Consider the following 71,678-nt stretch of genomic DNA (forward strand, 5'->3'; position numbering starts at 1 on the left):
ATATTTCACAGTTGGCAATATCCTCTCTCTGAATGGAAAAAAGTGTTTCTACTGTGATCAACAAAATTGCAAAAAAACACATCACTGCTACAAAAATGAGGACTTCTGCTTCTCAGCAACAGGTAACAGGTTTCTTTATCCTTTGTTCATAAGAATATTCAGAGATTCCTCTGTTAAAAAGTGCAGTGTACTAAAAATCTTTTAATTTCCTCAGTGAATTCAGAAGGGGCACAGGCAACTGCAAAGGGCTGCATCTCCAAGTTTTTTTGCCAAAAACCAAAAACTGTATTTGAGAAAGGATTCATTCGAGAACTTAACTGCTGCCAGGGTGACTTCTGCAACAGCACCAGCAGTACAAGTGCAAGTTTTCTGCTCTTGGTGGCATTGCTAATCTCTGCTAATCTGTTGTCTTAATATTTTTTCTCATGTTCAAACTGCTTCCAGCCGTTTCTCCAGAACCCAAAGATGATTTAAAGTTTAGTGCGAAAAATGACTAAATATATTTAATATTTGTGTCCTTCGTCAAAATGTTCCAAATCCATCAATCCATCCATCCATTCGCTTCCGCTTATCCTTTTCAGGGTCGCGGGGGGTGCTGGAGCCTATCCCAGCTGTCATAGGGCGAGAGGCGGGGTACGCCCTGGACAGGTCGCCAGTCTGTCGCAGGGCCAACACACAGGGACAGACAACCATTCGTGCTCACATTCACACCTAGTGACAATTTGGATTATCCAATTAACCTATCCCCACAAGCTGCATGTCTTTGGACGGTGGGAGGAAGCCGGAGTACCCGGAGGGAACCCACGCAAACACGGGGAGAACATGCAAACTCCACACAGAAAGACCCTGGCCTGATGTTGGAATTGAACTCAGGACCTTCTTGCTGTGAGGCAACAGTGCTAACCACCGTGCCGCCCCCACCGTGCTGCCCTGTTCCAAATCTGTTTTGTTTTTTTTAATATTGCCTGTAAATGTTCTCTTGTAACAAATTGCCTTTTATGATTGCCAATGTAAAACACTGATGCAATTAATAAATTACTTTAAAGTTATATTTCATTTATGTATAACTATAAAATAAAATGCGGCTGATTTATACACATCCCTTCAATAAGATCTTGATATGAAGACAAATCTTAAATACGGCTTAAAGTCTACAGTGCTATTGCAGCTGCTCCATAACCAACACCTGCGGCAGGCTAAACATGGGGTACTAAAGATGTACACCAAGAAAAATCGAATGAACTAAACTGCTGAATATTCAATTTATTCAGGTATAACACTGTCCTAACAACAAATCATTACATGGGATCCATAAAGCTAAAAAAAAAAGCTCTGCGACTCTTATTGCTGTATTTCATGTATTGTAAAGACAGTTTGGAATAGTGCTAGGAAAATAAATTAATCACTATTAAAAATCACCAATTGCATTATTCTAAAGTACCAGATTTTGTGCATTTCACATTTAAGACTTAATAATCTTGCAAATAAAGCAATTTGTGGAAAATCAATTTTCAAAAGTGTCTATATATAGCAACAAAAAGATATTAAATAAATTGTCTGAAAAATAAGTGAACAAAGGTATGATTCAGTTAGCTTTTTTTTCCCACCTTCCACCTTCACTGTTGCTGTATTTCTTTTGACGTTTTTCATTTAAACTGTGGAAGTTTCTTTTTGGGAACTGAGTTCTTCTCCTAGGATCGAGGATAAGTGCTCTAGGTTTGCAAGGTGTATTGAGGACATTGACACTGCTTGTTGTTCAGTTTACTTCTTTGGTCCAGTTAGAGCTGGCAGGCATCCTTTTGAGCTCCAATTGGACCAAACTGTACCACTGCTACCTGAAAGTCTGATGGGGCCACTGATTGTCTACTGGGGATGGCAAAGACTCATTTAGCTGTCTTGGCACATCTTATGCCAACCAGCCTCCTTTAGAAAAGTTACTATTTATAACACTAACTATGTTTAATTAAATGTAATCTTTATTGCTACATGAAGACAGTGTGCTTCAGGAGGAGAGAGGTTAGATGAACATCCATGAATTTGTGTTGTCAGTGTATATGTGTGTTAGAGGGAGAAAGAGTAATGAAGAGGAAAGTACAGAAAGAGCTTTTAAAACATGTGTAAGACGGAGTAGCAATAGTAATAGCGCAAACACAATAATAAGAGAAAAATATCAACATGCAAGCACTCCACTGTAGGCAATTCATAATTCATACTTTTTTATATTATTACTCCAGGTCTCATTACACTAATTAGAACTTAGGTTTTACTAAAGCACGTGTCACACATCGACTGCAGGTCTGAACTCTTCTAGACATTTCTCAGTGAGGCTGTGTGCAAGAACTGTTTCACTGCCTCTGACCATAAGCATGCCTTTAATCTGCCGCCTCCCTTGTACAAAGTCTGGGAAAAAGTCTTCCAATAGCAAGAACATATCTAAATCTTATAATTGACATCTTAGTAAATTGGTCCTATGTGTGTATTTGAGAGTGAGTAAATAAACATTAATAGGTGCCAAACTCACAATCCTCTCCATATATGCAGAGGCAATTTTACTTTCATTTCCAAAATGTTCTTCAGGAAGATGTTTAGTTCTGGAATAGCCCTGCTCAGGAAGTAAATACTGACAACTATGAACCAAGTCTTTAGGCTGCCCCCTAGTGAACTGCTCTAAAAAATGCAAACAGTCGCTCCAGTTATCAGTTTTAGCTTCCACTCCATTTTCAAAGGCATTCATAAATGATCTGTACTGTAAAGGGTCTCCATCAAACATAGGGATGTTTCTGGCTGGGAGGACAGAAGATAAGTTTTGTTTTACAAGCAAAGTAGTGATGTCATTTTGTTTTTGCATAATATTGACAATCTCCTTCGTTCAATTCTCAGTCAAAGTAGGAGACTGAGGCTGTGTTTGCTGCGTCACTTGAGCTGAATCATCCACCTGATGTTGGTTTTGACTTTGTCTAGGTATGATTACTTGTGATTCAGAATGCAGAATTTGTACCAGAGTAATCTCTTTCTGCCAGAACAAATGTATCAGCACAAGGCGTGGCATATAAACATAAAGTGAGTGAAAAAAGGTCAACGAAAAAGAAGTCCTATTGGCCTATTGCAGCTTAATTAGGGAAGGATTCAGGGTCACCTAATCCCACCCTAACAATATGCTTTATTAAAATGGAAACTTTTAAGACTAATCTTAAAAGAAGGGAGAAGGTGTCTCCTGAATCCAGACTGGGAGCTGATTCCACAAAAGAGGGGCCTAAAAGCTAAGACTCTGGCTCTCACAAGTATGCCCGCAGTCTAAAAGCAAAGTGCTCTATTGGGGTTATACGGTACTATGAGGTTTTTCAGATAAGATGGGGCCTAATTCTTCAAGACCGTGTATGGCATACAAAGGAGTTTAAGTTTAATTCTGGAATTAACAGGGAGGCTTTTGAGGGAGCCTGTTTGCAATGAATTACAGTACTTCAGTCTAACAGTAAAATATGCATGAACTAGTTTTTCATTATCTGAGACAGAGTGTTTCTAATTTAAGAGATATTAGATAAATACAATAAAGCTGTCCTACAAATTTTTTAAAATTTCTACATTGAAGGAAATATCTGCTTCAAAAACAACTCCAAGGTTCCTCACAGTGTTACTGAACGTCAACGTAATGCCATCCAGATTAAGCATCTGATTAGATACAATATTTCTATGATTTTTAGGGCCGTGTTCAATAGCCTCAGTTTTATCTGAATTTCAATGCAGGTGGTTAGAGGCCATATAGGTCTTTAGGACATTTCTGCAGTTTTACTTAAGAAAAAGAAGGAGAAACAACTTTAACAGTAAAAAATTGTACAATCTAAATCCAACAGCACCTGGGCTTCCTCTCATGTTGCCATGCCATGTGATCCTCTTCTTTTCTATTAAGAGTACAATCAACAGGATATTTCCAATTAAAGATTTATATCAGGTTTAGAAATTAAGGCTTACTTTGTTTTCTTTAACGGGAATATTGTCTCCAAATGGACCTCCTATTTTGACAGCAAAGCATTGTTTGTTGGTTTGTTTCTACTGTACTTGTTCAGTTTGCAAAACAAACACTGTTGATATACCTTTTTTCTGGCCTTGATGGTCTGTCTCTGTCATCTGGGTATCTCCTAAATGTTTTGTGAGATAATTAAGAGTCTGATTTTTTTTTTAATGCAAGGCACCGTCTATGCTCAATAAATCACATGAATCAATTTATTTCATATGACATGATACCATGAAGAGAACAGTCAAGAAGGAATCCTTCAAAATGGTTACCTGGATAATCTATCCCAAAGTGATCTTCTGTGAAATTACAGGGAGAAATATTTACAGGGTTGTTTTGGTGGAGACATTAAAAAAAAGAAAGAAATAACAAGAATTATCAAGAAATCAGAAACACAATTTTTCTGCCATGCTTTTACAAATATTAGCTCAAACATCAAATTTATAGACATCAGGTGTATAAAACAACCATTGCAACCATCAACTTTTTTTATCATGTTGCTCATGGAGCTCATTTCGGCCATCATAGCTCCATTCTTCTGTGTCAGATATGATATGACTGATAAAACTTATTTATATTTAATTAATATGGATATGCTGTTGAAGCAGGCTCTGGATGCTTTTAGATTCTTTTGAATAATTTCAGAACACCTTTAAAGTGTAGACACTTTTCTGCCAAATCCTGTATTCAGTTGTGATGAATTTTTTTTTTTTTTCCCCAAAGGACGTACCTTTTTTCTGGTCGAGGTGGTGGTTTCAGTGATTCATTTGTGTGTTTCCTATATTTGGTTGGAGGAGAAAAAAAACATTTTCAGCTTCAGAGTCAACAGATGGTAACATCATTACACAGACAGTTATAATCACTATCAGAAATATGATATGGCATAAATTTATGTAATATTTCCTCAACCTTTTCCTCCAGATGAACACTGCAAACACTGCAGCTAAGGTGATTATGATGAGAGCCACAAATGAGACTGGAAAGGCCATTGGAGCAGAACATTTAACTTGTACATCAGTGATCCTGGTGATGTAGATACATTTGAGGTTAATAAACACAATTCAACAGATGAAATACTTCGATAACATATAGAGTAGAGATAAAGTGTGTCTGCTAACCCTTCACATTTAAGCTGACTGTGTGGGCTTGTTCCCTGTTACGCCAAAAGATAGCGTTACAGGTGAGGTTTCTGACTCCATCTCCTTCAGTAACAATAAAAGTGATTGTGGAAGTTGTCTGCCAGGTGCCTCGTGACATCATGATCTCTGAGACCTCACTGGTGAGGTGAGAGACACTCCATGAGAACACCGGAGGATGTGATGAACATGTGTGTGTAACAGAACACGAAACAGTTATAGTTGAACCAGCATCAACTTCTTTTGGAACGGGGGTCATCACTGGTTTTTCTGGAGAAGCTGAGCATGACAAACACAAAGAAGATTATACTTGATACTTAGAAAGCAATGTGTTTGTCACATTTCAGTGATCTACAGTGGGACTCCCTGTCTCATGTCCTTTCTCTGCATAGATACAGAAGGGTCCGTTGTCAAAGGGCTTGATGTCATCAATCTCCAGTGAGCAGTTTCCCTCATTTAGATTTCCTAACATTTTGGTTCGGCCCTTAAAGTGAGCGGTTAAATAAAGATAATTACTATTTATACTTACTCTTTGCCCTCATGCTGATGTTCACTTCTTGTGTTTGATCTGATGTAGAGCTAATATTCAATGGCAAAATGGAGCCTGAGATATAAAGAGTTTTCATTTCACATTAAGTTCAGTACATGAAATATATTGCACATTGAATATATCACATGGTACTCACATTCAGCATTCAGTGGAATCGACTTTTTGGCACTCTGACCCGCAGGGTAGTGTTAGAGTTGAACTGTTAGATGTTTGTCATTTTTATGTTTACCATTTGTACAGTGTTTTAACTGATGAAACTCCACTGTCCTTCCCCCCAGATTCTCGAGGTTCTGGTGGGGGGCTGTAATGTTTTATTGCAGATACATCCTATCTGGAAGATCTGCTTCTTTTGATGTAGGCTTCCTGCGTTTACGACCCTTTGGTCAGCAGGAGGTCTAACACACACACACACACACACACACACATTCTTACAGAAGTTCACACATATACATTTACATACAGTGCCTTGTCTTTGTAACCAAAGGGGGTTGCAAGGGGAGGTGTTTTGTAAACTATTGTTTGAAGTTTGTTAATAAAAGGCAGCGAGAGGAGGCCATCATCGGGGGTCATTGTCGTGCTGGACACAGATGAGAGGCCTCCCTTGCGCAAGTAATCGATCGATCGACTGTCTTGTTTTCTTCATGATGAATAAGTCTCTAGAATTAGCGGGGTTTGTGGAAACACAGACCCAACAGGTAGTTAACAGCACAACTTACACTCTGGTGCTCTTCTTCTACTGTCCAAGTTTGAACTATTTTCCTTTCCCAAATCCCTTCAGATACCAGAGTGTCCATGTTCTGGTTTGTTCCAGGTAAACCCTCTAGGGTTAAGGTTGGGGGAGCAGAGAAACATGTATGCTGCACACTGCAGGACACAGTGCCCTGCTCTCCCACTCTGAGGATACCAATAATGCTCAACTGTGGTTCTGGTGCATGTTCTGTTAATTCAAAGCAAAAATTGAGAGCTACAGCAACACAGCAACTTTGCAGAAGTTATTAACTGTAATAAAACAAACTTAGTTAAAAGAGATAGGAAAGAAAAAAATACAGATAGCTGAAAGTAAATAATTCTCCAAATTATTTTTTGTGCCTCTCTTAATGTTTTGTTGTTTTAAGTGTTATTGAAATACATTTATTGGGTTTAGACAACACTGTGCTGGAAAAAACTCTCTTAGTACAACTTGTTCTTAGTACAACTTAGATGCAGAGGCAAATCATTTCAAGTTATACATGCGCAAAACTAAAATAATGATAAATAATGAAAATATAAAATGAAGATTCTTTTCAAACCACAGAAGCTTTTGCCACAAGGCCTTATGATTGTGGCATTATACATTTTTTTTTTAAAAATCAGAGAGGACTCAGTTTGTCATGGTAAGGGTTACTTTCTCTAGTAACTTGGATGTATATCAATGGAATTAAAGTTGAATTGAAGAAATTAATGAATGCTTACCTGAAACAATAAGTTCAGTAGATCCATCATAAAATGAGTGACCTTTGGTGTGGTAGGAAGTAATTGCGTTCTTATCTATCCATGGATAAAGTCGGTCACGGTTGTGTGACATCTCCAACCTTTCAATCTTAAGACTACAGTTCTGCTCCACCACTGATCCAATTAAACTAGTTCGACCATCAAACTTACTAATAACATTCCCTCCTTGCTTAAATACAGCTGGAAATCCATTGCCTTGGTACAAGTACCACATCACTTGAAGGTCATTAGGCTGTGAGTTTTTGTAGGAGAATTTGCATGGAATGATGAGACACGATCCCTTCAACCCAGTTATGGTGCTTGGAGCAGTGAAGGACCAACCCTGATTGAGTATGTTTCCTGCAAAAGAGAAAATACTTTTGAAGCACTTTGGATCTTAACAAAAAATAAATAAATATTGGCATCCACCAGTGCTACCCCCCGGCCTCCTAGATGTTGCAGGTATGGTATAAATTTGAAAACCCCAGGTGATTTTCCAAAAGTTGACCTGTGAACTTGAACCAGATGACTTCAGTCTTGACTTATTGCATTCTCAAACTTGAGTGCCCACAATTGTGGAGCAACAACAATACCCTCAGCCTTTTATGCCTGACACTAAAAAAGGGCTCACACTCTATTTAAAATTAAATGAACTTGAAACAAAACATCTATTTTCAAATTTGAAGAATGATGACAGAAAAACATTTGTGATCTTATTACTACAACTTGAGTGCACACATCCCAAAGTCAGATAACAATATTAACCTCCATTATTTGTACTTGTATCCCTAAATGTTCCATGTCATTTTACTTCTGTTTTGGTTTCCACCACACTGAGGAAACTCTTTAATAACTTATGTGTTGAATGGCAGTGTCATGGCCCTGTGCCTCCCCGGCTAGCCCAGTCTGGCTACAAGTGTTTTTGCGTCTATTGTCCCTTCTCTCTTCCCTCTCGCACTCAGCGCACCACCGGGGCGGATTTCTCTGTGGGCTCCCGTCCCTGGCTCCCACACCTGCAAACAATCTCCTGTGATCAGCGCTCACTCAAGGAGCTGGCTGGAGGTGCCTCGTCGCTGGATTATTGTGTAACTCTTGTTAGTGTACCGCCGATTCTCTAGCGATCGTGGCTCAAGAGTTGGGAGTTCGCCTTGTAATCGGAAGGTTGCTGGTTCGAGCCCCGGCTCGGACAGTCTCGGTCGTTGTGTCCTTGGGCAAGACACTTCACCCGTTGCCTACTGGTGGTGGTCAGAGGGCCCGGTGGCGCCAGTGTTCGGCAGCCTCGCCTCTGTCAGTGCGCCCCAGGGTGGCTGTGGCTACAATGTAGCTCGCCATCACCAGTGTGTGAATGGGTGGATGACAGGTTGTGTAAAGCGCTTTGGGGTCCTTAGGGACTAGAAAAGCGCTATACAAATACAGGCCATTTACCATTTACCATTAGCCTCTTCGAGTAATTTTCGCGAACTAGTCTCATGTCACTCACTTGTCTCTGTGTTAGATTCTACCTGCCTGCCTGAGGACTTCCTACCCCTGGTTAGTCGTGAGTGGGTGAGTCGGCCTGGTGCGAGCTGAGAGGAGGAGTATTTGTGTTGGAGTGTTTTCCTAAAACTTCCCTCATGACCCTTGGAACCCCTGGACCCGTTCCCCGCACTTGTAGATATTGCACTTGGTGACTGTGGAAGAAATAAACAACCAACTCTTGTGATTTCAGTCTGCGCTAGTCCTTTCTGCGTGTGTGACAGGCACATTGCATACACAGGCTTATTTGCTACTACTGACAATGCCAGGATTTTCACATTACTCCCTCTAACACTGGAAATCTAACAAATCCGTCATCAGGTCTAAGCCCTCTGTCAGTCATTGTATTTCTGAAATATGTATTCAGATATTCATAAATGGTTTAAAAAAACGATTAATTGCTGATAATGGCTGCTGGTACCACTGGAAATATTATTATTACTATTATTATTATTATTATTATTATTAGTAGTAGTAGTATTAAAGTACATTTCAAAAGCATGTAGTAAACTTAGGTAAAATAATTTTTATTGCAGATGTAGTTTGTGAGAGAAAACAAATGCAGGACAATCCTATAAATGCTGTAAGAGCTTTAGGTGTATTGTTAGCTGTTAAATTTAGATACATATTTGTACTTACTCTTTACCCGTAGAGTGATGCTTGCTTCTTTTGTCTCACCTCCAGGGAAACGTGCATAGCATATCAGCGATCTTCCATCATCATTAGCTGATGCTGTAAATGTCAGTGTGGAGACAGTCCTCCACTGAGCCCCCCCTGATAATTTGCTAGTATCAGAGGAGGCTGGCATATTACCATAATTCCATGTCACAGTTGGAATATTTCGATAGCATGTGTATGAAACAGTGCAGGTTACTTTATTTGGATCTCCCTCCAGAAATTCATATGATGCAGAGCTGACAGTCAGCCCTGAAATGGAGCCTGGGATACAATTAAAAATGGTTAAATATCAAAGATGGCGTAGGATAAAATGCAATTTACTTTCACTACATACATTGTGAGGTTAAGGTTCTGGATGCTGATGCAGAGCGACCACCACGGTGTTCCACATAGCACTCCACAGTTTGATATTCTTTCTCTATGAACAGAGTGGTTGTCACCATAGTTTTGGATCTTCCATCAGATAGACGGCTATGAGTTAGACGTTCGTTTCGCAGGGGGATGTTGAGCCTCAGACTTGGGGGATAAGTGGGACAAGTGTGGTAAACACTGCATTGCACTGTTACAGACTGCCCAACCACTGTGTTCCCAAAGATCTCGATAACCGGTGGATCTGCTGTGCCTTAAATCATAAAATGTGAAGATTTACATAATCATATAACAACATAGTGATCAATTTATAGTGAAATCTTAAATTATTTACCTACCCACTACTTCAACTGTTACAGTTGTGTCTTAGAAAGGGTAGGTTCTCCATCCAACATTTTCAGGATCCACCCAGGGATAAAGCTTCTGACTGTGATCAGCCAAGGTCACTGGGTCAATCAACAGACTACATGTCCGATGGTGTGAAGAACTATATACACGTGTTCTTCCTTTAAATATGTCCAACACATCATTCCTGTTCCAGTTGTCATATACTATTGGATATCCTCTGCTCACATCCTGATACCACACTACACAATCTGGTCTTTTCGGTGGATACTGATCGTAATCATAACTGCAAGGGATAACAAGACAGGAACCCAACAATCCTTTGATTTTACTCGGCATTGTTACCTGCCAAGCACTGGAGCTGCACCAAATATATCCTGCAAGAGGGTTGTGAGAAAAATGAAAATAAATTATAATTTTAAAATAATTTATAATAATTTTAAAATAAATTATAATTTTAAATGCAAACTATTTCCAATATACAAGATAAAATCAAAATATTTACAGACAGACAGACAGATAGATAGATAGATTTGATGCTATACTGTGATTAAAAAGTGTTCCATTAATCTGTTCTTAGAAATTGCCATACCTAGAATATAGTAGCACAGGATAACATGTCCAAATCCAGACATTTTGTACATGGTATCGGACTCCTGAAATATATAAAATGACCTTGTAAGAATGGGTGAATGAGGCAAATTGTATAAAATGCTTTGAGTGCCCCGATGCATAGAAAAGCGTATATATACATGTTTCACGGCATGAAAACCATATCCAACTTTATGCTGTGAGGCTCTGATTTCTACTTCCCCTTTCAAAATAATGTTATGATGTTGTAAACTATAATCAGTAAAAGTTCCAAACGTTTCTCATAGATTTTCTGTGTTGAGGTGACATTGTGTAGCAAAACTGCTGCATGCCTGTGTAGCCTGAGAAGTCATTAGCATTCTGTGGTTGAGTTAATCTTGTAGGCTAGAAGAAACTTAGTATTGTTAAAGTATTTATTTATTTATTTCCAGGAAATTAACCATCTGTAAGTTCAAACATAAATTCAATAAATTAAAATTACATCTCGCATCTGATTATGTCCTGATTATCTTGGACTAAGTAAAATTATAGAATAGAATAGAATTCTATTTGTCACACATGCAGACCGCCCTGCATAGGAATGCATACAATTTAGGCTACATCCCAGCATGGATTTACAGTAATGCTTTACAGGAGCTTGTACTATGATGTCATAACTTAGGTTGAATTATGTACCTGTTATGCAGCTTGGCTAGTGTGATGTTACACAATACTGAAAGAGAACAGGATATCATGAACATCACACAATTAGAATTTAATATACTCTTTTAGTAAAAGATGCATGACCTTAAACATTTTTGATACCTCACCTCTCTGTTGAATGGGAGCTTGACCCTGACATGAAAGGAATCTTTACTGCTTTATTTTAGCACTCCAACAATTTCTTAGCGTCTCTGCACACCACAAATCTAGCCACTATTGTGCTTACGTGTTTTGTGGGAGAGAGAAAAAGTGAGCTCACGACCACTTCCGATTTAAACTCTCCCCTAAATCTTCCAGGTCCTAAAGCCTTCCCCATTACATTAAATTTACACTGTTAGTTTCAAGCACTATGGGAATAAGATCCATAAATTTCAATTTAATATTGCTCAGTTGTAGCTATTGTTGATATAATTACCTATTACTTAATTACTTTTTTTGCTGATTAAGTGGTAATAACTTGCTAGTTATACATCATTACCTTCTTTTTTCCACTTTATTATCCCAATATTTACTACATTATTATTGAGCTGTAAATTAAATTGCTTTTGAAAATGTAAAAATGTCAAAAGAACCTCTACTTATTTGACAGTTAGATTTCATGAGGAGTTGGCTGGGGTTCTATCAAGGTCAAGGTCAAGTTTATTGATATAGCACATTTCCAACAGCTCATGCTGCACAAAATGCAGAAAAAAGCCACTGTTTTTTAAGGGCTACCCGTGTGTTATTTTCAAATGTTTATGCACATTGTTTTGTTGTTATGGTAGGCCATTAAAGTTTGGATCGGGAAATGCCGAATTAGAATCGGAGTTTGATTCGCTGAGCAAGAAACAAGATGGTGAGCCACCAACGGACCCATTGAACTGTGCCAAGCAGGAAAAACGCCCCCTGCTGCACGTTGTGCTCTTTCGCTGAAAAAAAAGCTGGTAGGATTAATCCATACACCTCTGCAAAAGAACAGTGGACTCTCAAAGCACCGGATAACCATTCAGAATAATTCCGGGATTAATAGTTAAAGGACACAGAGACAGCTTTTCTTTTTCTTTTGTTTGTTTGTTTAAGGGGTTATTCAGCCTTTTGCTGAATTGTTTTCAGTTTTTTACATTTTTTTTGTTTTTTGTAATTTATTTGTGGTCAACCTTACATTCTAAGGCTGTAATGGTGTTAACGGAAATGTAAATAATTTTGTTGGGTTAAAACAAAATAAGAAATGGTTGAAATCCAAAAGTGAAATAGACGAAAATTAAATTAAATCTTGCGCCTAAAGAACTAAACTTGATTTAAAATAACACAGTGTTAATTCAAATAGATTAAAGAACTCAAACGTAGAACTTGAAATAAATAAAACAATAACCTAGGTTGAAAATAACATCCTTTTAAAGCCAAATAAAAGGTTTTCAGATAAATAGGATAAATTAACCAAAATGACTGAACTAAAAAGGGAAAGGAAATATCTTCTTTTTCTTCCTTAAATGTGTTGTTGAATGTTTTATGTAATGTGTGTCAACTGTCTATTCTCTGTTTTTACAGAATAATAAGCCGGCAATTTAAACGTATTTTCTGGTCTGGGGTCTTTATTACATGCATAGCTGGACTGGCCATTGGGCATACCGGGCATTTGCCCGGTGGGCTGCTGGCGATTTTTTGTTTTTATGGGCCGATGGATTTTTTATTTTTTTTAGGAAGGGTATATATAATGAAAGGTGTTGGATTGGCCAATTGGTCATGATCGACTCTGGGCTGGACCAATTACAGCCGAGGAGGCCGGATGCACCCTCCCCCTTGTTTGGCAATCACGTGATTTTCGCGCATTGCATGCCGGGAACTCGTGGCAAAACAATCCAAGTACCGCATCAAATGCAAGCATTTGCAGCACCGCAAAACGTTCATTCTCCGGTTCCAATACCTTCTTGTTTTTTCTTTGACGCACAAAAAAGGAATGTACAAAACAAAAGGAGAACAATGCCGGTCCGTACAAAGACAGACTCGACGAAAAGACAAAGAAAAGATGCGAGGAAAAATCAAAGGAGTGAAAGTGTCAGACCCTTATGAGCACACAGAGTGGACAAAAGACGTTAGCGTGCTGCCCAACTTTCACCACGCTCAGATTTATAATTATACGGTTCTTGGAGTGAGTGCATACACTCATGAAGTTTAGTAACTTCAGATCACTGCAACAAGCCCAGGTACAGTTTACCGACGGATGGGTGCAGGACCTTGAAATGACCGTGTAGAAAGTAAAGACCATCGTACGAACAAAGGTAAGTTTACCAGTCTCACAAATCGTCGTCATAAATACACATTCGTTAACCGTTTATTAATAGGACCTTTGAGCTCAACGGTAATTAATTAGTAGTGGAAATAATTTCTGGTAGCATCACAGAAATGTAGCAGTGACAATAATACTGTATGCTGTAATCGCACTGGACAATTAGTGATACAAAACAACTGTTTTATCCTGTGAATAAAAGTATATGTTTTTGTCAATGTACCATAATAACAGAAGCGAAACGCAATATTGTGTCAGGACAATTCACTATTTATGCACAATAAACAAAGGAGCATAGCGCGACAATTTCTGTTCAGCGCCAGACTTGCTTGTAACCCATATCACCAATTATGTTAAGAAAAATGACGCATTAACTACAACAGACTGACCTTTGTGGGAATGCTTGGAGCAGACTAACATGTGAGCTGGAGTGTTCTGAGACATTATATTTGGTATATCCAGACCATCCGTCGGCTCTTACTTCGGAAACATGGCTTAAAAAATTTCTCTTCAACGACGTAATCCGATAAAAAAAAAAACGATCTCTTTACCCGTCGGCTTCCCGTGGCTGTCATGCGACCGGCTATTGCAGTTAATAATACAACAGCTTCTTGCCATTTTGTGGGTTTCTTTTTATCGCTGTGTAACTGAGTTCAATTGAAAGTCTGCGTGTGCTAGTACCTCTTGCCACAAGTTCCCAGAATCCTTTACGGTTTTACCCCTGAATGACGTCACATTTTCAATCTTTATCCTGGTGGGCCGGTCTCTAGTCAAAATGCCCGGGCCGATTTTTTGTCCCAGTCCAGCCTTGATTACATGCTACACTCATTACTACTCTAGTGGTCGAACCCAACTGGTCCTAGTGTACTGTGACGACTCCAGAAATGTTAGATATGCAGCATTTACAGTAGTGCAGTTAAGATAAGTGGAATATGTGGATAACTCCTACAGAGGCTATATAAAGTACTAGTGGTTGTGAGTGGTGGTTCAGTCCATGTTGTTATTGTGTGTATGAGGGTACAGTTATCCATTTGTTTGTTTTTGTCCATTGTGTGTGTTCAGTTCAGTTGGTTGTGGGTGTGTGTATGTTCAGTCCATGAGTTTAATGTGGGTCAGATGTCAGAAGGCAGAGTTCAGGAGTCTGACAGCTGTAGGGAAGAAGCTGTACCTGTTGTTCTTAATCAGGAGGCTCCTGTAGCGCCTCTCAAAGGGCAGGAGGGTGAAGAGTTCAAGTGCTGGGTGACCCCAGTCTACTCAGTCTCAATGAGTAGTGCCCAGTAGCACTGACGCCATTGATCCACTACAGTTCGCATACCAGCTTAATCACTCTACAGACGATGCCATAACACACCTGCTACACATGACGCTGAGCCATTTGGTCTCTGGCAGGGGAAACTATGTTAGGATGCTATTTGTGGACTACAGTTCTGCATTCAACACAGTAATCCCCTTAAATCGTTTCACCAAGTGGAAGGATCTAGGACTCAGCTCATCACTGTGTCAGTGGATCCTCAACTTTCTCAAAGACAGACCTCAATCAGTGAGGGTGTGAAATCATGTCTCTCCTGCTATCTCACTCAGCACTGGAGTGGCACGGTACTGTGTTTTAAGGCCCTTGCTGTACTCATTGTACACCTACGACTGGTTAGCCATGTCATGCCTCCATTTCAAGTTTGCTGATGACACTGTGAGGGTGGGCCTGATCTCTGATAACATTGAAAAGGCCTACCTGGAGGAGATCAGGAACCTGCAGAACTGGTGCCAGGAGAATAACCTCCTCCTAAACCAAGGAGCTGATTGTGGACTTTATCACACAGCAGGTGCGAAATTACGAGCAATAGTGCACCAATGTGGCCCACATAACAGTGTGTAATATGCATTTTAATGAAATGCATTTAATAAAATAAAATAGCGCATCGTCAGTGGTGTGCTAATGGAGTGAGTAGACAATTTCAGATACCTGGGTCTTCATATCACACAGGATCTGTCATGGTCCCGTGACATAAACACTCTGGTGTCTCTTCTTCCTCAAAAGACTTAGAGACTTCCATTTACTTCTGAAGGTGCTTAAGAACCTCTATTCATGCACCATCCAGAGCATTTATACTTGATTTATTCTTTTACTTTCAGTGGCCGGGAATTGCACAGCAATAAGCATTTAACTGCAAGTTGTTCCATGTATGATTGTGTAGCTGACAAATAAAATTTTGAATTTGAATTTTATATGTGTTGTATTTTTCTTTTACTCGTTCACAAGCAATTATTCTCCCAGGTGAACAACATACATAAGAAATCCATCCATCCGCTTATCCTTTTTGCGGGGGGCGCTGGAGCCTATCCCAGCTGTCATAGGGCGAGAGGCGGGGTACACCCTGGACAGGTCGCCAGTCTGTCACAGGGCTAACAGACAGGGACAGACAACCATTCACACTCACATTCACACCTAGTGGCAATTTGGATTAGCCAATTAACCTATCCCCACAAGCTGCATGTCTTTGGACGGTGGGAGGAAGCCGGAGTACCTGGAAGGAACCCACACAAACACGGGGAAAACATGCAAACTCCACACAGAAAGACCCCGGCCTGATGGTGGAATTGAACTCAGGACCTTTTTGCTGTGCGGCAACAGTGCTAACCACCGTGCCACCGTGCTGCCACCGTAAGAAATCCAGTATACATATAAGCTATAGTATATTATATATGAATGTATCTGTCCATTGGTTAATTACAAAAGCTTGTAGAGGCAGGAGCTCACAGTACAAGCATATGCCCAACCTAATATAAGATTGTGTTTTTTACATTATTTCATATGGTGTTTTTTTTTAAATCTATGTTTACAAGTGTAAAGAAGTCACTCAACTCAGCTCTGTAGAGTGGTTAATCATAATGAAGTAGTTCATACTTCATACTTTTGGCAAGCAGATGGCACCAAAGATCACTGTATTGAAAATCTTTGAGTAACAAACCCTTAAGTGCTTCAGAAAGCTTCATTAGGTGATCACTACTATAGGAATAAAACCACAATACAACCAAATGGCAGCAACTTGGGTTGAGTGGTGCTCAAACACTCATTCAGACTGATGGCAAGATATTAGCAATCTGTCTTTCTTTATCAGTTGACAGCAATTACTTTACAAATGTTTGACAATCTCTCTAAAAGCAACTGCTGTTCAAGTCAGACTGTGACTGTTTGCAGAAAGCCTGCATCCTATCAGGTGACCTGTGGCAATCTTCCTTTCCTTTGGTTAGTTGCACAGGTTCAAATGTGGTGGTGAATCTGCAACATCCACAAACTCTGGACTTTCATTTGGTCCCCACAAGTTGCAGAATGTGTGAAATATGAAAATTTAATTATCCACTTCTGTCAAAAGTCTGCAAGATGTGCAGATTCAGTGAGTGAAGATCCAGGAAAACACGACAAACAAGAATTGAGCTTAACGGCAAACAGGCCTTTTTATTGAGACTGATTGCAAAGATAGTATAATAAAGGGGGGAAAAAAACACAAAATGGGAACTGAAACCTACGTTGAAGAAAACACTGGAAAGTTTGACAACACACAAGGGGCATGAGCTCACCAAGAAAAAAAACAAAAAAACCCCCCCAAAAAAACAGGAAGTAGCAGGACACAAAGACCAAACACGCTAACTTAAGACAGACAACTGAGTAAACAGACAAGACTGACTTCACAAGGAGACACAAAAAGTGAAACATGAGAAAGAGACAGTGGAAATAAGACAGGAAACAATTAAGTAAAAAGACAGCATACAAATGAAAAGATGATGTATCCTCCTGAGAACCACCCTGTACGTTTGTTCTCTGTAATGGACATTTGTTTTTTTGTCTATAATATTTGGACTTATTTGAGGTACCTTACTAAGTCCTAATGTGGCAAATAAAGGACGTTCTGGGCTTTCAATTGATATCTTATGTTTTTGTATGGGCTCTTTTAGCTTCAAAGAGGTAGGAAATCATAAAACGTTCTCTCTGTTCTCAGGAGGTTATTAGGGAACTAAGACAATAGGATGGGAATACGGGGCGACAGAAACTAAATAAAAGACAAGACGAGACGAGACAAGGGAAACAACAAAATAAGATGGAACATACAAAATACAGAGCTGCAGACTAGAAAATGTACATATGAAAGTAATTGTACATTCAAAATATGTAACAGAAATACATTTGGCCTGAATAATGTTTGATAAACTCATTATAGCATAATGCTTGTAACAAGCTCTCTTTCAGATGAAACGCTAAAATATGTATTTTTTTGTTTTCTTTTATTTACAGAGTTACAACCTGAAAATGGCAACAAATAGTAGGAATAAGCCATGAGCAAATGTGAAGGCAATTACAGAGTTAATGTGAAGAGAGTTATACACATACACACACACACACACATATATATATATATATATGTGTGTGTGTGTGTGTGTGTGTGTGTGTGTGTGTATATATATATATGTGTGTATATATATATATATATATATCACATTAAGAGATTTGATTGAACAAATGGGGTGCTGTCAATGCTGGTCTGTCTGTTGCGCAGCATCCCTTCAAGCTGGCCCATCAGCCCAAAATTGCACCAGCCCACAGGGAAAATGACCATAATGTCAAATTACCAGTTCAGCCCTGCTTTTGATGCAAATACATTTGTACCCAGTTGTACAACAGTTAGTGTTTGAGCGGGGGCAGCATAAATGCATCATGCGCATAAGAAACTAAGAAACTAAGAAAATCGACAATCGATATTTGTTTAATTCACAACTGATTAGAATTCATAAAAAACAAAAGCTTTTAAAACAAAGGTTCAGATTTAAAGATTCTTAGTGTCTAAAATAGATGACATAAAATATTGTATTTAAATGCGTGTAGATATTGTATACAAAGTACAATTTTAATGGCTAGTGTAGTGGCCTTTTTATTGTTAGAAAAGTAGTCATCATCATCATCATCCTTTATTTATAAAGCCCTTAAAAACAACCACAGCTGACACAAAGTGCTGTACATAGGAACTATATAATAAAAGTACATAAGATATAAATAAAAGAAAAAGTAAAATAATTAATTAAATTAATAATTTCATTACAAGAGAAACTAAGTTTCACTGAGGTTTAAAGCCAAAGAATAAAAGTGGGTTTTAAGACGCGATTTAAAGGTGGACAGTGAAGGGGCCTCTCTAATGTGCAAGGGCAAATTATTCCATAATTTAGGACACACGATAGAAAAGGCCCCGTCCCCTCTGAGCTTCCTCCTGAATCTCGGTACCTCCAGGAGCAGCTGGTCAGCTGACCTTAGAGACCGACAGGGTGTGCGGAGATGAAGAAGTTCAGAGAGGTAAGGCGGGCAAGATTGTGAAAGCATTTAAAAACAAACATGAGAATTATCTTTAAAAGATACAGGCAGCCAGTGCAGAGAGATAAATCCAGGAATTAAGCTCTTCTGTGTCAGAGGAAACAAAGTCAGAAGGGCCACAGAGCTGATTAAAAGCAGCAGAAAAAGGCGCGGCAGTGGATGGGTTAACAACCAGACAGCGCCGAGCAGCAGCGCGAGATTTAACTGCAGTATGTGTAAAACCAACGTTGAATAACACAGGCATATGATCTGAGAGTGCACAGTCACAAATCTAATTAGTGACAGGCAGACCATATGACAGAACAAGATCCAGTGTGTGTCCATGCTCATGTGTAGGGCCAGGCACGGACTGTACCAGGCTAAAAGAGTCAATAAGGCTTAAAAAAGTCATTTACCAGTGGCTTATCAGGACAACATACATGCATATTAAAATCTCCAACAATAAGAACACTATTAAAGTTGGGCATAATCTCATTTATGAAGTTGTTATTGTATTTCGGGGGACGATAGATGACAGTGCAGAAAACCGTGTTTGAGCGGCTCACCTAAAACAAGGTAAGTTCGAAGCTGGAGAACGAAGGCTGTAGAAAACACTGCTTACATTTGTGATCCTTTTTGTAAACAGTCGCTGTGCCTGCACCTCTGCCTGACGTCCGTGGCGAATTAAAATAGCACAATCCATTGGTAAAAGTTCAGATAGAGCACTGGACTCACCAAACTCAGCCACGTCACAGAAAATCAGATCACGGGAACTGACGAAGTCCCAAAGAATAAAAGTTTTGTTTAAAAGTGATCTGGCGTTCACCAGGGCAATCCTGGCAGGAGCTGGAGCTGGAGCACCGGTTTCAGTAACTCGAGAAACCAGACGCAGCGATCTCAGGTTTCGATGATGTTCACAGCGGAGGTTTAGCCTGGGAGGGCATGGGCAGTGAGGCCAAGGAGCATCATCAAAGCCGACCACAGGCACCAAACAGGCATCAACAGGATCTAGGAAATGCCGAGATACAAACAATCTTGGAAATAATCCATGTGCTGGTCGGAAAACAGCAGAACAATTCCTTAGTTAAACCTTTAGCTTCACCAGCCGACCGCTTCATTTACCCCGGCAACAATAACGCCTTCGCCGAGAAGGTAGCCTAGGAACCCGGTACAGGTAACCCGGGATTGCCGATACAACTGGGGGCAGGGGTTGCTGCCACCAGCTCTAAACGACACAATATTTTGGACCACAGGTTGGAGGTCCAGTAGTGTCTGGCGATCATACTTTAGCAGAGACTTTGTTTCGTGGATGACAAAAGTTAGAAATAATATAAACAGGAACAAACTTGGCAGTGACAGACGAGCAGCCACACACACCGGCGCCATCTTGATTCACCCATGAACAAAATTATAAGGCTGTTCTAACAAATGGATTTACATCCAGATGGATGTCACCAATCTTCATCCAGATGGATTTTATATTAAAAAAAAATGGGCCACTTTCCGTGATGTACAATTTTCTGAAGATTTGATATGTTCTAATTTTGTAGGCACTTTCACGAATGATGAAATCTGATCCCAGAAGACGAGTCTGTTTTTTGTCACAACCCTGCACAGAATAACTTAGTACCGATAAATCATTTGCTTCAAGAATGTTAAATATAACTGTATGACTAGTTACTTGTCAGTTTCTTTAGTGAAACGCTGACAGATGAGCTTTTTGTCAGACTGATTTAGTTTGTTGCTAAAAATGATTTGGTACTGGTACTTCTATTCAGAATTCTTTCACGTCAAAGCTTATTTCAAAATACCCAGATCTAGTAGTAGTTGTCATAAGTTTTTAAAGTACCAAAGATCATACAGTATATCATAAAAAGGAAAGTTTCCCTCCAACAAATACACATGTATTTGTGCTTTTGTAGAGCATCTTTGAATTATAACACACCTCTCATAAAACATTTATGTCTAATTGTGAATCATGCTTTGTAAATATATGTTTTATTAAATGTATTTTTTTCAGAATGTATTTTTACCCAAAGATAGATTACTATGCAATACTTTTAGTAGCCTAGACTATTTGGGATCAAACAGAGCGACGTACAATGAATGAAAATGCGTTTGTTATTCTTGCCTGCCTTAAAATGTGAACTCTCGGTTTTTCTTTTTCACAGCGACTGTGAGACAGTAGTTGGAAACTGAGCAATTTTGAAAATAAAATACTAAACAGTACAAATAACTGAGGCAACGTCAGAAAAAACATGTTTATTGCTGTTTATCATGTGAGAAGATTAAGCAAAGCAAGTTACTAGATCATTTTGTAATTGACCGAGTTAAATGAAATTTAAAGAAAGCCAAGTGAAAGTTAAACTATAAAAACATTAGATCTTGCAGTATCATTAAGAACTTTCCCCCACATATCATGCATCGACATCAACAGTACAGTTTGCATTAGCATGCATTCATAACAGAAGCCACCACAGGCGTCTTTGCAGTTGATAATGGCTGTTCAGCTAGATGATAACCTTTGAAACAGGAGACTTGGGAGACATGAGCCTGAAAGATTAAGATGTCTGTGGGATGTCTTTGAAGAAGTCAAAGGTTGCCGTACAGTTGATTCTGCAAGAATTTTGAGTAAAAATTTATTCAGTTTTAATCTAAAATGATTCTTAAATAATTAGCTTTTTTGTTTTTTTCCAAACACAACAAAACAAACTAAATTAACTTTAAATAAATCAAAGTCTACGTAGCAGGGATTTGTTTCAAAAAAAGTTCATCCCTATAAATAATTCAAGTTCCTTACACTAACCTTGGCATTGTTATCAAGCATAACAAAATAAATTACTTTAGAGAAAGTATAACATTTTTAAAAGATTAAGTAATAATCTGCGATCAGTTTGGATGTTGTAATGTTATTTAATGAAAAAAGTCTTAAATTTGGTTGATTTGGATTTTGTCATTCACTGCAACACCACTAACCTCAGGGTTGAAAGGGGATGGTCGTCTCCTGTTACTGTATCAAACAACATAGAAATGGAAGCAGGTTGTTCAAACATAAAGAAATAAAACACATTGGTATGTCATTTAAAGAAAAAATTGCATGAATAAAACTCACTCCTTTGGGGATGGACAGCGTGGTTTGGACACAGCTCCACAGGTTACATTGCTGCTGTGTTTACTATGGGGGTTAAAGAAAATAACATGTTAGTTTATGACTGTTTTTACTATGACATTATGGCGGTTGTCGTACTGCTATGAATACTTACGTATAGGCAACACTGATGTTCGCAGTGCAGTCTTGGCGTCTGCAGAATGTATAAACATTTTTTTAAATATTACTTAATGTGTGTATGTATATTTCTTTTATATAGGGAAATTTAAAAATTATATAAAAACAAACAAGAAGACTACAAATACTACCTTGAAAATCGGCTCCAAAATGACTGCCTATAGAATGAAAACAATAATAATAATAATAATAAGAAGAAGAAGACAAGACAAAGGAAAGATTTCAATTCAGTTCAAGTCACTTCAATTCAGTTATTATTTAAACAGTGCAAAATCACAGGAACAGTTGCTTCTAGGCACTTTACATTGCACAGTAGAGACCTAAAATAGAGCAAGCACTTGGCAACAGGAAAAAGAAAAACTCTCTTTTAACAGGAAGAAACAGCTGGCCGAACTAGGCTCAGGGAGGGGAAGCCATCTGCTGCAACAGGTTGGGGGTGCGGGGAGGAAAACAGGATAAAAGACACATTGTGGAAGAGAGCCAGATATTAATAATAGCTAATAATTAAATATAGTGTGGCATATAAACATAAAGTGAGTGAAAAAAGGTCAACGAAAAAGAAGTCCCATTGGTCTATTGCAGCTTAATTAGGGAAGGATTCAGGGTCATCTAATCCCACTCTAACAATATGCTTTATTAAAATGGAAACTTTTAAGACTAATCTTAAAAGTAGGAAGAGTGTCTTCTTAATCCAAACTGGGAGCTGATTCCACATAAGAGGAGCCTGAAAGCTGAAGACTCTGCCTCTCATTTTACTTTAAAATATACTAGGTACCACAAGTAAGCCCACAGTCTGAGAGCTTATACGGTACTATGAGTTTTTCAGATAAGATGGGGCCTAATTCTTCAAGACCGTGTATGTCATGAGAAGGAGTTTAAGTTTAATTCTGGAATTAACAGGGAGGTGATGAAGAGAGGCCAAAAGGGGAGAAATATGCCCTCTCTTTCTAGTCTCTGTCAGTACTCTTGCTGCAACATTTTGGATCAAGTGAAGGCTTTTCAGGGAGCCCAATTGCAATGAATTACAGTAGTCCATCCTAAAAGTAAAATATGTATGAACTAGTTTTTCAGCATCTGAGACAGAATGTTTCTAATTTAAGAGATATTAGGTAAATACAATAAAGCAATCCTACAAATTTTTTAATATGCACATTGAAAGGTCAAAGGTCAAACCTGGTCAAAACAACTCCAAGATTCCTCACAGTGTTACTGAATGTCAACGTAGTGCCATCCAGATTAAGCATCTGATTAGATACAATATTTCTAAATAGTTTAGGGCCGTGTTCAATAACCTCAGTTTTATATGAATTTCAATGCAGGTGGTTAGAGGCCATATAGGTCTTTAAGACATTTCTGCAGTTTTACTTAAGAAAAAGAAGGAGAAACAACTTTAACAGTAAAAAATTGTACAATCAAAATCCAACAGCACCTGGGCTTCCTCTCATGTTGCCATGCCATGCGATCCTCTTCTTTTCTATTAAGAGTACAATCAACAGGATATTTCCAGTTAAGCATTCATATCAGGGTTACAAATGGTGGCTTTCTTTTTTTGTTTTCCTTACCGGGAAAATCGACTCCAAATGGACCTCCTATTTTGAAAGCAAAGCATTGTTAGTTGGTTTGTTTTACTGTATTTCTTCAGTTTGCAGAACACTGATGATATACCTTTTTTCTGGCCTTGGTGGTCTGTCTCTGTCATCTGTGTATCTCCTAAATATTTTGTGAGACAATTAGGAGTCAGTTTTTTTTAAAATGCAAGGCACAGTCTATACACAATAAATCACATGAGTCACTTTATTTCATTACATGATACAATGAAGAGAACAGTCACAAAGGAATCCTTCAAAATGGTTACCTGGATAATCTATCCCAAAGTGATCTTCTGTGAAATTACAGGGAGAAATATTTACAGGGTTGTTTTGGTGGAGACGTTAAAAAAGAAAAAAATAACAGTTATTAACAAATTAGCGACATTTTTCACACATGCTTCTACAAATATTAGCTCAAACATCACATTTATAGACATCAGGTGTATAAAACAACCATTGCAACCATCAACTTTTTTTTTTTATCATGTTGCTCATAAAGCTCATTTGACCATCTCAACTTCATTTTTCTGTGTCAGATATGATATGACTGATAAAACTTATTTATATTTAATTAATATGGATATGTTGTTGAAGCAGGCTCTGGATGCTTTTAGATTCTTTTGAATCATTTTAGAACATCTTTAAAGTACGAACTCCTGTATTCAGTTGTGATGAGAGGTCTTGACTCATGACTGAATTATGTCATTATTATTCACTTTTTATGTAAAAATAACTTGCCTTTTTTCTGGTCGAGGTGGTGGTTTCAGTGATTCATTTGTGTGTTTCCTATATTTGGTTGGAGGAGAAAAAAAACTTTTCAACTTCAGAGTCAACACATTGTAACATCATTACACAGACAGCTGCTATCAATATCAGAAATATGATATGATATAAATTAATGTTATATTTCCTCAACCTTTTCCTCCAGATGAATACTGCAAACACTGCAGCTAAGGTGATTATGATGAGAGCCACAAATGAGACTGGAAAGGCCACTGGAGCAGCACTTGTAAACTGGTACATCAGTGATCCTGGTAATGTAGATACATTTGAAGTTAATAAACACAATTCAACAGATGAAATACTTTGATAACATATAGAGTAGAGATAAAGTGTCTCTGCTAACCCTTCACATTTAAGCTGACTGTGTGGGCTTGTTCCCTGTTACGCCAAAAGATAGCGTTACAGGTGAGGTTTCTGACTCCATCTCCTTCAGTAACAATAAAAGTGATTGTGGAAGTTGTCTGCCAGGTGCCTCGTGACATCATGATCTCTGAGACCTCACTGGTGAGGTGAGAGACACTCCATGAGAACACCGGAGGATGTGATGAACATGTGTGTGTAACAGAACACGAAACAGTTATAGTTGAACCAGCATCAACTTCTTTTGGAACGGGGGTCATCACTGGTTTTTCTGGAGAAGCTGAGCATGACAAACACAAAGAAGATTATACTTGATACTTAGAAAGCAATGTGTTTGTCACATTTCAGTGATCTACAGTGGGACTCCAAACCTTTCATGATAATAAATACACAGCTGTTGTTGAATGTATGTGTCTCATGTCCTTTCTCTGCATAGAAACAGAAGGGTCCGTTGTCAAAGGGCTTGATGTCATCAATCTCCAGTGAGCAGTTTCCCTCATTTAGATTTCCTAACATTTTGGTTCGGCCCTTAAAATGGTCAATTACATAGCTTTGGCCATTATGGAATACAATGTCTCCGCTTTTTTTGGACCAGATGCCACGGGTCATCGGTTCATCATCTTTGTACTGGAAACTGCAGGGAATCACCACACAGGAGCGCGTCAAGGCACTAAATCTTAAAGGGACGTCGGCAGGCAAAGCAGAGGTTGCTGTAATGGGAAAAATGTTAGATGCTGGTTTAAATTAATCCTCTTGAGATGTGACATGATGAAAACAAAAAGAGTTTGAGAGTGCTGGCAAGTGCACTTACTGTAATTTTCAAATGGATCTCTCTCATATTCTGGGAAAATGATAACAACCAATTAATAACAATTCAACATCTGGAGGAGTATCTTTGTGTTTTTGGAAAGTTAGATGAAAGCAGGTCTCATATGTAAGGTGTAAGCCATAAGCCTATTGGTTCAGATTTATAGAAACAGTTATAAGACTTATAAAGTGTTATAAAAATTGTTGGTCCCTGGGCAATAATGGAGACAATCTTTTAAATCTAGATGGAGGCAGGTTTTATACTTTTCTTTCTAGTTTTCTCTTTACAAATGTTTTGTGGCACTTTTCATCCATCTAGCAATCCTTCAATTTTCTTCTGCTGATCCAATTTACGCTCATAGGGTGAAAAGTGGGGTACACCCTGGACAAGTTGCCCATCTATTACAGGTCTGGCACTTTAATGCACATGTAAAATGTCTTTCTGGATACATTATCTAAAAGTTTTGTATTTCTCCCTCTTTTCCCTTCTCAGTGACTTCCAGCTTATGACTCAGCTATATGTTCATATATAATGCCCAAATCAAACACGCTAGCTTTAATTCTAGTCAAGCTAATGGCTTCCTCTTCTGCTTGTGTATGTGCTAACCTGAGCTAATTGGCGGCTGGCTTTATTTATTTATTTATTTTTTTACCAATCTAACAAAATCAGTTTTCCAACAGAAAGCTAATAGGTATATTTTGTAAAGTATCAAACAATCAGGAGGGCGACATGTAGGAACTCACGTTTTACAGTAAGAGTTGCAGATGTTGAGAACTCCCCACTAATAAACTGAGCAGTGCAAGTCAAAAGTTTACCATCATCACTTAGGGAGGGAATAAAAGTTAGATTTGACACTATGGTGTATGTATTGTTGGGAGTCTGTTTGGTGTTTAATGAACTTTGCATGTTGTTGTAGTTCCAGATGACACTTGGTGTGTTTTTCCTGCACTTAAAGATCACAGAACAAGTGACATTCTTCGCCATGCCCTCTGTTAACTCCCCTGGTGGTTCATTCATAGTGATTTCCTGAAATGGACCTGAGCAAGAAAGTTAGAGTGAAGCTTAATGATAGCAATTGTTGTTTAATTCAAGTAAACCCTCCCATTAAACTTACATTCAACATTGAGTGGAATTTCCTTGGTGGCTTTCTGACCCCCAGAGTAGCTAACAGTACAAGCCACACTCTGGTGCTCTTCCTTTACTTCCCAAACTTGTTCTACTCTCCTTTCCCAAATCCCATCAGATACCAGTGTGTCCGTGATCCGGTCTTTTCCAGGTATACCATTTAGGGTTACGGTTGGGGGAGCAAAAATACATGTGTGGCGCACACTGCAGGACACAGTGCCCTGCTCTCCCACTCTGGGAGTACCAATAATATTTAGCTCTGGTTCTGGTGCATGTTCTGTGAATAAGAAATATTTAAGAGCTATAGTGATACAGTAACTTCTGAGTTCTATGTTCCAGAAATATGAATGTTTACATAATTGTAGTATTTGTTTAACAGCCAGTTTGTGGGAATTAAATGCATTGGTTACTCTGTTATACTGAATATTTTACTGCACATTTGTTAGTTTGTTTGTTTTTTTGTTTTTTATAGAAAAGCAACAAACCAACAAAATAAATTTTAAATGACTGAATGTAGTGACAAGTGAAGTCCTGACTCAAGCTTTCTGTAATCATTTTTTGGATTTAAGTTGAAGTGACTGTAAATGGGAGTTCAATGACACTTACCTGAAACAATAAGTTCAGTAGATCCATCATAAAATGAGTGACCTACGGTGTGGTAGGAAGTAATTGCGTTCTTATCTATCCATGGATAAAGTCGGTCATGGTTGTGGGACATCTCCAACCTTTCAATCTTAAGACTACAGTTCTGCTCCACCACTGATCCAATTAAACTAGTTCGACCATCAAACTTACTAATAACATTCCCTCCTTGTTTGAATACAGCTGGAAATCCATTGATTTGGTACAAGTACCACATCACTTGAAGGTCATTAGGCTGTGAGTTTTTGTAGGAGAATTTGCATGGAATGATGAGACATGATCCCTTCAACCCAGTTATGGTGCTTGGAGCAGTGAAAGACCAACCCCGATTGAGTATGTTTCCTGCAAAAAAATTAGAAAAAAAAAAACTTTTGAAGAACTATTTAATCTTAAAAATAAATCTTAACAGACAAAACAGACATGGACGTAGCTGCCATGGCCAGAGAAGAAAGAGAAGAGGTAGCAGAAGCAGCAAGATGAATAAGCTGTAAAGTTATGGGGAACTGAAAAGCTGCTTAAAAGCACATTGTAAATAAAGACTTTGCAATCACATTGCCGAATGACGGTCATTCCTACCACACTAACAACATTCATTTTTTTCCGGTATATATCTACTCTAATAACTTTTCGTCTATCTGTCTGAGCTTTTAAATGAAGATAATTACTATTTGCACTTACTCTTTACCCGCAGCCTGATGCTCACTTCTTGTGTTTGCCCCCCGTTGAATTTTGCAAAGCAGGTAACAGATCTCCCGTTGTCGCTGGGTGAAGATTTAAATGACAGTATGGAGACAGTCTTCCACTGAGTCTCCCCCGGTACCTTTTTTGTATTAGTGGATGCTGCCACACTGCCATAGTTCCATGTGAGAGTTGGTGTATTCTTGTGACATGTGTATAAGGCAGTGCATGTTACTTTGCTATCATACCCTTCAAGAAATTCATCTGATGTAGAGCTTATATTCAATGGCGAAATGGAGCCTGAGATATAAATGGAAAATGTTACATTTTCATGTCACATTAAATTCAGTACATGAAATATATTGCACATTGAATATATTACATGGTACTCACATTCAGCATTCAGTGGAATCGACCTTTCGGCACTCTGACCCGCAGGGTAGTTAACAGCACAACTTACACTCTGGTGCTCTTCTTCTACTGTCCAAGTTTGAACTATTTTACTTTCCCAAATCCCTTCAGATACCAGAGTGTCCATGTTCTGATCAATTCCAGGTAAACCCTTTAGGGTTAAGGTTGGGGGAGCAGAGAAACATGTATGCTGCACACTGCAGGACACAGTGCCCTGCTCTCCCACTCTGAGGATACCAATAATGCTCAACTGTGGTTCTGGTGCATGTTCTGTTAATTCAAAGCAAAAATTGAGAGCTACAGCAACACAGCAACTTTTGAGTCATTTGCAGGAAGTAATAACTGCAATTAAACAAACTTAGTTAAAAGTGATAGGGAAGAAAAAAATACAGATAGCTGAAAAGAAATATTTCTTCACATTAGTTTATGTGTCTCTCTTAATGGTTTGATATAAGTATTGTAGTTTTAAGTGTTATTGAAATACATTTATTGGGTTTAGACAACACTGTGCCAGGAAAAAGCTAAAGATTCTAACTACAATTTATATGCTGAGGCAAATCATTGCAAATTATACATGCACAAAACTAAAATACAGATAAATAATAAATAAAAAATAAATCAGAGAGGACTCAGTTTGTCGTGGTAAGGGTTTCTTTCTGTAGTAACTTGGATGTATATCAATGGAATTAAAGTTGAATTGAAGAAATTAATGAATGCTTACCTGAAACAATAAGTTCAGTAGATCCATCATAAAATGAGTGACCTTTGGTGTGGTAGGAAGTAATTGTGTTCTTATCTATCCATGGATAAAGTTGGTTATGGTTGTGGGACATCTCCAACCTTTCAATCTTAAGACTGCAGTTCTTCTCAGTTACTGATCCAGTCAAGCTTGTTCGACCATTAAACTTTCTAATAACTGTCCCTTCTTGGTTGTATACAGCTGGGTATTCGTTCCTCTGATACAAGTACCATATAACTTGAAGGTCTTTAGGCTGAGAGTTTTTGTAGGAGAATTTGCATGGAATGGTGAGACATGACCCTTTTAACCCAGTTATGGTGGCTGGAGCAGTGAAGGACCAACCCAGATTCAGTATGTTTCCTGCAAAAGAGAAGAAGCTTTTGAAGCACTTTTGATCTTAACAAAAAATAAATAAATATTGGCAGCCACCAGTGCTACCCCCTGCCTCCTAGATGTTGCAGGTATGGTATAAATTTGAAAACCCCAGATGATTTTCCAAAAGTTGTCCTGTGAACTTAAACCAGATGACTTAATTCTTGAGTTATTGCATTCTCAAACTCAAGTGCCCTCAATGGTGGAGCAACAACAATACCCTCAGCCTTTTCTGCCTAACACTTAAAAAGGGCTCACACTCTGTTTGAAATGAAATGAACTTGAGACAAAACATCTCTTTGCAACTTTGAGGAATAATAACAGACAGCATATAGACTGCCCCACCAGGGACAACATCATACTAGATCACTGCTACACCACTCTAAAAGATGCCTATCGCTCTGTGCCCCGGGCAGCTTTGGGACATTCTGATCACTGCATGGTCCATCTTATTCCAGTTTATAGGCAAAAACTCAAACGTGCCAAGCCTGTAGTCAAAACTGTGAAGAAGTGGACTAACGCAGCAAAGCAGGAACTGCAGGACTGTTTTGACTCCACTGATTGGACTGTTTTTGAAGCTGCATCTGAGAACCTAGATGAGCTCACGGACACTGTGACATCATACATCAGTTTCTGTGAAGACGTGTGTGTGCCAACAAAGACCTTTTGCACATACAACAACAATAAAGCATGGTTCACTCCTAAACTCCAACATCTTCGTAAGGCCAAGGAGGACGCCTACAGAAGTGGTGACAGGGTCCTGTACAAGCAAGCCAGGAACACACTGACCAAGGAGATCAAAGCAGCTAAAAGCATCTACTCCCAGAAGCTGGAAGAACGACTCTCAGCCAACGACCCTGCGTCAGTGTGGAGGGGCCTGCAGGAAATCACCAGCTACAGACGCCCCCCACCCACTATTGAAGCAAACAAAGACCTGGCCAACGAGTTAAACACTTTCTATTGCAGGTTTGTGACGGACAGACTCCCACGCCCCACCCTCCCCAGGGACATTGCTTCAGACATTGACCCCCAACACACCTTCCACCTCTCCCCCCTTCACCCTGCCCCTCCCCAATCAAGACTCAACGACCACCCCCACCCTCCCCAATCCAGACTCAACGACCACCACCACCCTCTCCAATCCAGACTCAACGACCTCCACCACACCTCTCACCCCCCTTTCCTCCTCCCTGAAACTCAGAATACACACTCAGGATGTGAGCCGACTATTCCAGAAACAGAAGCCCAGGAAAGCCCCCGGACCAGACAGCGTCTCACCCTCCTGCATCAAAACCTGTGCTGAACAGCTGGCTCCCATCTTTACTCGCATCTTCAACAGATCTCTGGAGCTGTGTGAAGTTCCCTCCTGCTTCAAACGCTCCACCATCATCCCTGTTCCCAAGAAACCCACCATCACAGGACTGAATGACTACAGACCTGTCGCCTTGACGTCTGTGGTCATGAAATCCTTCGAACGACTGGTGTTAGCCCATCTGAAAGACATTACAGGCCACCAGCTGGACCCTCTGCAGTTTGCCTACCGAGCAAACAGGTCGGTGGATGATGCAGTGAACATGGGGCTGCATTACATCCTGCAACACCTTGACCGCCCGGGAACTTATGCCAGGGTCCTGTTTGTGGACTTTAGTTCGGCTTTTAACACCATTGTGCCTGAACTTCTTTCCTCCAAACTCTCCCAGCTCAGCGTGTCACCAGCTACCTGTCAGTGGATCACCAGCTTCCTGACAGACAGAAAGCAACAAGTGAGGCTGGGGGAGATCACCTCTGAAACCCGGTCCCTCAGTATTGGTGCCACTCAAGGATGTGTCCTCTCACCACTACTGTTCTCCCTCAACACTAACGACTGCACCTCCAAGAACTCGGCTGTCAAACTCCTAAAGTTTGCAGATGACACCACTGTCATTGGCCTCATTCAAGATGGTGATGAGTCTGCATACCGGCAAGAAGTTGAGCGGCTGGTACTCTGGTGCAGTCAGCTCAATCTGGAGCTGAACACTCTTAAGACTGTAGAGATGACAGTGGACTTCTGCTGACATTGCCAGGACTTGCACATTACTCCCTCTAACCCTGAAAATCTTACAATTCAGTCTCTGCATCAGGTCTAGTATCATAATAGATCCAAGTCCTCTGTCAGTCATTGTATTTCTGTAATATGTCTTGATGCATGCTCAATCATCCAGGTAAGTAAATCCCCTAAAGTTGATTCTGTTTACCTGGACATAGCATCTTTAGTGGGAGAAACGTTTTGTCACTCATCCAAGTGACTTCTTCAGTCTCAGATGACTGCAGGTTTCCCCAATCTTATAAACATAACATTTGCATAATGACTGAAACTAGCACCACTGCATGAACAATCTGCTGGGAGGTCAGTTCCTTGATCATTAATATGTAAATTCCCCTGACCATTGATCCACAACCACTGATCAAAGCTCATTGGTCAAAGACCATTAATCAATGACCATGAGCAGTGTTGGGGAGTAACGGAATACATGTACCGGCGTTATATATTTAACCCTTTAAGACCAGAAAAGCATAAAGTCAAACATGACTTTTAAAAGGCCTGCAAGTAAAAAACTACATTTCCCGCAAAAATCATCACTTCCGGTTTCGGGCAGGTAATGACGGACATGCGATAGTTCGCGTTGACGTCTATTTCAATGTAGGAAGTGTTACGAACAGCTGATCGGATCGGCAAAGCGTGTTTCTGGAATATCATGTTTTTGTTGCAGCAAGTGCTTTTTATGCAATTTTTGCAAAGCTATGTGGAAAGAAACTGTGACCTAGGACAAGCTGAGGGCATAAGATGTAAGTACAACTCCTCCGGTTTCCTATGCAAAAAAAAATTATTGCGCTAGCTTACGTGGTTCCGGTTCTACAGGGATTTAAAAATAGTTACGCAAAACAGAGCGTGCCCGCTCCACTTTAAAGGGTTAAAATACAAAATATGAGTAACTGTATTCCGTTACAGTTACCTTTTACAAAGGTGGTAATCAGAATACAGTTACTTTGTTGAAATAAATGGATTACACGGAGGTCTTTTCCTGTTTCATATATTAGCCTGCACCCTCTCTATTTTTGGTAATTCAACACCAGAGGAAACCAAAACAAAGCAAGCATTTAGAGGCTCTAATGCCTGTGTCTCAATCTCGTGGCCCATGTCATCTCTACTTGCGGCCCGCATAATGACGTGAAGTAATATACATATAACATCCAGCACGCCCCTGCGGGCGGTTTATCCTTCAAGCTCGGGTCCTCTACCAGAGGCCTGGGAGCTTGAGGGTCCTGCGCAGTATCTTAGCTGTTCCCAGGACTGCGCTCTTCTGGACAGAGATTTCCGATGTTGTTCCCGGGATCTGCTGGAGCCACTCGCCTAGCTTGGGAGTCACCGCACCTAGTGCTCCGATTACCACGCGGACCACCGTTACCTTCACCCTCCACATCCTCTCGAGCTCTTCTCTGAGCCCTTGGTATTTCTCCAGCTTCTCGTGTTCCTTCTTCCTGATATTGCTGTCATTCGGAACCGCTACATCGATCACTACGGCCGTCTTCTTCTGTTTGTCTACCACCACTATGTCCGGTTGGTTAGCCACCACCATTTTGTCCGTCTGTATCTGGAAGTCCCACAGGATCTTAGCTCGGTCATTCTCCACCACCCTTGGGGGCATCTCCCATTTTGACCTCGGGACTTCCAGGTTATACTCGGCACAGATGTTCCTGTACACTATGCCGGCCACTTGGTTATGGCGTTCCATGTATGCCTTGCCTGCTAGCATCTTGCACCCTGCTGTTATGTGCGGGATTGTCTCTGGGGCATCTTTACACAGCCTGCACCTGGGGTCTTGCCTGGTGTGATAGACCCCAGCCTCTATGGATCTTGTGCTCAGAGCTTGTTCTTGTGCTGCCATGATTAGTGCCTCTGTGCTGTCTTTCAGTCCAGCTTTGTCCAACCACTGGTAGGATTTCTGGATATCAGCCACCTCCTCTATCTGCCGGTGGTACATACCGTGCAGGGGCCTGTCCTTCCATGATGGTTCCTCGTCTCCCTCCTCTTTCTTGGGTTTCTGCTGCCTGAGGTATTCACTGAGCACTCGGTCAGTTGGGGCCATCTTCCCAATGTATTCTTGGATGTTCGTTGTCTCATCCTGGACTGTGGTGCTGACACTCACCAGTCCCCGGCCCCCTTCCTTCCGCTTAGCGTACAGCCTCAGGGTGCTGGACTTGGGATGAAACCCTCCATGCATGGTAAGGAGCTTTCTTGTCTTTATGTCAGTGGCTTCTATCTCCTCCTTTGGCCAGCCTATTACCCCAGCAGGGTACCTGATCACGGGCAGGGCGTACGTGTTGATGGCCCGGATCTTGTTCTTACCATTCAGCTGACTCCTCAGGACTTGCCTGACCCTCTGCAGGTACTTGGTGGTTGCAGCTTTTCTAGCGGCCTCTTCATGGTTCCCATTCGCCTGTGGGATCCCCAGGTACTTGTAACTGTCCTCTATGTCTGCAATGTTGCCTTCTGGTAGTTCAATCCCCTCAGTTCTGACTACCTTCCCTCTCTTTGTTACCATCCGACTACACTTCTCCAGTCCGAACGACATTCCAATGTCATTGCTGTATAGCCTGGTAGTGTGGATCAGTGAATCGATGTCTCGTTCACTCTTGGCATACAGCTTGATGTCATCCATGTACAGGAGGTGGCTGACAACTACTCCGTTCCGTAGTCGGTATCCGTAGCCAGCCTTGTTAATGATCTCACTGAGGGTGTTCAGGCCTATGCAGAACAGCAGTGGGGACAGAGCATCTCCTTGGTAGATCCTGCACTTGATGGTGACTTGTGCTATGGGCTTGGAGTTGGCCTCAAGTGTTGTGCGCCACATCCCCATTGAGTTCCTGATGAAGGCTCTTAGGGTCCTGTTCATCTTAGCCGATATGATGCCTGACAGGAGCTTCCATGTAGTACTGAGGCAGGTTATTGGTCGGTAGTTGGAGGGGACCGGTCCCTTCTTGGGGTCCTTGGGGATCAGGACCGTCCGACCTTCGGTTAGCCATTCCGGGTGTCTCTCGTTAACTAGCAGCTGGTTCATTTGTGCTGCCAGACGCTCGTGGAGTGCAGTCAGCTTCTTTAGCCAGTAGGCGTGAACCATGTCGGGCCCTGGTGCTGTCCAATTCTTCATACTGGAGACCCTTTCTTGGATATCTGCCACTGTGATGGTTACTGTTCGGGGAGGTCGCTGTGGTCTGCCCTCAGATCCACTAGCCACTGAGCATTGCCGTTATGGGTTGTGTCCTTCTCCCATATGCTCTTCCAGTGTTGCTCGGTCTCCAGCCTGGGTGGTGCTGTTCTCTTATTATTATTATTGTTCCCTTGCCACTGAGAGTACACCTTTGCTGGTTCTGTGGAGAACAGCTGGTTTATTCTCCTGCCTTCTATCTCTCTGGTGGCAGTTTCCAAGGCCTCAGGTATGGACAGCTTGCTGTATTTCTTATGCACCTTCTTTGTCGCTACTTTGATCTTGCCCTCTAGCCTCCTTCTCCATGGAGGGTACTGCCCCTTGTGGCTGTTCAACTTGTAGCCAAGCATCTCACTGATCACTGCTGCCGTATTGTAGATCAGCTTGTTAGTGTCGGTAATCGTGGTTGTAGGTATTGTCCGCAGTGCTGCATTAACATAATCTAGCAGACCTTCTGAGGGTACTTCACGTAATCTTGGTAACCGGCTACGGGGGATCCAGGTTTCAAGCTTGGCCATGATCCTATCTTTCAGGTCAGTTCCTCTCGCACTCAACGATCCTTCTCCTATCGCACTTGGGGCTATGTACCCAATCTCGGGTGGGGGTGATGATATCTCCCCCCTGACCTGGCGTCCTGACTCCTCCTTGCCGTAGCATTTGTGTTGTACCTCGTCAATCTCTAGCTGTGAGAGCAGTCCCTTCTATCAACTCGTTTCGGGAGGAGAACCGGGCATCTATTGCTTCTCTACATTCAATCCTGAGTGGGTACGGCCAACGAATTACTGATATGGAAGAAGGAACGAATGAGGTTGACAAGAGACTGAGCAGCATGGAGACCTGCCAATCCTCGCTAGTTAAAGAGAAAGAGGCTTTAAGAGAGAAGGTGGCGTACTTGGAAAACTAAACCAGACGGCAGTATATATGCATTGTGGGGATACCAGAGAATACGGAGGGTCCACTACCAACGGAATTCATCGCCAAACTACTCTTTGATGTGCTTGGGGAGAACAACTTCGAGAGGCCGCCATCGGTGGATAGAGCCCACAGAAGTTTGGCTCCTAAACCAGCAGATGGTGACAACAGATCACGTCCGTTCATTGTCAGACTCCACCATTTCCAAACCAGAGAGCTGATCCTACGCCTCGCCAGACAGAAGGGCCCGCTCCTATTCAACGGATCGAGATTCCACATATTTCCTGACTACAGCTCAGAACAGCTCAACAAACGACGTGCAGCCTTCTCAGAGTCCAAAAGGAAGGTCCACACTGCAAAGGTCAAGTTAGGTCTCTTCTACCCAGCCACTCTGCAGTTCACACACAACCGGAAACGCCTGAGGTTTCCCGAAACCTGCAGTGGCGCTGGCCTACATTAATAATAATATCCCTGTTGATGGCAGCTGGATCCACTCTTACTGGCTGATTCAGACTTTGTGAAGTTCATTACAGAACAAATAGATTTTTTTCTACAGGTAAATAGGACGGATGGCATCTCAGCTTCGACCCTCTGGGAGACGCTTAAAGCGTATCTCCGGGGACAATTTATCTCTCATTCTGCATATTGAGGAGTTATCCTTAGAAAACAAGACCCTGGACGGACTCATATATGGCTCTCCGACCCCTGATTTGATTAAGAGGAGAGTGGCCTTACAAACTGAAATTGATCTATTAACTACTACCCAAGCAGAGAAGCTCATTTTGAAATCTCGTGTTATTTCACAACTCATCTTATCAGATGGCTCATCAACTGAGGATCATCAAGCTATTAACAACTATTTTAGAGAGTTTTATGCTAAATTATATCCTTTGTCCCTCTTTGGGGGGAAACTCCCACTGGGTTTAAATCTGGGACTCTCCACCATTTGACCTTAGAACTGAAGAAGCATCTCGGATGAGAGGTGAAACATCTTCAAGCAACTCAAAGAAGTCCAGATGCTTTTCTTTCCAAGCTCCTTAGACTATTCAGAATATTCTACTCTCATTGAGTAACGTAAAAGAATACGTTACAAAATGACAGACCGTGGAGTCCTTGAGGTAGCTCTTCTGTGTGACGAGCCACTGAAGAAGTCACAAAGCCTTCCTCCCACTGAAGAGGCTACGTCCAGATGAACAGAATCAACTTTTGGGGGTTTCTGAGATATGCATTCGAGTATTCATGAATGGTTAAAAAATGCTTAATTGCTGATAATGACTGCACGCACCACTGGAAAACTTGGTCATCTGCCTATTATTATTGTCATTATTATGAAATACATTTCAAAAGCATATATGTAAACTATGATTAGGTAATATCACTTTTATTGCAGATGTAGTTTGTGAGAGAAAACAAATGCAGGACAATCCTATAAATGCTGTAAGAGTTTTGGGTGTATGGTTAGCTGTTACATTTAATAAATTTAATTTAATAAATATTTGTACTTACTCTTTACCCGCAGAATGATGGTTGCTCGTCGTGTCTGACCTCCAGCAAAACGTGCATAACATATCAGCGATCTTCCATTGTCATTAGCTGATGCAGTAAATGTCAGTGTGGAGACAGTCCTCCACTGAGCCCCCCCTGATAACTTGCTAGTATCAGAGGAGGCTGGCATATTACCATAATTCCATGTCACAGTTGGAATATTTCGATAGCATGTGTATGAAACAGTGCAAGTTACTGTACTTTGATCTCTCTCCAGAAATTCATATGATGCAGAGCTGACAGTCAGCCCTGAAATGGAGCCTGGGATACAATTAAAAATGGTTAAATATCAAAGATGGTGTAGGATAAAATGCAATTTACTTTCACCACTTACAATATGAGGTTAAGGTTTTAGATGCTGATGCAGAGCGACCACCACGGTGTTCCACATAGCACTCCACAATTTGATATTCTTTCTCTATGAACAGAGTGGTTGTCACCATAGTTTTGGATCTTCCATTAGATAGACGGCTATGAGTTAGACGTTCGTTTCGCAGGGGGATGTTGAGCCTCAGACTTGGGGGATAAGTGGGACAAGTGTGGTAAACACTGCATTGCACTGTTACAGACTGCCCAACCACCGTGTTTCCAAAGATCTCGATAACCGGTGGATCTGCTGTGCCTTAAATCATAAAATGTGAAGATTTACATAATCATATAACAACATAGTGATCAATTTATAGTGAAATCTTAAATTATTTACCTACCCACTACTTCAACAGTTACAGTTGTGTCATAGAAAGGGTAGGTTCTCCATCCAACATTTTCAGGATCCACCCAGGGATAAAGCTTCTGACTGTGATCAGCCAAGGTCACTGGGTCAATCAACAGACTACATGTCCGATGGTGTGAAGAAGTATATACACGTGTTCTTCCTTTAAATATGTCCAACACATCATTCCAGTTCCAGTTGTCATATACTATTGGATATCCTCTGCTCACATACTGATACCACACTACACGATCTGGTCTTTTCGGTGGATACTGATAGTAATCATAACTGCAAGGGATAACAAGACAGGAACCCAACAATCCTTTGATATTTCTTGGCATTTTCACCTGCCAAGCACTGGAGCTGCACAAAGTATATCCTGCAAGAGAATCATGACGCAATGAGAGAAACTGAAATATAAAACACACAAAAACACACGAGTATATATATATATATTGAAATGACCATACCTAGGCTATAGATGCACAGGAAAAATGGTCCAGACCCAGACATCTTATTAATGGTATAGCATTCCTGAAACAAATATATGAAATTAAAACTTACTAAAACCTTGACATTTTATGATGTTTTTATTACAATATGATGACATCAGTCAGTTACGTTGTCTTTGTGAAGTCATAGGGTATCATATTGAAAAAATAAAATGTGTGTTGTGCTACTCTCTCCACGTTCTGTCATGTGATATATTACTTAATGTGGTTTCTTGAAAAAAAAAAACTTTCAAGGTCAACTTTGACCTTGGGCACTAACAATGAAGATCAAGATCAAATGCTTAGCCAATACACGTACTCATGACCCCTTAGGCTTAGTATTTCTTGTTATATTTGAAGACAATCCATAAGATATTACATGTATTATAAAGTCTTTACTAGTTTTTACGTTTGGTGTTACCTTGATCTTGACCATCACTTGATTTTCACCAAAATTAAGTATAATATAATATTAAGGGATTGATCTCTATTATATTATGGTCCCATCCCTACTACTGTATGCATCGGGGTACAGTGGTGTCTTCGAGTAATATATAAACGGTACTGTTACAGAGGTTTTCCAGACTGTAGTAGGTACAGCATTGTTTTCTAGGGTCACTTAAACAAAAAAAAGAGTTTTAATAGGTTTTAAGAGGGTAATACTTGGAAAGCATTATGGATATAGTCAGCACCCAACCCACTTTCTTACTGACTGAAAGACTATTAAACCAGAACAGGTTTTCATGCCAGAAAAAAGGTAATTATTATATATATAAACAATCCTACGGGAAAATTTTTTTTCTTTAAATAACATTAATCCCCCCCGCCCCCCATTTGTAAAATGGAGAAGTGGAGAATGCTACATTTTAAAACTACAATTCTTTTTCTGAACAAATTTTGTCTAATAAAAAAACATCTGTTGATATTACTTCAGCAAAAAGAAAAAAAAATAGTGATTTACTTACCAACACAGATGAATAGTCATGAAGATACAAGTAACACTAAAAATGCAGCTTTTTAAGCACCCAGTGTGGGCGGAGGTTATGATTTTCCACCCACAAGTGGGGAAAAGCTCTAAAACCTAATGGTGTGTGTCAGGTTGAATAAACTATTAAAGTTGTAGTTATTTTCTTAACAAAACAACATAATTTAAAAAGCGTTTAATTTTAATTTAAAAAAGCATAACTGAATAATTACAGTTACTATCACTTTGTTCTCTTTCTCACTGACCTTCTTGTGATAAAAGGTTTTTAAAATCAATTGTGCAAATGTGCAGTTAGAAAAACATTAAGTCTTTTAATTTTCTTGCTCATAAATACATATGACCAGAACCCAAAATGTCCCTTTGTGTGATAAGTGTGATTTATGCGATAAGTGTAACTTATAAGTAATTTATAAGTTACACTTTTAAACTCTTCAGGGTGATAAGTATGACTTGTCTTTGTGAAACTTGTCAGTCCAACTTCTTGAGTAACTTGAGGAACTTCTCATAATTGTTGGAGGAAGTGGCTAATTTTATGCTTGCACTGAAGGAACTGAGAGAGATCATACATTTTTAGAAGTCAGTTATGTTTTCTTTGTGCAGATGCATGGTGGTGCTGGTGTTTGTGGTTGTGGTGGGGTGGGGTGGGGGGGGGTGAACCTTACATTTGTTAGTTATCTTGTCATAACACTGCCCAGAGTAAGACAAAAAAAAAATTAAATACTATCCTAACTGTTAGACAAATATAGTACTGGAGCCAGCAGCTGTTTAGTTTAGCTTAACTTAGTTTGGAAATTGTTGGGGGGGGGGGGGGGGGGGTAGTTGATACAATCTGCATTTTAATCTCTAAGATTTGATTCTAATTTTAACATTAACTCCTCTCTTAGACTGTTTGATTCATTCTTTGACATTTTCACCAAGGCATTCAGTGTCTCTTGTTTCAGCCAACTGTTGTTTATTAATTTTCTCTATGCTCCCTTCTATGTGCACATTAAAAGAATTATAAAATCTAGGTAATTTAATATGAAATCATGGTGAAATTACATCATATATACAAAAGCAGTGATGATTTGAAAAGGGACTCCCTCAGCCAAACCCTGGGGCCAAACAAAACAGCATTCAAGTCAGTTAAAAAAAGGTTCATGTTGATTTATTCAGCCAAAACATGAGTAGCATTTTTACAAATATTATTTTCAGAATTATGGATACAAGCATTTGTTACACCAAACAACATAAATTACAGGATTATAGTAATTAATGGACAGAAGACATCATCACAAGAAACATGCATGAGAAATCCCAAGGACAAGTGATCATAAAGAGTGCACATAGATTTGTTTTATACTTATTTAAATTTATTAGAACATTAATTGCTGGCTTTTTTTCTTCCTCTTTTTTTGTTTGTTTTTCAGATGTTTCCATAGATGTTGAGGTCTGCGGTATTAATGTAGTCATCACCTTCATCAGGGTCCTGTGAGAGATGAAGTTTGTTAGTGTCACAGATAGTAATAGCATCAGTGAACTTAATTATAAGGAACATATGGATGGCAAATTAACAATACCTCTTTGTAATTGTAAGATTTGGGCTGGCTAAGAGCCATTAGCAACAGCAGCAATACAAAGGAGACATAGGAAAAATAACATTAGAACAATGCAAATGAACGCCTGCAGTTTAACACATGGTTAATTCAGGGGGAGGAAGATGAGTACCTTTTGGGAGATGGGAAACGAGGTTTTGTGACTTTCTGGTTATCACAGGATTTCGAATTCACATTGTTTGGACTGCACAACAATTAGACAGTCAGAAAAACAAATACAATAGACAAATTCTTCTTCAAGAACTTAGAGCATATTTACCTATGACCAAAATCTACTATGTCCCCTTTAGGCCTTCTGTTGAAAAATACAAATAAATTACTTGTCAGCTTATAAAAGAAGCTGACAAGGCTGGCCACTATAAATGTTTTTTTTACACCCTACCTTGAAAATCTGCTCCAAATAGACCTTGTACGCAAAAAAGAGGAAGAGAAACAGGCATATGTTTTAAGAAACATAAATAGAAGTGTAGATTTGATCAAAAATGAGAAAAGGCTTCGGACTTCTGCACAGAAATGCAAATTACAGTGAGGCCAAACATCTGCAGCATTTTACAGAACTGTGGAAGGGGTTGTACAGAACTACACACTAAGAATATCTACTGCATTCAGAGAACTAAAGTTCATTAGAATTACTCTTGCCTTTGATCCGAACGAGACGGTCCTGCTCCAGAACGAATCCTGGAGATTCCACGAATTTAATTATTCGTTAATTCAGTTAACAGTTACAATACCACATGAAAAAGAAATATGGTTAAGTGTTTATCCTCTTGACACCCAGAAGAAAAAATCTTTGATATTTACATTATTTTTAGATAATTTAAATATTGTGGTTGAAAGGAACATGTTATATATTGCTACATATTTTTACATATTTTCTTTCTTCAAAATTATGATTTTTATTTTGTCCCCTGTACTAGACATAAAGTTCATTCTGCATGCCAAACACTCACCTCAACCTGGGTTGTTAAGTCATGTTACCCATGGCACTAACAATGACCATGGATGGTATGACAGAGGGCTGAGTGAGGCAGAAGAAGAGTCATCCTAGTCATCCAGATGAGGTAGTGGAAGGACAAATAACAGAGCAAAAAGATAAAAGCCCAGATAGCGACATACAGCTTCTAAGGAGGGACAAAATGATGACACCTGATGTCCATTATTGATAAGAAGTATTATTACTCTGAAGTGGTGGGATTTTGTTTCTCAGCTACCACAGAGGTTGCCTCTATGAAGGGAATCAACCATCTGTGGCCTTAGCGGGATTGTAATGTGTGAATTTGCATTCAGAGGTCTACATTAAACCATGTTTTACTATAGATGCTGGGTGCAATTATATTGTTCCTAAACAAAAGCTAATATGTCTTGCTCTGAGGTTTCACCTTCCTGCTATAATGTTTGGCCTTTCTCTGCCTCATTTCATTAAAGCTCCAAGTTTGACTCCCCTTCCACAATTTTGAGTAAAATCCCTTTGATTTTGTTGACTTTGTTTTAGCAACAGAATCATAATATGTGCAAAAATGGTCCTTTACATAGAGGTCTCAGGCTCATGTCCTCCACAGATGACAAAAGTGGATCTTTGGGTCTTAGGAGGATGACTTACTCAGGAATGTGGCATGCGTTTGTTTCTCTTTGTAACGTACTAATGAGCTAAGCAAATGTGATTTTATATGACAAAAATGCAAGACACATTAAACCTTTAAAAAAAAAAACAACACTGGAGGGTAAGGGCAGCTGGTTTTTTCCTCTATTTCCTCTCCAACAAATACTATTTTCTCACCTGCGAGACATCCTCGACAGCCGATTCCACATGCTAAAAATTGGGGAAAACTACATTATGATAATGAAAGAATACATTTGAAATAATTTAAAATCACTGTGTTGTTTTTTTACCTGCCATCTCGACTTTGAAGCTCTTCAATGCGTTTCCTTTAACAAAAAAAGTTGTTTATTAAGAAGCATGCAAATTAAGATGCTGTGCACAAAAAGTTAAATTCCATAATTGTTTTAAATTAAAACTGAAGACATGCCTTATAAATATAAAATACTTATTTTTCCTCAAGGTGTTTTGCCTATCAGATATTTGCTGTCACTTAAGATCGGTGACATTGTATTACTCACTTGTATTTTTTAGTCATGAAAATGCAGACGAGTACAAAGGCCACAGTGGTACCAATCCCCACCACAGAGGGAATGATGATGTGATTATAGTTCTCTACACCTGAAAAAAAATAGATGTCGTGTTAGTGCCCTTCTCTTTTGCTGCAACAGTAGAAATGAGACAAAACTTAGTTTTATTTTTAAAGCAGAGTATAACTTCTATTCAACATTACAAAATTCAACAACTAATTAAAAATATCTCACGTTTTACATGGAGTGTGAAAGTTTCAGGTGATTTCAGCACTCCATTAAATTCAGCAGTGCAGGTTATCTCGCTGTTGTCATCCTTCTCCTCAGGAATAAATGTCAGGATGGACTGTGTCTCCCAGTTTCCATGTTTAATATCTTTATGATGCACAATGACCTTTGTACTATCCAGATTCCATGTGAGTTTAGGAACATGAGTGGGGCAGGTGTGGATGACTGAACAGGTGACAGTGTAGGCCTCCCCTTGAGTGGCTGTCTTTGGTTTAATCACTGTAGGCTTTGGAGGCTCAGCTGAAAATGAAAAAGTCAGACATAAAGTAAGAGGAAAAATGATTTAACAGAAAACTGGTATAGATGTTTGAAGTCATGGAAAGTTGGTGACATACTGAGCATGTACAACTCAACGCAGTCTTCAACAAAGGAGTACTTGTCCTTGGTGGGGTCATTGTTTTCTGTTAGCACTAGTTCAGCCCGGAAACAGAAAGGGCCGTTGTCATGATCTTTAACTTCAGTTATTTCTAAGGTGCAGTTGTTCTTGCCCAGCTCTCCCACCAGCCTTGTTCGGCCCTTAAAGCTGTCCTTAATCAGTGTATTATCCTCTTGATAGATGTTGCTTTTCTTGTCATTTTTTTCATGCCAGATTCCTCTGAGTCTGGAGGAGGGCAGGTTTCCTCCAGTATGGGAGAATGAACATGGTACCACAACACAGGATCCAACCAGAGCGTCAATTCTTTTTACAACCGTGGCCTTCCATTCATCACTGGACACGGAGCTACAGATGGCTGAAAGAGAATTTTGAAAATAACAAGGAAATTATTTAATTATACATATCAAGCGTAAAGAGACTGGAAATAAATAGCTGACCAGTGATGTTACCTGCAAAAAGCAGACAGAATCCCATCATAATTTTCTGCTTGGCCATTCTTCTCTGATGTTGGGATGTTTGATTGACACTAAAGAAATCAAAACACTACATTTTACCATCATAACCAAAATAAACCAAAGCTGTCAAAGTGAATGTTCAAACAGCATTAATGCAAATAGACATTTATTTATAATTATTCATACCAATTTTTATCTGACAAATACGAGCTATCACAGTAGAAAAGGGATTTCCCCTCTGTGTAATGTAAATAAAGTATATTTCACAAATAAATAATGGCATTATTTTAGTAAAAGTATCATATATTGCTTATATGTATGTGTGTAATTTAAACAAATGGGTAAAACGGACAATACCAAAAATACAGCCATGGAACAAAACCTTCAAGCACCACTAGAGGGCGTACCCTTCATTATTTAGAATCCAATGTTAAAATTTTATTTCATTTTTTAAATACATTTCTGAATGGAAGAATAGAATGTCAGTCTTGTGTAGATTTGAAAAATAAAAGATATTGTGTATCACTCTTTGTGCCAGTTAGCTGTTTTAATTTTGTGCACATACTGATCCAAGTCAGAGTTTTCTTTTTAATTTTCCCTTAAAAACTTTTGCAGGATGGCTGCGGTTTCTTTTGGATCACTATCATGTTAGACATTTTTTTCTGAAGCGTCTTGAGACTGACATTAATGTTCCACTCAGCATTTGGGAATACAACATTTCAATAGTACTGACAACTATGAATGCCATGTCTTCGCATAATGCCTCTCCTATCGAGTTTTCACCTGAGGTTGAAAACCCCAAGCAGTGACTGACAAACGTGTTAGCAAACATAGTGGATATTTCACTTTCTAGCCAAGCAATTTTCTGCTGTTCATTAGACTTCTTTTTATGTTCATTTTAAATTAGTTTTTCTTTTTTGGTCCTAATAGTGTTAAGGTTAATCAATTTTGATTACACACAATATACACTAATATTTAACTTTCTAAATAATTTTTAACGTTTTTGTGACACAGTAGTGTAGTCATATTTATTGTATAATGTTTATACACTCTGCTGTACTGTATATGTTATAACTACAATTACCCCAAATCTTTAAGAAAACCCCCCAAAACAAAAACAAACCCCATAACAGCTAAGGTGCATTATTTTGATTTCAAAGGTATGATAAAACCTATAAAATGAACACAAAAATCTACTGAATCTTTATCAGATCTATGTACTAGTGTCACCACATACAGGTGTATAATATTGTAAAGGATGACTTTTTTTTCACTTACCTGATAAAGCTGCTGCCTGGCTGATCTGAGACGCAACATTCACTCAGTACTCTTTCTTGAGAATAATGATGAGCTAATCTGGTCTGATGATGATTAACACTGGATTCCCTGTCAAATGGAAAAAAGGGGAAAAGAAAAGAAGAAGAAACCAAACGACCAGAACAGAAAACAAAGTCAGTTTATTTCTCTATGTAGAAAAAAAAACCCTGAAAGCAGATATCGAGTTGGTAGCAACTGATTTGTCTGTGCAGATTGCTGGGAGGAGTCTCTGTTGTTCTGTGTCTTCCATATTTGGGTGCATTTTGTTTTACTATTAGATACTCTGACCTAGATACCCACTCTGACCTCTGGGGGCAACACAAAAAACTGCAGGCTAATTGAAACACGGTCAAAATGGACTCATACAGTCACTATAGAAAATAATCAATTCAGACAGAGTTCAGAAAGGGTGCCTAACAGGTGTATTCAAGATTCAAAGAATTAAAGTTGTCCAGTCAGAGAAAATGTGCCCAAAAAAGGTCCAGAATATTCTACTGTTTCACGTGCATTATGATTCAATGCAGTATATTTTGAGGTAGTAATGGTGTTAGTAATAGTCGTAATCATGGAATCCATGTCTTTATTTATTCAACATCTGGCTGCCAAGTCAAAGAAAGAAACTACAATTCAATAACAATTTAAATAACATTTATCATTTAGTTTATATGAACTGGAGGGTTCTTTGATAAAATGATGATAATTATAATAATAATAATAATAATAATAATAATAATAATAATGTACCTTTTGCATTCAAAAGTAAAATATAGAACTTTTGAGAAAGTTGTCTTCAAATAAATCACTTAATAAACAAAACATAAGGAAAAGTTGTAGTTTCAGTTTCCCTCTTTACTTCTTTTTCCTCAACTAAACTTCAAATGTAACAATCTCACAAAAACATTTAACCTCCTATATCATTTACTACTTCAGAATTCCTTGTCTCGTCTCCTCGATGGCACTTCGACTCTGAAGGAATGACTTGATTCGCTGGGTAGTGTCATGTGTGATAAGTACAAAACGTGACTGTTCTGTGGCTTTAATGTGGATGTGTGCTTGCATTGACTAACGTAAAGATAGTAAAGCTGTGCAGAATGAAATAACCTTACCGTAATAATAAAAACAGATGTGCAGAGTAAAACTGGATCAAAATCTCATAATAAGTCAGTTTATGGATCTGCCTGTTGGTGACTTAAGGCTTAGAATTTCTCACAGTTTTTTCTCCATTTGTGCATTATGTTGTTTAGAAGGCGATGATCACAAATCCCAAGGGCTTGGCAACTGATTGTCAAACATCAGCAACACTCACTCTTGTTGTAAAGAACAAAAACATTGATGCCGTTGTCTCTCTACTTCTGTTAATATCCTTGTGAAAAGAAAAAGCCACTGTGCAAACAAATTTTTTTCAAAAGATGAATGAAATGCACACTACATGATTAATTAATGAATGAAAAAAATGGAGAAAATAAACAGATTGTGATCATCAATAACTCTTTAGCCCAGTCTGGGTCTTATTTTTCTCTCTTTCTCTTCCCTGTCAGTGGTAAAACGTTTCCTTCATACAGGTGCTCCTCCCCAGCGTCTCCATATGTTTGCCTGATATTCACATTCACATATTCAATGATCAGCTGGTTAAATCACCTGCTCCTCATAAATCATAAATTCCACTATTTAAGCACACTTCCTGTCACCATCAGTGTTAGGCAAGTTACTTTGAAAAAGTACTTAGCCACACAAATTATGTGTGCAACTCCAAAAAATAATTTCTGTCCACTATAAGACAGAGGAGAACATCACAAGCCTGATACCTGCACGCCTGACAGCAGGAGGTGTATCACTCCTCCTGTTTTTTTTCACCGGGAGACAGCGTTTACACTACAGTCTGCCTGTAGTAGCTTTTTGGCAGGAACTGTGACATTGACCAGTCACCTCATTGTTCTGACACACAAAACAAAACTATTGACTACACTACACAGTAGATACACACTGCAAGCACACTAAACATCACAAATCTCTCACATCTCAAAGGCCTCTCTTTCATTCTCTCACTGCCATCACTCCTAAAACCTCCCCCTCTTCCTAAGCAACCAAATTCCATGTTGCCACATAATTTGTTGATTGGTCGACGTGGTACATTTTTCCACCAATAGGAAAGGGGTGTTTTTTTTTCTTTTCTTCTCTTTTCCTTTTGTTCACAAGCAGAGTGTTTGCAAGCACTGTCGTTAGACTGTGAACGATAGTATTCAGGAAAAAGCATTGAGTATATTTTTTTTATCATGACTCTGGTTTTACATGGCCTATCACCACAATTTAAAACTGGTATATATATATTTGAAGGCCACACTTTTAACACGAAAATGGAGAATCATGGTTGTCTTGGGTTGACAGCATCTTGTTTCTATTTCATCTTGCAGTTTTTCCCAATTGTTTGCACACATTTTCTGAAAGCATGCCTCATATTTCAGAACTCTACACACAAATAAAAAAAAACACACACACAATGGATAAAACCCTGCAATTCTTCTGCAAGATGAAACTCTACATTCAAAACAATGTAATTTCTTGTCAAAATGGCATTTTGTTTTCAAATGAGACACACAAACCATCACATGAATAGACATTTACAGTTTTTTCTGAATGCTTAAACCCTAACTGTGATTCCTGTAGCACAATCTCTAAAAACTATTCAGACATATGGCAAAACCACTCACTGAGTTTGCAAAACTAAAGCACAAAAACTGCTTTGCACTCAGTTTGCAATTTTGTAACACACACTTTGCAAAACTGTAGGCACAATTCACTGCACAACACTCAATTACCAAATTTCCAACACACTCCTAACAAAAGTATACACATGTATGGCTATCATTAACACTAATTTGCCAACTGTCTGGCACACTTTCACATGTGAAAACTTTTTTAGATAATTAGTTCACTTTGCAATCAGCCTAAGCACTATAATACAGGTAAGCTGTGTGTGCGGAGTACAATGGAGGGAGCAGAAAGAGTGAGAAGTAGAGGAGGCCGAGGAAGAGGACGTGGAGGTGAAGAAGTAGGATGAAGAGGACGACAAGGACAAGGAGGAGCAAGAGGAAGACGAGGAGGAGGGAGAGGAAGATGAGGAGGGGGGAGAGGAATGGTAGGAAGAGTAAGAAATAGAATTGCTGATGACATCAGAGCTACAATAGTGGACCATGTAATCAACCGTGGAATGACCCTGAGGGTAGCTGGCCAACGGGTCCAGCCTAACTCGAGCCGCTACACTGTAGCAAGCACCATAAGGACATCTTGAAATGAGAATCAGTTAGTACAGTCACTTCGCACAAAGATTTGTAGCACTGCCATATGCCAATGAGAAACACACCAATACCATTGATGTAAAAATACTGAAATTGTTACTTTACAGAATTGCTAGATGACCAGATGCTGGGGGCAGAGGAAGCATGTTCACTGCAGACCAAGTAACCCATATAGTCATTATGGCGATTGCAAATAATCCTATACTTGGAAATAAACACTTGTGTTTGTTTTGATGTGTTTGAATAAACACCAGTACTTGAAGTTTGGATCCCTCTATGCTTATGGATCTATGACAGAAGTATGAGCTCAAACTGACATAGCCTACCTTGTGCACAGAGAAAGCAAAAGCCAGATGTGTTTTGTATTCATACCATCAGTGTGCAGTTGGCGCATTGTGTGCTTAGTAGATGATGGCTTGTGTGTACTGTTTGATACGGAAACACCATTTTTACGAAGGTGTGAAGAGTTAATCTAGCTGTGTTTGCTTTTGCAAGAGAACTACAATGTTTTGATTATTGGGTGACAGGTTTTCTTATTTGTGTGAAGAGTTTTGCAAAATTAGCCAAAAGTTACAAAAAAATGTGCTTAAGCAATCAGAAAAAACTTTATAAGAAACAGTTGAACACTGATGTGCTTAATGTAAAACACTATGACCACTTCTTCTCCAGTCATCAAAATAACTTACTGTAAGCCTTTTTTTTCAGTGTTACACTTATTACAGACAGTACATAGGTCTACATAAGTGCATGTGTATACAAAACACACATACATGGTACCAAATATATACAGTGGGGCAAAAAAGTATTTAGTCAGCCACCGATTGTGCAAGTTCCCCCACCTAAAATGATGACAGAGGTCAGTAATTTGCACCAGAGGTACACTTCAACTGTGAGAGACAGAATGTGAAAAAAAAAATCCATGAATCCACATGGTAGGATTTGTAAAGAATTTATTCATAAATCAGGGTGGAAAATAAGTATTTGGTCAATAACAAAAATACAACTCAATACTTTGTAACATAACCTTTGTTGGCAATAACAGAGGTCAAATGTTTACTATAGGTCTTTACCAGGTTTGCACACACAGTAGCTGGTATTTTGGCCCATTCCTCCATGCAGATCTTCTCGAGAGCAGTGATGTTTTGGGGCTGTCGCCGAGCAACGCGGACTTTCAACTCCCGCCACAGATTTTCTATGGGGTTGAGGTCTGGAGACTGGCTAGGCCACTCCAGGACTTTCAAATGCTTCTTACGGAGCCACTCCTTTGTTGCCCGGGCGGTGTGTTTTGGATCATTGTCATGTTGCAAGACCCAGCCTCGTTTCATCTTCAAAGTTCTCACTGATGGAAGGAGGTTTTGGCTCAAAATCTCACGATACATGGCCCCATTCATTCTGTCCTTAACACGGATCAGTCGTCCTGTCCCCTTGGCAGAAAAACAGCCCCATAGCATGATGTTTCCACCCCCATGCTTCACAGTAGGTATGGTGTTCTTGGGATGCAACTCAGTATTCTTCTTCCTCCAAACACGACGAGTTGAGTTTATACCAAAAAGTTCTACTTTGGTTTCATCTGACCACATGACATTCTCCCAATCCTCTGCTGTATCATCCATGTGCTCTCTGGCAAACTTCAGACAGGCCTGGACATGCACTGGCTTCAGCAGCGGAACACATCTGGCACTGCGGGATTTGATTCCCTGCCGTTGTAGTGTGTTACTGATGGTGACCTTTGTTACTTTGGTCCCAGCTCTCTGCAGGTCATTCACCAGGTCCCCGTGTGGTTCTGGGATCTTTGCTCACCGTTCTCATGATCATTTTGACCCCACGGGATGAGATCTTGCGTGGAGCCCCAGATCGAGGGAGATTATCAGTGGTCTTGTATGTCTTCCATTTTCTGATGATTGCTCCCACAGTTGATTTTTTCACACCAAGCTGCTTGCCTATTGTAGATTCACTCTTCCCAGTCTGGTGCAGGTCTACAATACTTTTCCTGGTGTCCTTCGAAAGCTCTTTGGTCTTGGCCATGGCGGAGTTTGGAGTCTGACTGTTTGAGGCTGTGGACAGGTGTCTTTTATACAGATGATGAGTTCAAACAGGTGCCATTCATACAGGTAACGAGTGGGGGACAGAAAAGCTTCTTACAGACGACGTTACAGGTCTGTGAGAGCCAGAGATTTTCCTTGTTTGAGGTGACCAAATACTTATTTTCCACCCTAATTTACAAATAAATTCTTTACAAATCCTACCATATGAATTCATGGATTTTTTTTTCACATTCTGTCTCTCACAGTTGAAGTGTACCTCTGGTGCAAATTACTGACCTCTGTCATCATTTTAAGTGGGGGAACTTGCACAATCGGTGGCTGACTAAATACTTTTTTGCCCCACTGTATACACTGTATTTTTCCCAAAAATGCAATGTACACAGTGTTCATCCCAACCAACACAAAGTTGCATATACTATGGTGTACTATGGTATACTACATAGGTGTCAAACTCTGGCCTGCGGGCCAAATTTGGCCCGCGAAGCCATACCAAATTACTATTAGAGCTGGCCTACTGGTATTATATAGCTAATATACATATTGTTTAGTATTAAGCTTTGCTTGTTCCATATTCAGTTTTTCATCAAAACTTGTTTGAGTCCATAAGAAAAGATTCATTCTTATATCTAGAGGAAGATTTTTTTTCAATAAATATTAACGTTAGCCCGCGACTTTGTTCCAGTTTTGAATTTTGGCCCACTGTGTATTTGAGTTTGACACCCCTGGTATACTATGTACAAACAACAGAAGAATGTAGAATATGGAGGGAGATAAACAACTAAAAAGCGTGGGTGGACAGAGAACAAGTTACCGACTCTGAAACACACATGATACGTAATATAGACTTGGAGTGGTCACTATTGTGGAGCATTGTCAGAGTATGATTACTGTACAATACAGTAATTTATAGTGTTGAGAGCATGCATCAATTGTGGGATCGTGTGGGACCTACTTGCACATAGTTGTATCACATTTCTTTGACTCTTTCTGAATTGTATTCAAATGGCACCCCGTAGAGCTGGTTCATCCTCAGATTATTTCTGTTCAAGGAATGGTCCTGTGTTGATAAACTGACCCTAACAATATTTTGAAATATGTTGTCTTCTGTTATTTTTCTTTGTATTTGCTGTACTGTTTTTGGCATTATTTTCTAGAACCATTTATAATTAATCATTTTTATGATTTCAGTCTCCTGTTCAGCAGACAGATGTTCCCGACCACCTTGTGTTGGTAAGCTTTCAGCTCTGCAATACAAATAGTACTGTAAAAAACTGTGAATGGACCTACTATGTAGGAATACAAAGTAGGAATACATTTTCCAAATACGTGAAACATACTTGACAGCATTTTCAAAGTGTACAGAACAGTCCACAGGCAATATTGTGCTATAGTAATGTACTTCTTGAGTACAGTGAGATTTCTTACCTATTCTCATTTCGGATGATGGATGCTACCGTGTACCTGCTCAAATTTAGCTGTACTCTTTGCCCAGCCTCCCTCATTGTTAGACTATGGTTGACCACACGGTCAACCAAAGTGGCCTTGATCTCATCAGAGCAATCTCATCATTACTTGGTCTTCGTCGTCCTCCTCCTCTTACCCTCACTCCTCTGGCTCTGCCTCTGTTTCTATGTTGGCATCCATTGCGCCAAAAACAGAAGAACTCACCTGTTGCCCTTTTATAAAGCTCGGATTTCTTAGTCAGTAGTCTCAGTTGCCTGAACCCACTTATTGAATCAGTCACTCTTTTGGAAAAACCACAAGCACTTTTCACCTGTTTAGACACATCTTGTCAACACATTGTCATTGTGATGCACCTGTGTTGCATAATGGTGAGCACAGGTGGCAAAAGTCAAACACAATTAAAGCTCAGGTGTCACCAGTTGAACACAACAACTCAAAATTTATCACACTTGCGGCTAATGATGTGAGGGTACATATAAGTCAGAGCACTGGTATGTGAGGCACTACAATGGATAAAAATCCAAGAAGAGGAGTTCGCGTGAGAGGAGGTCAAGCAGGTCAAGGTGGTCGAGGTGGTAAGCGAGGAAAAAGAACAGTAATGTCAGATGAAATCAGAGCTACTGGGATTGACCGTGTTGTTGTCCATGGTATGACAATGAAGGAGGCCGGACTAAGGGTACAACTAAACATCAGTAGATTCACCGTGTCCACCATAATCCGAAGATTTAGAGAAGAGAACAGGTCGTTTTTTGACATCATAGTATGTAAATGTTGACCTGTCCTCATCTCCCAGAGGAGTCTAAATCATCATCAAACAGCCCTACAGACACAAAAACATGTGAAAATATAAACAAACAGACAATCGGCAGTGATTTAACTACTTTAGGACCTCTGTGAAAATCATTTACAGTATATATCACAGAATTTAAGGCCTTTAAAATCACAGAGCATACAGAGAAAAGTACTAAACTGAATCAATTTCAGCTTTTGTTTTTCATGATGTATATTGTATTACAGTTTTTTCCAGTCGCTAACAAGCGTTTGTCCAAACACTTGTCACATTTGCAAAACTCTAAACACAATTAGCACAGCATCGGTCTGTTGTGGCCATACCATTCTTACATTTCATGTCGTGTTCACCCAATATGCAGTCAGTGAACACATTTCCACAATGCTTACATTTTCTTAACAGACAAGCTATACCTCCCAACAAAATTATGGACTGTTTTTGTAGTATCTACAAATGTTAACAAACAACATCCCACAATAGCAAAAACAATATTCCAAACTGTAGATACAGTATAAAAACCTCTGCTTCTGCAATGATATCAGTACAAAAACAATATCAATATCAAAAATATATATCAGCTGATAATAAACAAACAATTGAATAATTGACACACAGCTGATTTATGTTGGGTAAATTGGGCCAACGACAGCTTCTTCCATTCTGGCTTAGACTCAGTGGGGTTTATAAGGCAAGACCTTGAGGAGTGATGTTTTTGGAAACAAAAAAAAGACAAACACTGTAATGTCTGGTCGAGGAAGAGTAAGAGCAAGGGGCCCAGGGAGAAGAGCAGGCCCAAGGAGAGGGCAAGGTAGAGGTGTAAGAATACGTGGTGGTGGCATTCCAAGGGCTGCAAGAACAGTAGTCAGTGATGAAATTCGTGCCATTATCATTGACCATGTAATCAACCATGGTCTTTCACTAAGAGAGGCTGGTGAAAGAGTGCAGCCCAATTTGAGGCGGTCAACGGTTGCCTCCATTATACGCATCTTTCAACAAACCAACAGGTAAGTATTGCATTTTACATGGATTGTTTCTATTCTCACTTGACATGTCAATATGGTCATACAGTAATGCATATGTTGAATTTTTTGTCTTTCTAAAGAATGCAATGTCTTCCACCCTCTGGGGGAAGAGGAAAGCTCCTCAGTAATGATCAGGAGCTTGCCCTTGTAGAAATGGTTACTGCAAATAATGCAATAAAACTGCGTGAAATTCAAACTAGAATTGTGGCGGACCATGAGATATTTGACAATATTGATAGAATCAGCCTCACAACCATTACGCGGACATTGTCCAAATACAGAGTGCGGATGAAGCAGCTCTACGCTGTTCCCTTTGAGAGGAACAGTGAGAGGGTCAAGGAGCTACGACGACAATATGTCCAGGTATAGTGTATATTCAATCCAATGTCCAGTTCTATAAGCTTTGCACTTTGCAAGTAGGTAACCTACACAATACTAGGTTACAGTACAGTATGGTATACAGTAATAACATGACTTACATAAACTTTGTTTCAGAGAGTTATGGAATTGGAGGCCAACCAGGCCCCTCATAAATTCATATACATCGATGAGGCAGGATTCAATCTGGCCAAAAGGCGTCAACGTGGACGAAATGTAATTGGAAAAAGGGCCACAGTTGATGTGCCAGGACAGAGAGGGGCAAACATTACCATGTGTGCAGCAATTGCAAATGCAGGATTACTCCTTCACAGATGTCAGGTTGGACCCTATAATACAGAGCGCTTGCTTGCCTTTCTCAATGATCTCCACCAGCGCCTGGTTCCAGAGCAAGGTCAGGAGGGTGAAAACATGAGGACCTTGTAATTACCTGGGACAATGTGGCTTTCCATCACTCGCAAGCAATAACAACATGGTTTGAAGTCCACCCAAGACTGGTAAGTCTCTTCCTTCCACCCTATTCACCTTTCCTCAACCCCATAGAGGAGTTCTTTTCTGCATGGAGGTGGAAGGTTTATGACCATCAGCCACATGACCAGATGTCCCTCCTCGAAGCCATGGATGCTGGCTCCAGGGACATCACAGTTGACGATTGCCAAGGGTGGATCCGACATACCAGGCGGTTCTATCCCAGGTGCATCTACTTGGATAACATCAGATGTGATGTTGATGAAAAAATGTGGCCTAACCCTGAAGATCGCAGAGATTAGATGCAAAGTTTTTGCCTTTTTTTAGCCCCCCTCCCCCTCCCCCCCTTTTGATCTTGGCTTTTTGCTGTTGTTTTTTTGTTCAGAATGCTCTTGTGTGTTTCATGGATATTTTGTTCACTGTAAGCAATACTGTAAAACTTTCTCTGTCCTATCATACTGTGTTTCTACTGTACCTCCTGTAGTAAACAGTAAAGAAACATAAACTTGTTTGCTTTTTACTGGAATGCTTTTGAATGTGAACATTACTGTACATGTGGACATACAGTTACCAACCAAGACATTTCTGGTGTCAAAATGGTGGATTGCATGTTTCGCATGCAAATACCTGTAAAACTGAAACATAAAAGTCTATGCAGTTTTTGTAATGTCAATAATAGCCAGTATTTTGAAACCTGGTGTACTTTGATTGACTGCATGTACCTTGTGAAGTGAAAACAAGTGTTATTCTTTGACAGACTAATTTCATTTTGAGTCAGATTTATAGTGTTTTTGTACAGTTAGTGTGTGCAGAGAAAGATGTGTTCTATTTTGAAATGAAGAGTTAGTATATATTTAACAAAATGTATTTTTGAGAAGAAAATTATCCATTTGGCCAATTGTGTTTTGTAGGTGTGAGTCTGTGTTAAGAGTTTAGAAAAAGTATCTGAAGTATGGGTAGGCGCTTGTTAGCGATTGAAAAAAACTGTAATAATTGCATTACATTAACTGTATCTTTACCACACATTTGCCACACAGGTGTAAATACTGTAGGTTCAGTGAATGCTTAAATCGCACTGATTAGAATATACTGGACATTCAAAGCTAAGATGCAGCGCACTGTGTTAGAGGCTGGGATTTGATGAATTCATATATACAACCTTTGATCATCATTTATGTCCAATTGAGAATGAATCTGTTCACTCACATATTAAATGAACTGAAATCAGTAGTGCGATCTCCAGTCTTGATATAAGGAATGAGAGAACTGACAGCTGTTATTTTAATCAGCCTGTCTCAGTTGTTTTAACTCTAAGTATCACAAAGTTATGTGGTAACATCTGGACTGACGAGTTTGCTGTCAGCATTGTAATCGCTAGTTTAAAGGCTGTAGGTTGCAGCCATTGCTCTAACACTGTATAAATGTAACAGGCCTCAGTGCTGGTTCTAATAGTCTGAGCTGCTTCCAGCTTTATTTGTGAAGTCGTGATGTGTCAGTTTAAAGAATTCAGAAAGTTCATTCAAGCAGGCCCATAAAACAGAGAATGTGCATCTTCTTTTTGTTTTCATATTTTAATTTATATTTAATAGTGTTGTGGTTTGCAGTGTTTTGTGTTGTCCATCCATCCATCCATCCATCCATCTTCATCCGCTTTATCCGAGGCCGGGTCGCTTTATCCGAGGCTCTCCCCAGCCACCTCCTCCAGCTTATCTGGGGGAACACCAAGGCATTCCCAGGCCAGCCGAGAGATATAATCTCTCTAGCGTGTCCTGGGTCTGCCCTGAGGCCTCCTCCCGGTGGGGCATGCCTGGAACACCTCACCTAGGTGGCGCCCAGGAGGCATCCTTGTCAGATGCCCGAACCAACTCAGCTGGCTCCTTTCGATGTGGAGCAGCAGCGGCTCTACTCTGAGCCCCTCCCGGACTTCTCACGCTATCTCTAAGGGAGAGGCCAGCCACCCTTCGGAGGAAGCTCATTTCCGCCGCTTGTATCCGCGATCTCGATCTTTCGGTCACTACCCACAGCTCGTGGCCATAGGTGAGGGTAGGGACGTAGATCGACCGGTGAATTGAGAGCTTCGCTTTTACACTCAGCTCCCTCTTCACCACGACGGACCGGTGCAGCGTCCGCATTACTGCAGCTGCAGCCCCAATCTGTCTGTCGATCTCCAGCTCCCTTCTCCCATCACTCGCAAACAAGACCCCGAGATACTTGAACTCCTCCACTTGGGGCAGGAACTCATCCCCGACCCGGAGTGGGCACTCCACCCTTTTCCGGCTGAGAACCATGGCCTCAGATTTGGAGGTGCTGATCCTCATTTCCGCTGCTTCACACTCGGCTGCGAACCGCTCCAGTGCGAGCTGGAGGCCCTCACCCGATGAAGCCAACAGAACCACATCATCCGCAAAAATCAGAGATGAGATTCTGAGGCCACCAAAGTGAAAGCCCTCCACCACTTGGCTGCGCCTAGAAATCCTGTCCATAAAAATTATGAACAGAACCGGAGACAAAGGGCAGCCCTGGCGGAGCCCATCACCCACCGGGAACGAGTCCGACTTATTGCTGGCAATGCGAACCAAGCTCTTGCAACGGTTGTATAGGGATCGAATGGCCCGTAGCAATGGGCCAGACACCCCATACTCCTGCAACACCTCCCACAGGACACCCCGAGGGACACGGTCGAATGCCTTCTCCAAGTCCACAAAATACATGTAGACTGGTTGGGCAAACTCCCATGCACCCTCAAGTATCCTTGAGAGGATAAAGAGCTGGTCCAGTGTTCCGCGACCAGGACGAAAACCGCATTGTTCCTCCTGTATCCGAGGTTCGACTAGCGGACGAACTCTCCTTTCCAGCACCCTGGCATAGACTTTCCCAGGGAGGCTGAGGAGTGTGATACCCCTGTAGTTGGAACACACCCTCCTGTCTCCCTTCTTAAAGATGGGGACCACCACCTCGGTCTGCCAGTCCAGGGGTACTGCCCCTGATCTCCACGCAACATTGTAGAGGCGTGTCAACCAGGACAGCCCTGCAACGTCCAGAGCCTTCAGGAACTCGGGGCGGACCTCATCAACACCAGGGGCTCTGCCACCAAGGAGTTGTTTAACTGCCTCAGTGACCTCGCCCCCGGAAATTGGCGGGTCATTCCCCTCATCCCCAGACTCTGCTTCCTCTTCGGAAGACGTGTCAGTGTGATTAAGGAGGTCCTCGAAGTATTCCTTCCAACGCCTGACAATTTTCTCAGTCGACGTCAACAGCACTCTGCCAGCACTATACACAGTGCAGGTAGAGTACCGCTTTCCCCTCCTGAGACACATGACAGTTTGCCAGAATCTCTTCGAGGCAGTCCGAAAGTCTTTTTCCATGGCCTCTTTGAACTCCTCCCACACCCGAGTTTTTGCTTCAGCCACTGCCCGAGCCGCATTCCGCTTGGCCTGTCGATACCTGTCGGCTGCCTCCGGAGTCCCACAGGCTAACCAAGCCCGATAGCACTCCTTCTTAAGCCTGGTGGCTCCCTTCACCTGGTGTCCACCATTTGGTTCGGGGATTACCACCACGGCAGGCACCAACCACCTTGCGGCCGCAGCTCAATGCAGCAGCTTCGGCAATGGAGACGCTGAACATGGTCCATTCGAACTCAATGTCCACAGTCTCCCTCGGAATGCTATTGAAGCTCTGCCGGAGGTGTGCGTTGAAGATCTCGCGGACTGGGGCCTCTGCTAGACGTTCCCAGCACACCCTCACTACACGTTTAAGCGCACCGGGTCTGTCCAGCGTCCTCCCCCGCCACCTGATCCAACTCACCGCCAGGTGGTGATCAGTTGACAGCTCAGCCCCTCTCTTTACCCGAGTGTCCAGAACATATGGTCGCAGGTCTGGTGATACGATTACAAAATCGATCATATCGATCAATCGATCAACAATAAATTAATTAAAGCAACAAAACAACCTGAAGAGCCGGTTGGGAGTCGAAAGAGCCGGCTCTTTTTAGTGAGTCAAGCCGAAAGAGCCGGTTCTCCAAAAAGATCCGGAAATCCCATCACTATTGTGAAGAGCACAACAGCTTACAATACACGTAGCTAGCTCGTACAGCTGCGACGTAAAATTTTCATAAGCTAAGATGACCTTAAAATAACGGGGCTACAAGCGGTGATGCTAGCGTTAGCCATGTTAGCACCTTACCTTCAACAGGTGGTCAAACTGCGTAAACAGGCACTCAGAGGTTGCGCTCTCCATTTCCCTGCAGGGTCCCTTCATTCTTCACATATATGTATCGAGCCGAATGTAAATCCCGAGGTTGAACGGCCTTTGTACAAGCACACATGCTTCATAGCAGGGCGAAGCTATGAGCTAAAAAATCCAGGCAGACAGTCTGTGTCTGTCCAACCAATCAGAGAGCTCCTTACATCCCACGGTGTGGCTAATTTGAATAGCCGCAAGATTTTTAAAATGAAGTTGTTAATCCAACAGCTAATCCAAAAGTTCATCCCTGAGCGAACAGGAAAGGGAAATGGATTTTGAAATGCAGTTTAACAATTGGGAAAAACTGTAAATTGGTCATGTGATTGGTTTGCCATGACTAGTGTTGGGACTAACGCGTTATTAAGTAACGTGTTACAGTAACTACGTTATTATTGTGGTAACGAGCACGGTAACTAGTTATTATGCCAAAACCGGGAACGCGTTACTCGTTACTGGGATTTAGATAGGCTCGTTATTCGTTACTTTGTGTGGTGGCTATCGCGGCGCTTCCACAGATTCAATAACATTAGCAAGTGGTGGAGGCAGGCAGGTGGATGAAGGAAAAGGGAGGCAGAAGGAAAAGAGACCCGAAGCGGCCGCTGGTCCGAGAGTGTCAGGTGAACTGAACTTCAGGTAAGAAGTTATAACCTGCAGTCCATCTGGGTCAGATATAAACAAAGTTTAGTTGGAGTTTATTTTCGTTGTGCTGACTTTTTCGTACTGCGTGCTAGCTAGCATGACGGAGTTTCTATACAGCTGGGTGGGTGCTATGTTACTGATGTTGAACTTTATTTTGTTCATAAGGTTAATTATTAGAGTTGCCAACCGTCCCGTAAAAAATGGAATCGTCTCGTATTCAGAGAAAATATTACGCGTTTCGTATTGAGGTGAAAAGGAACAGTTTGTCCCGGACTTCAGCTACAATGAAAAAGACACACAGCTGGAGTTATTCTGTGTTTACGCTGCACAGCTGCCTCTTCTTCTCTCATCCTCTCCCCCTCCCTCTCCTGTTTCTACTTCAATCATGAAACTGATCAATGATCAGCTGATCGGCTTTTCTCTCTTGTTTATTTATCGCCCACTTTGCGCCAGAAAGAGGAAACCAGAGGATGTCGCGGTAAACAACAGCAGCACTTTTAAGCTTGATCAGCTGTTGTTAGAATTTATTTAATATTAATTTCTAGTATCAGCTGATGTTTGCTGGAGCCACAGCTGTAAAGCTGCTGGTCATGATATGGTTTGGTTATGTGATGAGAGGGAAACATGAAGATGAAACCAGGAGATGTCCTTACTGAATCATCAGAGCTGTGATGGAGAAACAGGTTTACCTTTTAGGTGACATGAATGAGTTGAAGGGAAGTTATGAACTGTTTCTGAGAGACAAATAACACCAGGATCCTTTTCTAAGTAGCTGACAGCTGGTAACTGTGCAGGGGCGGGTCTAGCAAAGTGTTGCCAGGGGTCCATGTAGGGCATTAAAAGGGAAAGCGGGGCACAAGGAAATACTTTCTTATTCTCATTTAAAATGTCTCACTTTTAAAAAAATAATTATCTGAGTCTTGCAACAAACAATGGATAGATTGATACATATATACCATCAGAACAGTGTACATCACTGTGTGTTTATTTTCATTCAAAGGTTTTATGATTTTTCTTATAATGGTGGGCTGGTCTCTAGTCAAAATGCCCGGGACGATTTTTTTGTCCCAGTCTAGCCCTGTATGCAGCTCATCTGCAGTCTGGTGTTACCTACATCTTCCTATTCAGAAGGCAGAATTTCCAAGTTCTGAGTGCAATCGAAAGCACCACGACTGCAGTTTTTGTGTTGGATGTAAAAAGCAGGCTAGGATAGAATCAGGCGTGGGATTTCTCTCGTGGAAATGGGCACATTATTTATTCCTTTCTATTGGTAGGTGGGACAGTGCACTTGTGGCAAGTAAGCTAGCTAGAAGAATGGCAATCTTGCTGGGTATCCAGTTACGGAAGCAACACATTAACAAGAGAATTCTGAGTAAAACCAAAGTTACTTTCCCTAGTAACTAGTTACTCTGAAAGTAACGAGTAACTTGAAGTAACTGAGTTACTTTTGATATGAGCAACTAGTAATGTAACTAAGTTACTAATTTAAAGTAACTTACCCAACACTGGCCATGACTACTTTATTCTTCCTCAGCCAATCAGCAGGACTTGTGCGATTGTTTCAGGTCTAGTTTCAGTCATTGTGCAAATGTACTGTTTATAAATTTGGAGAAACCTGCAGTCAGCTGAGACTGAAGAAGTCACTTTGATGAGTGACGAAAACGTTTCTCCCACTGAAAACGCTAAGTCCAGATGAACAGAATCAACCTTTTGGGATTTACCTGGATGATTGAGCATGCATCAAGATAAGGTTTTACTAGAGACAGACAAAATTAAGTAAATTTAACCTCGGACATTCCCCTGGTGATTAGCCATTAGTTGTGTTTGTAACATTTTCACTTCTTTTTTCTCAATGTCATTTAGCTTTTCTCAGTATCTTTTTTCGTTTCTATATTTGCAGAATTCATCTTGATGGGAAGTGATATGTTGGACTCTAAATAGGACACAGTTAAGACAGTTTACACAGAAAAGCAGTTCGTTCATGATTTGGTAACCAACAAATATTAGTACAGACACAGGATTAAAAAAACACATGTGACAGAGTTGATAAAATATGCAATGCAGCTGCTTTAAACATATACCATATGGAAAATGTGTTGTGTTTTCAGTCCGTTTGCCACAGGTGCATAAAATTAAACACATTGCCATGGGATCTTAAAAGTATTTGGGAAAGAGTGGCTTGTTCTAAAGAGCTCACTGAATTTTAGCTTGGCACTGTAATAGGACAACATCATTACAAGTCACTCATTTTAAGTGTTTACCAAAAGGAAAATTATGCAATTTATTGTTATTTCAAGCTCAAATTCCTTGCCTTTGGCTCATTTTATGTTTAGAACAGATGCAGTAATAATATACAAACATTGTTCAGGTCTGCTGTACTCTCCTGTCTGTAAAAGCGGGGAAGTGCTGTGGCCCTTCAGTCTATCCTCGTCCTGTGTGGCCTGATGTTTGTGTGTGTGGGATGACAGAGGTGGGTATTTGCTTGTACATGTGTATGTGTTTTCTCTGTTGCTCCTGCTTTCCCTCAAAAGGTTTCTACACTGTTAGATTACAAGCAGCTATACCTGCCTGCACAGTTTACCCTCTGTTTTGCAGGAGGTATTCTATATTTTCCTCCTTTCTACCTTCTATTCTTGGTGAAAATCAGGGTTGAGGCCCAACAAATAAATAGCTTTGCATGTGCTGCTCCTTATTTTCTTTAAGATAGCAAAAAAGATTCTCTACTCAGATAATCTCAGTGATTTTAGTATAGACAAAGATTCGAAATAGGAGGAGTTCATGGAAACCTTTTTGTCTGTATTAGATAGAACAGAGGTCATCAATTTGTAGCTCACAACAGGTCACCTGCTCAACCAGGTGAGCTATAGCAGTATTGTTTAACCGAAGTCATACAGTCAGTTTAAAGACAAGGATGAGAGTGACTGCAAGTCTGCAAGGTGAGAAATATAGATGTCAAAAAGTGATGAAACTGAATGGTCTTCCCCAAGGAATGAGACATGCCACGTAATGGATTGCATTTATATAGCGCTTTTCTAGGCACCCAAAGCGCTTCACAAGTCCACTATTCATTCACTGTCACATTCACACACTGGTGGAAGCAAGCTACAGTTGTAGCCACAGCTGCCAGCTGTGCACTGATGGGCACATCAGTGCTTTAAATCTTTAAATCAGGTCTTTAAATCTTATTTTGAACTTTTCATCTCAGCAGCCATCTTGAAATTCATCCATGTTCCTGGGTCTACATTCTATTCTAGATCCAATAGCAGTAAAGTATGTGCAATGTGAAGTAGATATGGGACAAACACAGCCAAACTGTCCCTCATGTGTTGTATAGACTGGAACAAATAGACAGTTGTATAGACTATCATGAATCTGATCTGTTTCAGTGGTAAGGAAAAAACACTTTTAACCAAATGAAACCTCCAGCAGAACCAGGCTTTTGGAGGGGGCAGTCATCTGCAATGACTTGTTGGGGTGACAGAAAATAGAAGCGAACACAGAGAGAACCAGGATGAAAGACACACTATTAGAAAAAAATAGTGAAAAGCTTATTTCAGCAGAACTACGTGGTGATTCAGGGTCACCGGTCACTTATCCCAGAATTTTCCAAAGGGTAATTGCTACCAACCCAATTCTGTTCTAGAGGCTTCACAGGCAAGCAGAAAAAAAGTCATCGAATTAAACTGTAACTTTTATTGTGCTAAATTTCTGAGAAGACAGAATCAGGAACTAAAAACTGATGAAGATGTTATAACCTAAATTAAGAAATGAATTATTAAAAACAGACATTTCCCTGATGATGTTACATAAACTGCATGAACTGAACTGGAGCCATCTTTAGTTCTTATGTCTCCAGCATATGTCATTCTTTTTTGCACTTGCAGCAGGCTTTTAAAATTGAAGTTAATATTTTTTCAATTTGGAGAGCTGTTGGATGCTCAAAATCATGTAGACCCTCTATTTTCATTACCTTTGATGGCTATCTTTTTGGGAACTTGTGGTCTATGTTGTTATCTTGTTTATCAAAAAATATCTGGTTCTATATACCTAAATATGCCAGACATTAATAACTGTTCTCCAAAAGGGGAAATGTTAAAAATCGTCTTCTCATACTCATATTCATACACTCATAACACATACATACAGGGCCTTGGGGGTGGACAAGTTATACAGCATCCAGAGGATGGTCTGTGTATTCAAACCCACCTCTGGGGCTGGTGACCAACCCTCAATCTTAAATGCATATAGACACTGAGGGTTTTCGGGAGGAGCCGTGCTGCTCTCTGGCAGGAAGCACCATGCCCTCCTGTGTTTTAAATTCACTTTAGAACAGCACGCAGCAACACTACATATGAGCGGATCGGAGGGAAGTTTGGGGTCTTCTCTCACCCCCATTCTCTGTTAATCGTCGGGGCTGGGGGGCTGGGGGGCTGGGAGGAGGTGATGGCGGTCAGATTGGGGTCTGGGATGCAGGGCCTTCCAGCTACTGAAGATAAGGTGGCGGTTTGCTTGCCTCCACCCCAGGGAAAAGGGTTACATCTAGGGGTGGGTTTAATAATCGATTCATCAATTAAAATCGATTCTGGCTTGGATAACGTGATATCGATTCATTAAAATCCTGAATTGATTTTTTAATATAAATGTATTTTGCCCAAAATTCCAGAATCTCAGGTGAAATGTCACAAAATTTTGACAACCACCAAACATTTAAAACAGTAAATAAGAGCAGGTACACGGCTTCTGCACAAAGACGTAAACACAAAGCGCGGACCCGCGGATCAGAATCAGTGAGATGTCGCCTTTCTCACCCGACGGCACGGACACAGTCAGGCCTGAAAGCCGACAGCTCGCTGATTCTGATGTTTCGGCGGGTCCGCGCTTTGTGCTTACGCCCTTTATGTGCTGATTCTAAAGCTGTTAGTTTTATCTCTCTCCAAACAATATTGACTGAACCAGCAGCAAAAGAAGATCCAAACTAAGCTTCACATAAACATCGTCATGAATTCCCTCTGACTTTTGCTGTTTTGCTTCCACCACAATAAAACCACACTTCATGCACAGCTCTCTCTCTCTCTTTCTCAGTGTACTTCAAGAACAGTTTCCCGTCTATCCCCGAAATCTGTTTTCTGCATTATTCGCTTGCTTGTTACGCACAAGACTACAGTTATTTACAGCGCTGTTGGCCGATGTTTTTTTTTTCCTTTTACTTACTTCCGAAAAGAAAACCTAATTTCTGCCGTTCAACAGACTTCTGAACAAATTTAAACTTTTTAAAATTATACAAAATGCAAAACGCTTAGCTGTGTCTCTAATAAAACTGCTGTAACTTCAGAGGTAATGTTCATAAGTTGATTAATGGTTTTCTTTCGTTTATGATGTATTGCAGAATATTTTTATAAAATCCCAGGCCAGGAAAATTACCTTCATGTTTTTCTGTGTTTTATCTTCAGCTACTTTGGCACAAAGGCATCTGCTGTGATGCTTACACCTTTGATAAAGTCTGGAAAGTGTCAGCTTCCTTTTTATAGATACAAAAATATGTAAATGTACTGATCTGAATTATAATATTTCTCACTGTCTGAGGCAGATACAAATCGAATTGAATTGAATTGAATCGTGGATCAAATCGATTCAGGACCTTGTGAATCGGAATCAAATCGATTCTAGAAATCAGTGACGATACCCAGCCCTAGTTACATCTCCTGGGTCTAGGTACGGTTTGCCCCTCTGGGGGCAGGGGTACCTGGACCTGAGATATAGAGTATGTTTTGGGAAGTGTGATTGTTGGGTACACTGTCTATTTGTCTGTCTCCACGTCAGGTGAGTGCCGGATATTTGCTTATGTGTATATGGGGGTGGGAATGCATGTTTGTGTCTGTGTGCGCCTGTTCATCTGTGTCTATATGTCAGGTTGGGTCTTGGACTCCACCGCTCTGGGAACATCTCCAGCTCTCCAAGGTATGGAGACCTATCTCCCCTCACCACACTCCCTGCCGGTGGCTGATGCCCTCAGACGTCGGTGCATTGGTGGTTCTTGGTGTCTGGGGCTGGGTGCTCATGTATGTATCTGCTCACTCCTGGTAGCTGCTTGGTGGGACCTGGCGCCTGTGGTCCAGCTGGGCCTCTTCTCTGGCGTGGGGCGCCCTCAGGCCTCTGGGCCTGGGGGTCGGTCCTCTCTGGCACAGCTGGCTGCCGGCAGAGCCCGCGGGCACATCACTGCAACCCCCTCTCCCAGGAGGGTGGCACGGTTGCCCCTTTGGTGGTCCTCCTTGGGTCCTTGTACTCTGGGGCCTCTATCTGGGGCCTGGATCTCCTCCATACCTGCTTCACGCCCTGGGGGACGGGGTGTGGAGTGTGTGGAGTTTGCATGTTCCCTTTGTGTTTGCGTGGGTTCTCTTCAGGGGCTCTGACCTTCCCACATTCTGAAGACATGCAGTTAGAGGGATTATGTAATTTGGTAACTCTAAATTGCCCATAGGTGTAAGTGTGTGAATGGTTTAGCAAACAGGTTAAGGGTATCATGGGTCTGTAGCTCTGTTCACGGTTTTGGGAAACATATTTAGTTTTAAAGTAAGTTACAGGGCTTTTCTCTGCCTTTCTGAAAGGCTTATATATATATTTTTTAAAAAGCTACCTGATACACATATCATTATAATTATGTAGTTTTATTATTACAATATTAAAAAACACACACTGTGTTTTTAATTCAGCAAGAAACATTTTGTATTAGATTTATATTTCAGATGCCAGTTATCACAAACACTTTATTGCAGTTCTTCCTGCTATGTGTGGCCCAACAAGTTATCAGGTTTAGTTGACAATCCCTTTTCACACAGGGCCATGTAGCTTTGAATTTTCTTTTCACTTAATAACAAGCGCTGTCATTTAGAAAGAGCATTTTGTAGTATTTTTGTCTAATATTTAAATTAGTTCATCTGGAATATTTGTGTGACAAACATACAATAAAATAGGGAATCACGAAGGGGACAAACACCACTCTCTGTTTGTGTCAGAAAGGGCATTCCTGTAAAAGTCTGCCAAATCAAATATAAGGAGCTACTTGTTTTAAGTTGTTAGTCAATGATTGATTTTAATCTCATGAATTAGTTCTATCTCCAAAAGTTGTCTCTGTTCATCTGGACGTGGCGTTTTGTGGGATAAATGTTTCATCACTCATCCAAGTGACTTCTTCAGTCTCAGCTGACTGCAGGGTTCCCCAATCTTATAAACAGTACATTTGCATAATGACTGAAACCAGCCCACTGAAGGAACAATGGGCTGGGAGGTCAGTTACTTAATCTTAATTATGCACATTCTCATGACCATTGATCAAAGACCACTGATCAATGGCCATGAGTACCATTCACAGAGCGTTGGGGAATGGCTGCAATCACAGCATTGTAAGATGGTGAAAGATGTACCCTTAGGCCCCCTCCTCGATTCAGAGATGGTCTTTCCCTTTTCACGTAAATGGCCTCCTTGATTTCGCGCTCAAACCAGGATCACATTAACTCGGTGGACCGACACATCAAATTCACCAGGGAGGATATGAAAGTGGTAGGTTAGCCTTCTTAGACTGTGAGATTTCCATCAGCAATGGGGGACATCTAAAAGCTGACGTGTACCGTAAACCTACACATACGGATCAGTATTTAAGGTTTGATTCTCATCATCCACTGGAGCACAAACTGGGTGTCATTAGGACGCTACAACACAGAGCGAACACCATCCCCACTGACACAGCACCCAGGGAGGCAGAAGAACAGCACATCAAGAAGGCCCTGAGTAAATGTGGTTATCCCAGCTGGACTTTTGTCAAAGCTGGAAAGGCACCTAAAGAAAGCTGATCCAGGAGAGAAGGACAACCGCTGCCCAAGCAAAAACCTGTAGTGATCCCATATGTCATGTGTCAGGAGTATCGGAACAGTTAAGACGCATTTTTTCTAAACACCACGTCTCTGTGGCTTTTAAACCCCAAAACACGCTGCGCCAAAAATTGGTCCACCCCAAGGATCGGGTCCCCCGACACAAACAGAGTAACATAGTGTACGCTGTTAAGTGCCAGGAGGATTGCCAAGATTTATACATCGGGGAAACCAAACAACCTCTGGCGAAGCAGATGGCACAACACAGAAGAGCCAGGACTCTGCAGTCTATTTACATCTACAGGCCAGTGGACACTCTTTCAATGATGAAGATGTACACATCCTGGACAGGGAGGAACGCTGGTTTGAGCGCGGAGTCAAGGAGGCCATTTACGTGAAAAGGGAAAGACCATCTCTGAATTGAGGAGGGGCCTAAGGGTACATCTTTCACCATCTTACAATGCTGTGATTGCAGCCATTCCCCAACTCTCTGTGAATGGTACTCATGGCCATTGATCAGTGGTCTTGATAAGTGGTCTTTGATCAGTGGGTTTTGGTCAGTGGTTGTTGATCAATGGTCATAAGAATGTGCATAATTAAGGTTAAGGAACTGACCTCCCAGTCCATTGTTCCTTCAGTGGGCTGGTTTCAGTCATTATGCAATGTACTGTTTATAAGATTGGGGAAACCTGCAGTCAGCTGAGACTGAAGAAGTCACTTGGATGAGTGATGAAACATTTCTCCCACTGAAAACGTTACATCCAGATAAACAGAATCAACCTTTGGGATCTACTTACCTGGATGATTGAGCATGCATCAAGACGAATTAGTTCTATGTGTTCCTTTTCTTTTTATGTAATATAAATACTCTATGGCAATACTGAAATAAATTAAAAGAATGAAATAAGATTTCTTCTAGAGGCCCAGCTACAAAATATTTTTTTTAGTGTCAGTTTATAGTCTTTCTCTGAGTGTGCACTCAGTTGCTTCAGTGTTGTGAGTATGTGACTTATGCAGTAAAATATTTGAATTACATTTAGCATATGGGACTTTTTCATAGATGAATACCACTGTTTCTTTGGGTTGATGTGAGGACGTACAGATCTGTTTTTACTAAAAATAACAACCTTGACGTCATTCTCTTTTTGGTTAGGGTGCTGCAGCCGTTTTTGATAACTGAGAGACTTTAAACTTCAGCTTTCACACCCCAGTGCATCACTGGGCTCACAGTAATTTCCCCACATGCTTCCAGAAATAGAGTGTTTATTTGTGATAACACGCTTTCTAATTTTCTGTTCTGCTTTCTCTATGGCCTTATCAGAAGCAAGCATTTAACACAATAAATGAGAAAAAATGCATAGTAAGTTATTAATACATTTTTTACTATTAGTTCAGATGTTGTCAAAGTTATTTTAAAATCAGATAGAAAAATTACTGTTGGCCTTGTAGCAGCGGAAGAAACTCAACAAACTGTATTTAGATATGTTTAGTGGTGGATATCTGCTGATAACAGGCAAGTTTCTCCTTTGCCTTTGAGTTAATTCCAGGTTATTTTATTTTCATCATGCATATTTTCCAAATATCATTGCACCCTCAAACGTACCTGAATGCACTCTGTTCCTTTAACACAGGAAGAAGCTGCCCTGCTTTTGTCAGATTTTACAAATTTACCCACACAGAACATGTGCATTTATTCCACGATTAGATCTTGCACAGTGAACCAGTCACTTCCTGTGCATAGACAATGAGCTGCTAAAATCAAAAATAACTCACTGGTTCAAATGTGCCATTTCAAAATGGCACAAACACAAGTTAAATACAACATATATCTTTAAAGTAGACATTGAATTGAATCTAAACAAGTGAAAAGGTAAATTGCGTTTGTGTCTGTTTGACAAGTTTATTGTTTCTGGAAGTAAAATGATGATGAGTTGCTTAATTGCATTTAATTAGCAAAAATGGCACTCTGACAATTAAGTTTAGGTTCCTCAAAATGGATAGAGTTGGAATTATCGGAAACGTTTTGACTATATTATTATTATTATTATTATTATTATTATTGTTGTTGTTTTTGTTGTTATTGTTGTTGTTGTTGTTGTTGTTCCATCCATTGGGGGATAGAGGTGGGCTGAAAACTGCACAGTTCACCCATCTATCAAAGGGCTAACATAGGGAGACAAACAGCCATTTGAGCTCACATTCACGCCTAAAGTCAATTTTAAAATCACCAATTAACTTAACATGCAGGTCTTTAGATTGTGGAAGAAAGGCGCAGAAGTCACACAGGAAACACGGAGCGCATGTCACTGTACACACAAAGGCCCTGGCCAGCCACTGGATTTGAAACTAGTGTGGTAGTATAGTGCATACCAATAACTGTCCCACCCATTATTATTTATTAATTTAGAATTTAGTAAAACCTAGATAAGGTAAATATAAAATAAAATCCATGTGTTACATATTAAATGTAATGTGCAATATGTTGGTATCCTTATTAATTTCCGGTAATACTTCTCAGAAATGAGCCTTTGCTCCATGGCACACTGATCTATTCTCCACAGATGTTTTGGTGTTTTACAAATAAACAATATTTTGAAAAAAATATGGAATCATATTAAGATATCACTATCTTACGTGTTGTTAGTTCAACTGGGAAGAAAAAAGGGTACAGATTATTGTAGTGAGATAAAGTGTTCATTGAGAACTGAAACTAACTAACATGTCACAAAGAAAAGCATATTTTATTAAAAAAAAACAACAAAAAAAAACAATTAGAAGGCTGTGCTTCTGTCTGCAGTCAGAGGTAAGTGGGTGGTCCCTTTGAGGGGGATTTGAAAGTAAAAATCTGAAAGACTCAGACACATTGCTAAAGTGTTTTGTAGTCTTATATAAATCAGCCTTATATAAATCAGCCAGACAGCAGGTAAGATATTTATATGATTATATGATTATTAGATAACAAGTCTTGAAAAATAGTTCTCTGAAGGTCTTTCAAAGTTTTTCTTTGGACATTGGCTAAATGGGCATTGAAAGAGGAAGGAACAAAAGAAAGTATTCAGTGTCCTTCAAGAAGCCTTGAGAACTATTGCTTAAGACTTCTTAGTGAAATAACAAGAAAGCGTGCATGAAAGAGTAAAGGCTGTCTTGGAGAATAAGGGTGTTCAAACCAAATATTAACTTTAAGTTTGATAGAATTGCAATAACTTGTTTTTTCTTTATGTGCTGTATTTCCATGTGTTGGTAAATATTTTAGTAAATATCTGCACTTATTTCTCATTTTCCTAGCAAAATGTAGAGAAATGAACAGTGGCCTCAAGACTGTTGTGCAATACTGTAGCTTATGTAACTTACTAAGAATTTCACAGTAATGAATGATGTCAAAGCATGCATAGAGATACTGCCAGATTTGAAGCTCTGACCTGGTCATGTCTATTTTTTTATATTTTATAGTCACTGAAGGTTCTAAGAACCCCTGATACCGTCTTACAGTTTGATGTCAAATGGCAAAGACTTTAAATATACAAAGATAAGGAACTACTGAGGGTAGTGAGCGATTTGCTGCATACAAGTAAAAATAAAACAGGCAAAATATAAATGACAGAGGCAAGGCAGTGACAAAATACAGAGAGTATATACATACATACATATGAAAATCTTA

At 40.2% G+C, this 71,678-nt stretch overlaps 4 protein-coding genes and 1 long non-coding RNA gene across 8 annotated transcripts in view; 2 read left to right on the forward strand and 3 right to left on the reverse strand.

Moving 5' to 3' along the window:
* Positions 1 to 562, forward strand: part of LOC113032637 (ly6/PLAUR domain-containing protein 2-like) — a 4,064-nt gene extending 3,502 nt beyond the window's left edge. The window contains exons 4-5 of the mRNA XM_026185650.1: positions 12 to 122; positions 215 to 562. Of these exons, the coding sequence (XP_026041435.1) occupies positions 12 to 122; positions 215 to 414 (311 nt within the window). The 3' untranslated portion in view covers positions 415 to 562. The remainder of the gene's footprint in view (positions 1 to 11; positions 123 to 214) is intronic.
* Positions 563 to 4,283: 3,721 nt separating this feature from the next.
* Positions 4,284 to 5,478, reverse strand: LOC113032750 (uncharacterized). Its single transcript, XR_003273925.1, has 4 exons — positions 5,131 to 5,478; positions 4,922 to 5,035; positions 4,743 to 4,790; positions 4,284 to 4,311 (listed from the first exon to the last, which is right to left on the reverse strand). It is a non-coding gene; the product is annotated as an uncharacterized LOC113032750 (long non-coding RNA).
* Positions 5,479 to 21,216: 15,738 nt separating this feature from the next.
* LOC113032731 (myelin-associated glycoprotein-like) lies at positions 21,217 to 37,656 on the reverse strand. 2 transcript variants are annotated; one of them, XM_026185795.1, is made up of 21 exons: positions 37,427 to 37,656; positions 29,373 to 29,750; positions 28,634 to 28,921; positions 28,241 to 28,540; positions 27,527 to 27,904; positions 26,910 to 27,197; positions 26,539 to 26,832; positions 25,799 to 25,828; positions 25,359 to 25,697; positions 24,971 to 25,267; positions 24,761 to 24,875; positions 24,583 to 24,630; positions 24,111 to 24,137; positions 23,921 to 23,965; positions 23,818 to 23,844; positions 23,685 to 23,729; positions 22,387 to 22,413; positions 22,233 to 22,271; positions 22,082 to 22,144; positions 21,946 to 21,979; positions 21,217 to 21,585 (listed from the first exon to the last, which is right to left on the reverse strand). In XM_026185795.1, exons 1-21 carry the CDS (start codon positions 37,593 to 37,595, stop codon positions 21,562 to 21,564), a joined length of 3,255 nt encoding a protein of 1,084 aa, XP_026041580.1. In that variant the 5' UTR covers positions 37,596 to 37,656; the 3' UTR covers positions 21,217 to 21,561. The 2 variants fall into 2 exon arrangements, with proteins under 2 accessions (XP_026041580.1, XP_026041581.1); XM_026185796.1 differs by lacking the exons at positions 27,527 to 27,904; positions 28,241 to 28,540; positions 28,634 to 28,921 and having other exon boundaries at positions 37,427 to 37,652.
* A 3,118-nt stretch (positions 37,657 to 40,774) lies between these two features.
* LOC113032739 (myelin-associated glycoprotein-like) lies at positions 40,775 to 45,930 on the reverse strand. Of its 3 annotated transcripts, XM_026185811.1 has the most exons (13): positions 45,773 to 45,930; positions 44,489 to 44,565; positions 43,999 to 44,394; positions 43,610 to 43,903; positions 43,367 to 43,466; positions 43,139 to 43,174; positions 43,026 to 43,058; positions 41,888 to 41,926; positions 41,631 to 41,654; positions 41,508 to 41,543; positions 41,361 to 41,432; positions 41,213 to 41,240; positions 40,775 to 41,121 (listed from the first exon to the last, which is right to left on the reverse strand). In XM_026185811.1, the coding sequence occupies exons 2-13, from the start codon at positions 44,532 to 44,534 to the stop codon at positions 41,059 to 41,061; spliced, it is 1,167 nt and encodes a 388-aa protein (XP_026041596.1). In that variant the 5' UTR covers positions 44,535 to 44,565; positions 45,773 to 45,930; the 3' UTR covers positions 40,775 to 41,058. The 3 variants fall into 3 exon arrangements, with proteins under 3 accessions (XP_026041596.1, XP_026041597.1, XP_026041598.1); XM_026185812.1 differs by lacking the exon at positions 41,888 to 41,926; XM_026185813.1 differs by lacking the exons at positions 40,775 to 41,121; positions 41,213 to 41,240; positions 41,361 to 41,432; positions 41,508 to 41,543; positions 41,631 to 41,654 and having other exon boundaries at positions 41,710 to 42,292.
* A 24,957-nt stretch (positions 45,931 to 70,887) lies between these two features.
* The window catches only part of LOC113032279 (myelin-associated glycoprotein-like), a 3,559-nt gene continuing 2,768 nt past the window's right edge, over positions 70,888 to 71,678 (forward strand). The window contains exon 1 of the mRNA XM_026185101.1: positions 70,888 to 70,943. The gene's annotated coding sequence lies outside the window, so the exon portion shown is untranslated. The remainder of the gene's footprint in view (positions 70,944 to 71,678) is intronic.

Source organism: Astatotilapia calliptera, chromosome 11 (genome assembly GCF_900246225.1).
Source record: "Astatotilapia calliptera chromosome 11, fAstCal1.2, whole genome shotgun sequence".
NCBI classification, from domain to species: Eukaryota; Metazoa; Chordata; class Actinopteri; order Cichliformes; family Cichlidae; genus Astatotilapia; species Astatotilapia calliptera.

Excerpts from the sequence above, each read along its gene's own strand:
- LOC113032739 (XM_026185811.1), bottom strand. The coding sequence starts at position 44,534 with ATGGCCAAGCAGAAAATTATGATGGGATTCTGTCTGCTTTTTGCAG. Across the intron at positions 43,059-43,138 it reads CTTCAAAGTCGAGATGGCAG|CATGTGGAATCGGCTGTCGA; the intron begins GTAAAAAAACAA and ends CCCAATTTTTAG. Across the intron at positions 41,241-41,360 it reads CGTTTCCCATCTCCCAAAAG|CCAGCCCAAATCTTACAATT; the intron begins GTACTCATCTTC and ends AATGGCTCTTAG.
- LOC113032731 (XM_026185795.1), bottom strand. The coding sequence starts at position 37,595 with ATGCCAGCCTCCTCTGATACTAGCAAGTTATCAGGGGGGGCTCAGTGG. Across the intron at positions 29,751-37,426 it reads CATCATTCTGCGGGTAAAGA|GAAACATACTGAATCTGGGT; the intron begins GTAAGTACAAAT and ends TCTCTTTTGCAG. Across the intron at positions 24,631-24,760 it reads GTATTCATCTGGAGGAAAAG|GAAACACACAAATGAATCAC; the intron begins GTTGAGGAAATA and ends AACCAAATATAG.